This window comes from Salmo salar, chromosome 03, assembly GCF_965601325.2.
Source record: "Salmo salar chromosome 03, fSalSal1, whole genome shotgun sequence".
NCBI lineage: Eukaryota > Metazoa > Chordata > Actinopteri > Salmoniformes > Salmonidae > Salmo > Salmo salar.
Genome location: NC_138293.1, coordinates 8,283,444 through 8,354,343, shown reverse-complemented (window position 1 = coordinate 8,354,343; position 70,900 = coordinate 8,283,444). Strand labels below are relative to the sequence as shown.

At 41.8% G+C, this 70,900-nt stretch overlaps 6 protein-coding genes across 6 annotated transcripts in view; 3 read left to right on the top strand and 3 right to left on the bottom strand.

The window, feature by feature from the left end:
* The window catches only part of LOC145877538 (C-type lectin lectoxin-Thr1-like), a 4,366-nt gene extending 1,013 nt beyond the window's left edge, over positions 1–3,353 (bottom strand). The window contains exons 1-4 of the mRNA XM_082973245.1: positions 3,290–3,353; positions 3,080–3,180; positions 1,556–1,683; positions 934–1,083 (exon numbers count right to left, since the gene is read on the bottom strand). Of these exons, the coding sequence (XP_082829371.1) occupies positions 934–1,083; positions 1,556–1,683; positions 3,080–3,152 (351 nt within the window). The 5' untranslated portion in view covers positions 3,153–3,180; positions 3,290–3,353. The remainder of the gene's footprint in view (positions 1–933; positions 1,084–1,555; positions 1,684–3,079; positions 3,181–3,289) is intronic.
* A 12,679-nt stretch (positions 3,354–16,032) lies between these two features.
* LOC145877472 (E3 ubiquitin-protein ligase rnf213-alpha-like) lies at positions 16,033–20,714 on the top strand. Its single transcript, XM_082973048.1, has 10 exons — positions 16,033–16,127; positions 16,259–16,438; positions 16,546–16,712; positions 16,877–16,979; positions 18,354–18,468; positions 18,614–18,844; positions 19,106–19,267; positions 19,478–19,600; positions 19,755–19,865; positions 20,478–20,714. Exons 2-10 carry the CDS (start codon positions 16,284–16,286, stop codon positions 20,553–20,555), a joined length of 1,245 nt encoding a protein of 414 aa, XP_082829174.1. The 5' UTR covers positions 16,033–16,127; positions 16,259–16,283; the 3' UTR covers positions 20,556–20,714.
* A 107-nt stretch (positions 20,715–20,821) lies between these two features.
* LOC145877480 (E3 ubiquitin-protein ligase rnf213-alpha-like) lies at positions 20,822–22,040 on the top strand. The gene is made up of 4 exons (XM_082973062.1): positions 20,822–20,909; positions 21,152–21,186; positions 21,281–21,384; positions 21,802–22,040. The coding sequence occupies exons 1-4, from the start codon at positions 20,834–20,836 to the stop codon at positions 22,037–22,039; spliced, it is 453 nt and encodes a 150-aa protein (XP_082829188.1). The 5' UTR covers positions 20,822–20,833; the 3' UTR covers position 22,040.
* Positions 22,041–30,516: 8,476 nt separating this feature from the next.
* LOC145877537 (C-type lectin lectoxin-Thr1-like) lies at positions 30,517–34,882 on the bottom strand. The gene is made up of 6 exons (XM_082973244.1): positions 34,819–34,882; positions 34,609–34,709; positions 33,085–33,212; positions 32,463–32,612; positions 31,263–31,371; positions 30,517–31,018 (listed from the first exon to the last, which is right to left on the bottom strand). The coding sequence occupies exons 2-6, from the start codon at positions 34,679–34,681 to the stop codon at positions 30,873–30,875; spliced, it is 606 nt and encodes a 201-aa protein (XP_082829370.1). The 5' UTR covers positions 34,682–34,709; positions 34,819–34,882; the 3' UTR covers positions 30,517–30,872.
* Positions 34,883–47,645: 12,763 nt separating this feature from the next.
* On the top strand, positions 47,646–59,381 carry LOC106597461 (E3 ubiquitin-protein ligase rnf213-alpha-like). Its single transcript, XM_082973047.1, has 15 exons — positions 47,646–47,721; positions 47,853–48,032; positions 48,141–48,307; positions 48,472–48,574; positions 49,950–50,064; positions 50,210–50,440; positions 50,702–50,863; positions 51,074–51,196; positions 51,351–51,493; positions 53,289–53,439; positions 53,535–53,628; positions 53,871–53,905; positions 54,000–54,103; positions 54,520–54,652; positions 59,280–59,381. The coding sequence occupies exons 2-15, from the start codon at positions 47,878–47,880 to the stop codon at positions 59,379–59,381; spliced, it is 1,818 nt and encodes a 605-aa protein (XP_082829173.1). The 5' UTR covers positions 47,646–47,721; positions 47,853–47,877.
* Positions 59,382–63,252: 3,871 nt separating this feature from the next.
* Positions 63,253–67,619, bottom strand: LOC145877536 (C-type lectin lectoxin-Thr1-like). The gene is made up of 6 exons (XM_082973243.1): positions 67,556–67,619; positions 67,346–67,446; positions 65,822–65,949; positions 65,200–65,349; positions 63,999–64,107; positions 63,253–63,754 (listed from the first exon to the last, which is right to left on the bottom strand). The coding sequence occupies exons 2-6, from the start codon at positions 67,416–67,418 to the stop codon at positions 63,609–63,611; spliced, it is 606 nt and encodes a 201-aa protein (XP_082829369.1). The 5' UTR covers positions 67,419–67,446; positions 67,556–67,619; the 3' UTR covers positions 63,253–63,608.
* Between the last annotated feature and the right edge of the window lie 3,281 nt (positions 67,620–70,900).

Sequence of the window (70,900 nt, the reverse complement as noted above, 5' to 3'; positions counted from 1 at the left end):
TGGGCACCGATATCAAAAAGTTGATGTCAATACAGTTGCATTTTTTCCCCAAACAATATTGATATACAATGAGTGTAAACAACATTAGGAACACCTGCTCTTCCCATGACATAGACTGACCAGGTGAATCCAGGTTAAAGCTATGATCCCTTATCGATGTCACTTGTTAAATATACTTACATTTGTATAGATGAAGGAAGGGAGACAGGCTAAAGAAGGATTTTTAAGCCTTGAGACAATTGAGTCATGGATTGTGTATATGTGCCATTCAGAGGGTGAATGGACAAGACAAAATATTTAGGTGCCTTTGAACGAGGTATGGTAGTAGGTGGCAGGCGCACTGGTTTGAGTGTGTGAATAAAAGTAACACTGCTTGGTTTTTCATGCTCAACAGTTTCCCGTGTGTATCAAGAATGGTCCACCACCCAAAGGACATCCAGCCAACTTGACACAACTGTGGGAAGCATTGGAGTCAACATTTCCCTTGCCAGCATCCCTGTGGAATGCTTTCAAAACCAATATTAGGAAGGTGTTCCTAATGTTTATACACTCAGTGTATGTACTGGCTTCATGACAACCTTGCAACCACATGAATGTTCACTTTTCTGTTGACTTCCACGGTTCTATGAAGTCTAGACAACGGCTTGCTGATTGCCCATTGGACCAGGTGTGAATGTTCTAGAAGCCTAAACCCACCCAACCAGTTTCCATCCATTGTCGATGGCCCAATAGCAGGCAATTATGTATGCTCAGTTGAGAGCCTGTGAGAAGGTCTGTAAGAGGCACAATCATGTATACCCTTTTACATAAAAGTGTATGTTAACAGGAAGGGATAAACCAATATCACGATATGCCTTGCTCATATTGATACATCAAGCAATATCGATATCATGGATTTTGGTGCCCACCACTAGTTCTTATGATTATTAACACCTGTGAAGGGTCAGTTAGTGCATAACCACCGAGCCAGATGCGAGGGTTTGGTCGGCTGCTCCACTGAGTGAATTCATCCAGGGCATTGTTTTCCTCAGCATTGTGGGTTGATACCAGATGAGCACCAGTCTTCACAGATTTGCAGTGATTCTGTGTGATGTAGACATTAAGGAAACAGAGAAAACATATTTAGAGTTGGATTAATATTGATGATGCTTTGAGAGTTACTTATGGAGGTAAAATCACACAGCAGATATAGACCCAGTGGGCACAAACTTGTTAAATCAAATCAAAGTTGTTACCATGTCGTTTCAATCAAAAAATCTATGTTTTTCCTTCTGATGACATTGAATCAATGTGGAAAACTGGTTGGATTAGGAAAAAGTCATTAGCGTACAGTACAGGAATTTAGGATTTTTTTTCACCCAAAGTTTAACCTAAATCCAATGACATGGTTCAAATTGTTGTTTATTTCACTTTGAATTCACGATACTTGACAACTCAATCCATCAAAACTAGATGTGACATCTGTGCCCAGTGGTGAGGTACACTACTGTATGTCTACCTTTAACTGAGACATCATGGATACGTGGGATAAAACCTGAGAGAAGTCTGAATTTACCTCAGCTGACGTATAGTCCAACATCTGGTTGAAGTGCTTAATACAGTAGGACCCCAGTTTGTACCAAGCAGCATGACCAGTGCATTGCTCAATGACATAATTCTCTAGTAGTTTAACTGTTGAATTATCTAAAAGAGGGAGAACAAGAGAGATAGGAGAGAGAAAACAAGTGATACAAACAGACAGAGCTAATAATATAGCAAGTAAAACAGAGGTAAGGCTGTAGGGGAGAGTGGGGTACGTTGTGCCAACGGGTTAGTTGAGCAACCCCTTGTTTCTAGGAAACCATACACGACATTAATTAAATGAATGTGACCAAACATTTAGGAAGTGGTCATCATTTCATGAAGGAAGAAACATGGAGAAAGTGTTGCTAGTTCCAAAAAACGGAATTCCACAAAGTCAAATAAATGTATTGTGTTATAGATTTCATGGTGCTTGTATCTAAAACAAAATAGGTTGTTTTAAGACTCTTTCATATATCAGTTGGGGTCTCTATAAGCAACAAAATGAGGTCCTAAACCTAGCATGAAAGTGCATCCCTGTAGCTGCATGAGCTAATACAGTCAAAATGGTTGCTTTGGGGTAAATTGTGTCATTTGGCCAGGGACAAGTTAAGCCAATAGCTCAACACACCCCATACAAATGCTAATTACATTTAGTCAGTTTTATACATAATATGCATAGTATTTTTTCCATTTGTCATGCATATGAACTCAAGGTAGTGTCTGCTCTGTAGCAATAAAAATGCACGATCATGCCCCGTGTATACAAATGCAAAACAAGCAGGGGTCTAGCCTCCCTTGAGGTTCTTGAAAGAGCAGCCAAGGAAGTGAGAGAAGGGAAAAAGTCCATTCAAGCAGCAGTTAGGGAGGAAAAATTGACAGAGTGACACTGAAGAGGAACATTGACAAACAAGAAAACAAACATGTTCCTGTGAGAAAGAGAGGCTTTGATAGAGTCTGATAGAGTCATGACATGGAGTCTGATCTTATTAAACATATCAAGAATCCGGCAGACATTTTCATGGGTTTAGTAGACTCAAATGTAGAGAACTTGCCTATGAATTGGCACAACATCCCCGTTCAAGACAGCTGGCGGCTCAACTTACCCATTCTCTATTACCCCATACCCTGAGACCTCTTTTTTTGGACAAGCTATGTTTTCAAAACTGTTATGTTTACATGAATTCTGATTATTTCCAGGGATACACAACATCTTGAGATATATGTAGATATATTTGTTAGAAAGAATACTATGATGTAGTGATGCTGAATGTAAAAAATGACTCAACATACCCCCTACCACTTCTGAGTAGTTTACATTAGAAATATGTTACTCTGTGACTTAAGTCAATTCCTTATAAACAGACTATCTTAACTGGAAATGTTTAACCAACCTCTTTCATAATTTGGTTATTTTACCCCTAAAGACAATTAAAACTGAAAACAACACCACTTCCAAACTCAAAGTATACAGTAGCCACTCTGGGTTTGACATGATCATGATAGCATTGATGCTCACCTGCAAAGGTATGGGGGCAGGGGTGGGCAGAGGCCCCGAGGAACATCATCGCCAGAACGAGTAGGACCTTCATCTTGTCTTCTGTCTGTCTGTCTCTCTATCTGTTTGTTTGTATTGATTAACACAGGTAAAAGAGCATAAGTTAGCTAAAGGAGAAAAATAAAAGATTGATGCAAAAAATGGATACAAGAAGTAAAACAATTGTCTTACCAAAGTGTGAACTCTTTCTTTTCTATTCTTTTGACTTTCTAATTCTTTCACTCACCGCTCTCTGCTTTTATAGTGTATCTGTCTCATACCCCTCCTCTATCTCCTCTTCACCTCTGCATGCTTCCTTGTTTGTCTCTATCCTTATAAGGTCTGTTGTTTTGGTTTGTTTTTAATTCAGTACCTTATGAGTACAATTAACCATTTAAAAGCATTTCAGAAGATATGACAAAATGTCATAACAACGAAGAAAGTTCATCATATTTTATCATCTTAAAATGTAGTAGCCTATTGAGCATATTTGAAGTTAGGCTTATCATGAAGTGGAGTTGTGCATTCCAACACAATATTGGCCCGCTAGAGAGAAGAGATGTGTCAATTATAATTTTATGTTGGTATATTTATTTGACGTTAGATTGTTGAATAGAAGACATGTTCACTGGCTTTAACTGGGTTCATGTCAACATTTAATGTATTTTTTATGTAACCTTCATTTAACCAGGCCAAATAGAACACATAGATTCTGAAGGATTTGACAAATAAGCAAAGTGTTTTGCATTGCTATTTTGAATGACATTTTCAAATCAAACTTTATTTACACAACGTTAGCATTTGGAGACAATGGGCAGGTCAACAAAAGCATGGATCGCAGTCTTAGACTGCTTACAAGGTAAGGAAACCAATATTACATTTTGTGATTTGAGTGAACTATCCCATTAAGACAGAGTTGAGTTGGGATATTTACTCACTCATGGCATCATTGGACTGTCCTGTTTTTTTGGTTTTTATCTTTATGCTCTGCATAGGCCTATGGCACCTGGTAACCCTAGGCCTTGACCTGAGTAGTTCACAACAGATGTGTGTGGGGTTTGAAAAGAACAGGGATAAATGCACAATATTACAGATTGATTTGGTCTGTGAAACTATTCATTAATATGCAAACTCAACTCTGTTTTAATCTTAGATATCAAATGGACACGTTTGTGGCTGCATCACATCCGGCCGTGGTTGGGAGTCCCATAGGGCGGTGCACAATTGGCCCAGCATCGTCCGAGTTTGGCTGGGGTAGGCCATCATTGTACATAAGAATTTGTTCTTAAAACTGACTTGCCTAGTTAAATAAAAATAACAAAAATATTAATAATAATCTGTTCTACACAACGCATTTCTATCTGAACATTTCATAATATACTGTAATCATTAACTTCACCCTCCTGGTCAGCTACTCCTCCCACACATTACACCAATAGACATTAGGGTGTATTGGTATTTGTCCCCATCGGATTCCTAAATATTGGTATAAGGCCAGGTCCAAAAAAGTCGGGCAAATATTATTGATGAATGAAGATATTTGTAGCAATGCATGATGTCTCAAATTAAAATAACTGAAGCAATATCAACATCATTCATTATGAAAATAGATTCACAAAGAGCAAGAAATCGATGTACAGAAGTCTCAAGTACACTGTGTTTAGCCTTTTTAAACACAGTCCTTTTTGTAAAATCTTGACTGTGATGGAAATCTTGAACTGACAAAGGCTTTGTCTTTGAACCATGGGCTTTCTCTAACATTTTGTAGAGTTTTGGTGTGGTTGTGATGTCTGAGACTAAGCTATAAGGTGAAAGGTATCTGACAGTGCAGAGGTACTGGTGAGGCTATGGGAGAACAGACAGACAGAGACCAAGCATGAGGACAGAAGCAGTTGGGGGGCCATGACAACTCTTCTGGATTTTATCATGATGATCAATTTGAATAGTGAACACAAGCAGCTGTTATAGTGTCTTTAGTTTAGCTGCGTTTTAGCCTTCAAAAGTGGTTCAGACCCACATTTTAGGAGATAAGGCTAGATAAGGCAGTTGCCTAAACCTGATTGCACTGCATTCCCCAGCACCTGCATTTTAGAGCCAACCTCACTCTCACCTTGATTTCAATTGCACAGTCAGAAACCACTTACGTACCATTCGTTTTTGAGCAATTTGTGTTTCAGCTGCGGTTTGTGCCTGAACTATTGTCATGAGCAGGTTTTGGAACGATAAATATATTTTATCAAGGAATGTAAGACTCATTCTCTACACATTATGTTATTTAGATTCAACATTTATTCATTTCACCTTGACGTAATAATAATATAATATAATGTGCCATTTAGCAGACATTTTTATCCAAAGCATTTCCCAGTCATGCGTGAATACATTTTAAGTAATGGTGGTCCCAGGAATCAAACCCACTACCCTGGCATTACAAGCGCCCTGATCTACCAACCGAGCAATTTTGAAAGACGTGCACCCTTATAATACTAGGCTGTGCCATGCCAGTCTCTGTTTGGGTGCACTACTCCAACAGGGCAATGAATGGGAAGGTATGGGATTTCATTCTAAATCTATGGGTTCAACCTATTGTCCATCTCTAACCTGTCAAGGCTGCTTCAGCCCCTCACTCTGATGCAGCATCCTTTAATCTTATAGTGGATGTTAACTAAAGTATCATCTATTCGTGGCATGTTGTCCCAACCAGCACATATCAAATCAAATCAAAATTGATTTGTCACATGCGCCGAATACAACAGGTGTAGGTAGACCTTAGCGTGAAATGCTTGCTTACTAAGCCAACAATGCAGTTCAAGAAATAGAGTTAAGAAAATATTTACTAAATAAACTCAATTAAAAAATACAATAAAAAGTAACACAATAAAATAACAATATAGAGGCTATATACAGGGGGTACCGGTACCCAGTCAATGTGCGGGGGTTCAGGTTAGTTGAGGTCATTTGTACACGTAGGTAGGGGTAAATTGGCTATGCATAGATAATAACAACGAGTAGCAGCAGTGTAAAAACAAATCGTTCGGGTGGCCATTTGATTAATTGTTCAGCAGTCTTATGGCTTAGGGGTAGAAGCTGTTAAGGAGCCTTTTGGACCTAGACTTGGCGCTCCGGTACCGCTTGCCGTGCGGTAGCAGAGAGAACAGTCTATGACTTGGGTGACTGGAGTCTTTGACAATTTTTTGGGCTTTCCTTTGACACCGCTTAGTATATAGGTCCTGGATGGCAGGAAGCTTGGTCCCAGTGATGTACTGGGCTTTACGCATACCCTCTGCAGCGCATTACGGTCGAATGTCGAGCAGTTGCAGTACCAGGCGTTGATGCAACCGGTCAGGATGCTCTCGATGGTGCAGCTGTAGATTTTTTTGAGGATCTAGGGACCCATGCTAAATCTTTTCAGTCTCCTGAGGGGGAAAAGGTGTTGTCGTGCCCTCTTCAAGACTGTCTTGGTGTGTTTAGAACATGATAGTTTGTTGGTGATGTGGACACCAAGGAACTTGAAACTCTCCAGCTGCTCCACTACAGCCCTGTCGATGTGAATGGGGGCGTGTTCGGTCCTCCTTTTCCTGTAGTCCACGATCGTCTCCTTTGTCTTGCTCACGTTGAGGGAGAGGTTGTTGTCCTGGCACCACCCTGCCAGGTCTCTGACCTCGTCCCTGTAGGCTATCTCATCGTTGTCGGTGATGTTATTTGACAACTCAGTCAAATGTTAAATCAAAACTAGATGTTGAACTGACGTCTGTGCCCAGTGGTGAGGTACGCTACTGTATGTCTACCTTTAACTGAGACATCATGGGTATGTGGGATAAAACCTGAAATAAGTCTGAATTTACCTCAGCTGACGTATAGTCCAACCTCTGGTTGAAGTGCTTAACATTTTACATTTACATTTTAGTCATTTAGCAGACGCTCTTATCCAGAGCGACTTACAGTAGTGAATGCATACATTTCATACATTTTTTTTTTTCGTACTGGCCCCCCGTGGGAATCGAACCCACAACCCTGACGTTGCAAACACCATGCTCTACCAACTGAGCTACAGGGAAGGCTTGTAGCTCAGCACAGTAGGACCCCAGTTTGTACCAAGTAACATGGCCAGGGCATTGCTCAAATACAAAATCTTTGCTTGGGTCAACTGTTGCCTGATCTAAAAGAGTGAGAACAAGGGAGATAGGAGAAAGAAAATAAGTGATATTTAGGAAGAGGTCATCATTTCATGGAGTCTGTGAAGGAAGAAACCACATGGAAAAAGTGTTGTTAGTTCCAAAAAACAGATTTTCACAAAGTCAAATAAATGTATTGTGTTGTAGGTTTCATGGTGCTTGTATCCAAACCAAAGTAGATAATTTAAAGACTGTTTCATACATTAGTTGGGGTCTCTATAAGCTACAATATGAGGACCTGAACCTAGCATAAAAGTGCATCCCTGTAGCTGTGCGAGCTAATACAGTCAAAATGGTTGCTTTGGGGTAATTGTGTGATTTGGCCAGGGGCAAGTTAAGCCAATAAATAGCTCAGTACATTAACAAACAAGAAAACAAACATGTTCCTGTGAGAAAGAGAGGCTTTGATAGAGTCTGATAGAGTCATGACATGGAGTCTGATCTTATTAAACATATCAAGAATCCGGCAGACATTTTCATGGGCTTAGTAGACTCAAATGTAGAGAACTTGCCTATGAATTGGCACAACATCCCCGTTCAAGACAACTGGCGGCTCAACTTACCCATTCTCTATTACCCCATACCCTGAGACCTCTTTTTTTGGACAAGCTATGTTTTCAAAACTGTTATGTTTACATGAATTCTGATTATTTCCAGGGATACACAACATCTTGAGATATATGTAGATATTTTTGTTAGAAAGAATACTATATTTCCCCTGACATAGTGATGCTGAATGTAAAAAATAGCTCAACATTAAAGTGAAAAGCCATATCTCAGACTGGCCAATAAAAATATAAGATTAAGATGGGCAAAATAACACAGACACTGGACAGAGGAACTCTGCCTAGAAGGCCAGCATCCCGGAGTCGCCTCTTCACTGTTGATGTTGAGACTGGTGTTTTACAGGTACTATTTAATGAAGCTGCCAGTTGAGGACTTGTGAGGCATCTGTTTCTCAAACTAGACACTCTAATGTACTTGTCCTCTTGCTCAGTTGTGTACCGAGGCCTCCCACTCCTCTTTCTATTCTGATTAGAGCCAGTTTGCGCTGTTCTGTGAAGGGAGAGGTTCACAGCGTTGTACCAGATCTTCAGTTTCTTGGCAATTTTTTGCATGGAATAGACATAATTTCTCCGAACAAGAATAGACTGACGACTTTCAGAAGAAAGTTATCTTGTTAGGGACAGGGGGCAGCATTGGGAAGCTTGGATGAAGGAGGTGCCCAATGTAAACTGCCTGTTACTCAGGCCCAGAAGCTAAGATATGCATATAATTGGTAGTATTGGATAGAAAACACTCTAACGTTTCCAAAACAGTTAAAATAATGTCTGTGAGTACAACAGAACTGATATGGCAGGCGAAAACCTGAGACAAATCCATCCAGGAAGTGGAAATATTTTGATGTGGCTGTTTTTCAATTCAATGCCTATACAGAATGTAATGGGTTAGGACCCAGATTGCAGTTCCTATGGCTTCCACTAGATGTCAACAGTCTTTAGACATGCTTTCAGGCTTTTATTTTGAAAAACGATGAGTAAAAAGACCTTTTGGTCAGTGGACAGGGGAAGTAGGCAGAGCTGGATTGGGCGCGTGACTGTGGGCGCGCCGTTCGTTGTTTTTCCTTTCTATTGAAAATGATATTGTCTGGTTGAAATATTATTGATTATTTAGACAATAGACAACCTGAGGATTAATTATAAACATTGTTTGACATCTTTCGACGAACTTTACCGGTACTATTAGGATGTATTCGTCTGCCTGTTGTGACCGCCTTTGAGCCAGTGGATTACTGAACAAAACGCACCAACAAAACTGAGTTTTTTGGATATAAAGAGGGACTTTATCGAACAAAACAAACATTTATTGTGTAACAGGGAGTCTTGTGAGGGCAACCAGATGAAGATTATCAAAGGTAAGTGATTCATTTTATCGATATTTCTGACTTTCTGACTCCTCTACTTGGCTGGAAAATGTTTGTATGCTTTTGTAAGCGGGGCACTGTCCAAAGATAATCGCATGGTATGCTTTCGCCGTAAAGCCTTTTTGAAATCTGACACAGCGGCTGGATTAACAAGAAGTAAATCTTTAAGCCGATGTATAACACTTGTATCATTATTAATGTTTATTATTACTATTTCTGTCATTTGAATTTGGCGCTCTGCAATTTCACCGGATGTTGTCTTTCCCAGAGAGGTTATTTGTTTCTGGCCATTTTGAGCCTGTAATCGAACCCACAAATCCACCCTACCTCCACCCTACCTGACACCCTAGACCCACTCCAATTTGCTTACCGCCCCAATAGGTCCACAGACGATGCAATTGCAATCACACTGGAAACTTCAGGAAACAGCAGAGGGAGCACCCCCCATCCACATCGACGGGACAGTAGTGGAGAAGGTGGGAAGTTGTTTAAGTTCCTCGGCATACACATCACGGACAAACTGAAATGGTCAACCCACATAGACAGTGTAGTGAAGAAGGCGCAACAGCGCCTGTCACCGAAAACACTCACAAACCTGTCCTGTCACCGAAAACACTCACAAACTTTTACAGATGCACAATCGAGAGCATCCTGTCGGGCTGTATCACCGCCTGGTATGGCAACTGCTCCGCCCACAACCGTAAGGCTTTCCAGAGGGTAGTGAGGTCTGCACAACGCATCACCGGGGGCAAACTACCTGCCCTCCAGGACACTTACACCACCCGATGTCACAGGAAGGCCAAAAAGATCACCAAGGACAACAACCACCTGAGCCACTGCCTGTTCACCCCGCTATCATCCAGAAGGCGAGGTCAGTACAGGTGCATCAAAGCTGGGACCGAGAGACTGAAAAACAGCTTCTATCTCAAGGACATCAGACTGTTAAACAACCATGACTAACATTGAGTAGCTGCTGCCAACATACTGACTCAATCTCTAGCCACTTTAATAATAAAAAATTGGATGTAATAAATGTTTCACTAGTCACTTAAACAATGCCACTTTATATAATGTTTACATACCCTACATTACTCATCTCATATGTATATACTGTACTCTATACCATCTGCTGCATCTTGCCAACGCAGCACGGCCATCGCTCATCTATATATTTATATGTACATATTCTTATTCATTCCTTTACACTTGTGTGTGTATAAGGTAGATGTTGTGAAATTGTTAGATTACTTGTTAGATATTACTGCACGGTCGGAACTAGAAGCACAAGCATTTCGCTACACTCGCATTAACATCTGCTAACCATGTGTTTGATGCTCCAGATACTCAACTAGTCTAAAGAAGGCCAGTTGTATTGCTTCTTTAATCAGAACAACAGTTTTCAGCTATGCTAACGTAATTGGAAAAGGGTTTTCTAATGATCAATTATCCTTTTAAAATGATAAACTTGGATTAGCTAACACAACGTGCCATTGGAACACAGGAGTGATGGTTGCTGATAATGGGCCTCTGTACGCCTATGTAGATATTCCATAAAAAATCTGCAGTTTCCAGCTACAATAGTCATTTACAACATTAACAATGTCTACACTGTATTTCTGATCGATTTGATGTTATTTTAATGGCCAAAAAAATTGTTTTTCTTTCAAAGTGACCCCAAACTTTTGAACCAGTGTATTTGCTTGATGTTAGGTTGTTGACCGACAGTAGAAGACAGGTTCACTGGCTTTAACTGGGATCATGTCAACATTTAATGTATTTTTTATGTAACCTTCATTTAACCAGGCAACTGAATTGTGCAATGACGACCTTGGAAGAGACAAAACGTCGCCTGTGTGGACAAGGGCTAGAATTAAAAATGAAAACACAATATAAGACAAAACGGACAACACAGACAGACGACACTGGCAACAGCGCAAAAACAACAACATAATCAAATCAACATTTTATTTGTCACATTCAAGTGTTTTAATTAGCACGTTCCCATTTTTAAACCTACGATTAAAGGGATAGTTCACCCAAATTACAACATTATATATTGCTTTCCTAATGTCAAGCTCTCAATGTGCGAGTTTGGAATGATAATGATACCATTCACGTGTCGCAATTTACTGCACTTGCGAGCTCCGGACAACACAAAATCGTCCCGAACAAAAGACTAGCATGTCAGAATTATCTGTCATAGATCTGCACATTTCGTGCTGTGTGAATACCTCTACAAGGGAGATTCTACACAATCGTTGTCTGTGGCCAATAGAAACATGACATGTGCTGTAGAACAGATTAATCAATTAGTTCATCTTTTTACAGCACAATAAGTTTAGCCTACATTCAGGATGTTTATGTGTATATTTCACACTGTTTTGTGAAAACAGCCAAATATATCCAAATCGGATTTTATTAACCACATTGTAGGCCAAATAGAACACATAGATTCTGAAGGATTTGACAAATAAGCTAATTGTTTTGCATTGCTATTTTGAATGACATTTTCAAATCAAACTTTATTTACACCAACGTTAGCGTTTGGAGACAGTGGGCAGGTCAACAAAAGCATGGATTGCAGTCTTAGACTGCTTACAGGGTAAGGAAACCAATATTACATTTTGTGATTTGAGTGAACTATCCCATTAAGACAGAGTTGAGTTGGGATATTTACTCACTCATGGCATCATTGGACCGTCCTGTTTTTTTGGTTTTTATCTTTATGCTCTGCATAGGCCTATGGCACCTGGTAACCCTAGGCCTTGACCTGAGTAGTTCACAACAGATGTGTGTGGGGTTTGAAAAGAACAGGGATAAATGCACAATATTACAGATTGATTTGGTCTGTGAAACTATTCATTAATATGCAAACTCAACTCTGTCTTAATCTTAGATATCAAATGGACACGTCATCAACCCAATGACTCTGCCAGTAAAGCCTGTCTCCTGTGCCAGCCTTCTCCCATTCCAAACATTGTCTGTTTACTTTACTTGACCTTGTTTTGTCCCTGCACCCACTCCATCCTCTCAATTCAGCAAATAGAGACATCAGTAGGAGTTCACTATCAGTTCCTCTAGTTTGCAATCACTAGGTCAATAGATACACAACACATGCTCTGCATATAATAATGTGCCATTTAGCAGACACTTTTATCCAAAGCGCCTTACAGTCATGCGTGAATACATTTTACATGTGGGTGGTCCCAGGAATCAAACCCACTACCCTGGCGTTACAAGCACCCTGCTCTACCAACTGAGCAATTTTGAAAGTCGTACACCCTTATGATACTAGGCTGTGCCATGCAGGGCAATTTTGTAGACAGATGTCCTAAATGATCAACTCTAAATTAAATAGGGTAATATGTTAATTCTAACCAATCGAAAACTAGGCTAGGTTAGCCTAGGCTACAGTGGAAGTCCAATATTTCTTTAGCATTTCCATGTAAAACAAGGCTATTCATTAGAAATCATTCAATTATGGAAACATCTTCATTTACAATCATTTCTGTAGCCTAATTTCACCAATCGAGCTCCATAAAATAGAAACCTGGAAGGCAAATAATACAAATGTTTTCATGTAACTACAATCTCATCTTTATTTAGGCTACATTAATCCTTGCAATTCCACATGAGAAACCCTCGTGTTTATAAGGAATCACAGCATTTGTACAATTTGACAGTTTACCTGGTAAGAATGGTAAGAATCAAACTAGTGAAGAACAGCCCATAGATTGTAAGAATCACACTAGTGAAGGACAGCCCAGAGATGGTAAGAATCACACTAGTGAAGGACAGCCCAGAGATGGTAAGAATCACACTAGTGAAGGACAGCCCATAGATGGTAAGAATCACACTAGTGAAGGACAGCCCATAGATGGTAAGAATCACACTAGTGAAGGACAGCCCAGAGATGGTAAGAATCACACTAGTGAAGGACAGCCCAGAGATGGTAAGAATCACACTAGTGAAGCACAGCCCAGAGATGGTAAGAATCACACTAGTGAAGGACAGCCCAGAGATGGTAAGAATCACACTAGTGAAGAACAGCCCAGAGATGTTAAGTGCATATATTTTCCACACACTGCCGCATTTAGTTATGAGAAATCAGTTTTTTTATGTGCCAAATGTTTGTATAGAGTATATATGAATGTATGATAGTAGTTGAAGATACAGTATATATGAATGTATGATAGTAGTATCACATCAGTATATATGGTAGTTGAACTTTTACCAGGTTATGTACAGTATATACTGTATTGAAATGAGGCTGCCAACATGCTGATAGAAATGTCATAGTAAACATGCCAGTAACTATACTATGTTTCTGTCTCACTCCTCTGCCAGGTTCTGGATGTCTATGCATCTGTTTCCTGTGTTGAGCTCCTGGAACCCCATGCATTGGACTCTGATGCCCAGTGCCAGGACTGGCTGAAGCAGGTGAAAAGACTGAAGGGGTCTATGGAGCTGGTCTGCTCCCAGAGAAGCCTGAAGCAGTATGGAGAGAGGAGCCGGGAACTGTTTGACTACATCTGGTGAGGGAAATGTCCCTTTGAAAGACTACAGAGGGCCATTTGACTTTCTTTATTCATTTTATTTTTTAAGAAAGTCAATATGCGTTGTGAAAGAGGTGAAGACCTTCACTGTATAAAGTTCTGAATTCAAGGTGCTAGTCCATCCACACATGTTGGAATGAAGTAATAAAGCAAGCATATCCATGATATTCAAAAAGCAAGAACAAAAATATATAGTATCAGTCAAAAATCTAGACACTTACTCATTGAAGGGTTTTTCTTTATTTTTACTATTTTCTACATTGTAGAATAAAAACTATGAAATAACACATAAGGAATCATGTAGTAACCAAATGAGTGTTAAACAAATCAAAATATATTTTAGATTCTTGAAAGTAGCCACCCTTTGCCTTGATGACAGCTTTGTACACTCTTGGCATTCCCTCAACCAGCTTCACCTGGAATGCTTTTCCGATAGTCTTGAATGAGTTCCGATATATGCTGAGCACTTGTTGGCTGCTTTTCCTTCATTCTGCGGTCCAACTCATCCCAAACCATCTCAATTGGGTTGAGGTCGGGTGATTGTGGAGGCCAGGTCATTTGATGCAGTACTCCGTCACTCTCATTCTTGGTCAAATAACCTTTACACAGCCTGGAGGTGTGTTGGTTCATTGTCATGTTGAAAAACAAAGGATAGTCCCACTAAGCACAAACCAGATGGGATGGCATATTGCTGCAGAATGCTATGGTAGCCATGCTGGTTAAGTGTGCCTTGAATTCTAAATAAATCACTGACAGTGTTACCATCAATGCACCCCCACACCTTCACACCTCCTCCTCCATGCTTCACGGTGGGAACCATACACCCGGAGATCATCTGTTCACCTACTCTGCGTCAAACAAAGACAAGGACAGATTTCCACCGGTCTAATGAACATTGCTCATGTTTCTTGATCCAAGAAAGTCTCTTCTTCTTGTTGGTGTCCTCTAGTCGTGGTTTCTTTGCAGCAATTCGACCATAAAGGCCTGATTCATGCAGTCTCCTCTGAACAGTTGATGTTGAGATGTGTCTCTTGAACTCTGTGAAGCATTTATTTGGGCTGCAATCTGAAGTGCCGCTAACTCTAATGAACGTATCCTCTGTAGCGAGGTAACTCTGGGTCTTCCTTTCCTGTGGCGGTCCTCACGAGAGCCAGTTTCATCATAGCGCTTGATGGTTTTTGCGACTGCACTTGAAGAAACCTTAATGTCTAAAACTAATGCTGGACTCTCGCTTCTCTTTGCTTCTTTGAGCTGTTCTTTCCATAATATGGACTTGGTCTTTTACCAAATAGCCCTATCTTCTGTATACCACCCCAACCTCGTCACAACACAACTGGTTGGCTCAAACGCGTTACGACAGAAAGAAATTCCACAAATTAACTTTGAACAAGGCACACCTGTTAATTGAAATGTATTCAAGGTGACTACCTCATGAAGCTGGTTGAGAGAATGCCAAGTGTGTGCGAAGCTGTCATCAAGGCAAAGGGTGGCTACTTTGAAGAATATCAAATATCAAATATATTTTGAATTAACACTTTTTTTGGTTACTACATGATTCCATATGTGTTATTTCATAGTTTTGATGTCTGTGTTTGTGTTTTGATACAATGTAGAACATAGTAAAACTTATATATAAAAAAATAAAAGCTAAGTAATTGTTTGTCTGAATTAACTTTCTCCCAGATATGGTTAATTCTTCCAGAATAAGTAAAGATTTGTCCTTGTTTGTTTTGTGTTTTTAGTAATCATTGGAACCGTATCTGCATCGTCTTTCTGTTTGTGGAACACATGCTGATAGGCTTTGAGTCTGAGGAGAGGGAGCTCAAGTCTCTGGTCCTTGATCACACTCGTACCATAGGCAAAGTGAGTTTATATCATATATTTTTGTTCTTTAAGTCAACATGCCACCAATTACATTTGTGCTTTGTTTATACTTCTACATAGTTTAAGTCTGATGGTTGCTAAACCTGAAATATGGGATGGAAATAAATGTAAATGTCAACCTGAGCTCTTGAACTATGTTAACGTATTGCAATTTTCTCATTGCATTGAACTTTGTGCGTAAAGGATAAATTCAGTATTTTACAAGTGAATGTTTAAACGGTTCCTAACCCTGGAACTTCAGCTAACTTTTGACACCACTAGCTAAAAACCAATGGGAGTAATGGGCGACAACTATGTCATTTAAAAAAAAAACATTCAACTGAAATCAACTCAATTGGTTGGATGTCATTTTAACTAATCTATGTGACTGCTAATTATCTCGTGTGGCAGATTCTGGCAAAAAACTCAGACGTAAAATCGGAGGAACCATTTGCGGCCATCATTACAGTACTGAAGACTTGCAAGCAAAAAGCAAGTGATCTGATTTGCAAGTAGGTCTATATGATATAATTTATTTAGTGTAAAAGTCTATTCATATTATATGTCTACATTATTCGCTGTGGTTGATAAGCTGTATACAGAATTTGATGTTTAATAACGGCAGCTATTTTTTTCTCTTTAGGTTTGGTTTCCAGTGCCGTGTGTGCATGGGGGAACCACAAGACCCCGTGGACCTGCCCTGCCACCACATGTTCTGTCTGACCTGTGTCAGAGGATGTCTCAACACAGGCCAAATGTACTGCCCCACGTGCAAACACGAACTCCCAGATGACTTCGAGGTCAAAGTGACTGAGGACATAAGGTGGGTGTGTTTTACCCTTTTTTTAAATCTGGATAACCAATGATAAAGGACATGTCTTTCCCTGTTAACCGTCTTATCTGTCTAATCTGTCTACTATGGTTTTGCAGAGCTTGCATCACACTAAACGCTCAGTTCAGGCAGAGTTGCAATGCGTTTTTCATAAACCTGGTCACTACTGTGTGCTTCAAGGACAACATCCCCCCATCAAAAGGTGTCATCCTGCACCTGTTGTCCTTCCTCATGGTTGAGACAGAACCCATCCCACTCATCAGAGGTACCCTCAACACACACACACACACTAGCCAAAATTATAGAGTTTAGATTCCATTTGTTCCTGTATTCTTTTTGACATTTTAAGCATTAAACAGACCAGAGGGAAGATTGTGGCTCAGTAAAATGTTTTTATCTGTGTTCTGATATGTATTATATTTGTACCAGCACAAAGTCAGATACACACCAAAGATTTCTCACCATTTGATGAGTCTATGGACAAGAATCCTGTGGTGCGATCAGTGATACTCAAGCTTCTGCTCAAGTACACGTGAGTGAACCAGGAAATAAATGTTGTTTATACACTATATATACAAAAGTATGTGGACACCCCTTCAAATGAGTGGATTCAGCTATTTCAGCCACACCCGTTGCTGACAGGTGTATAAAATCGAGCACACAGCAATGCGATCTCCATAGACAAACATTGGCTGTAGAATGGCCTTACTGAAGAGCTCTGTGACTTTCAACATGGCACCGTCATAGGATGCCACCTTTCCAGAAAGTCAGTTCGTAAAATGTTTGCCTTGCTGGACCTGCCCCGGTCAACTGTAAGTGCTGTTATTGTGAAGTGGAAACGTCTAGGAGCAACAATGGCTCAGCTGCGAAGTGGTAGGCCACAAAAGCTCACAGAACGGGACCATTGAGTGCTGAAGCGTGTACTGCGTAAAAACTGTCTGTCCTTGTTTGCAACACTCCACTACCGAGTTCCAAACTGCCTCTGGAAGCAACGTCAGCACAAGGACTGTTTGTCGGGAGCTTCATGAAATGGGTTTCCATGGCCGAGCAGCCGTACACAAGCCTAAGATCACCATGCGCAATGCCAAGCGTCGGCTGGAGTGGTGTAAAGCTTGCCGCCATTGGACTCTGGAGCAGTGGAAACGTGTTCTCTGGCGTGATGACTCACGCTTCACCATCTGGCAGTCTGACGGACGAATCTGGGTTTGGCGGATGCCAGGAGAATGCTACCTGCCCCAATGTTTAGTGCCAACTGTAAAGTTTGGTGAAAGCGGAATAATGGTCTGGGGCTGTTTTTCATGGTTCGGGCTCGGCGCCTTAGTTCCAGTGAAGGAAAATCTTAACGCTAACGCATACTATGACATTATAGACGATTCTGTGCTTCCAACTTTGTGGCAACAGTTTGGGGAAGGCCCTTTCCTGTTTCAGCATGACAATGCCCCCGTGCACAAAGCGAGGTCTATACAGAAATGGTTTGTCAAGATCGGTTTGGAAGAACTTGATTGACCTACACAGAGACCTGACCTCAACCCCATCGAACACCTTTGGGATGAATTTGAATGCCAACTGCAAGCCAGGCCTAATCGCCCAACATTAGTACCCAATCTCACTAATGCTCTTGTGGCTGAATGGAAGCAAGTTTCGCAGCAATGTTCCAACATCTAGTGGAAAGCCTTCCCAGAAGAGTGGAGGCTGTTATAGCAGCAAAGGGGGGGGGGACCAACTCCATATTAATGCCCATGATTTTGGAATGAGATGTTTGACGAGCTGGTGTCCACATACTTTTCGTCATGTAGTGTATCACTGCAATGCTGCTGTAACCAGCAACGCAATTCAGTTGGTTTCAGATGTTATCAAACATTTGACTGAAAATTAACTCTTTTTTTTTAAATATTTTTTTTTTTAGCTTTGATGACGTCAAAGAATATCTGCAGCAGTATTTGACATTGATAGAAGAGAGCAACATTCTAGAGGCTGAGGATAAAAATGAACTTTATGCGCTCTACATCAACTGCCTTGAGGTAGGATCTGACAGGATTTCACCCTAAATCAATGGAGTGCTATCACTATTCTATTTGTAAAAGAGGTCTTCTAACCTCAACGGGACTTTATGGATAAATAAAGGTTAAATAAATGGAATAGATGTTTATAACTGTTTTTCTGCAGGACTCCATGTTCGACAGAAAGCCACATGAATGCCAGAAGCCTGCAGATCAGCAGGCCTACCTGCAGAATGAGACTGAGTTCTTGCGTCACTTCCTGGACTTTGTCACTACGTCGGCTGAGACCGTCACAATAGAGTACCTGCAACAGATCGCGAGGGTCCGTCTATGCCTGGACATGGCTGCACACCTGCTCCATAGCAAAAAAATGCATGAAATGTATGCATTCACTACTGTAAGTCGCTCTGGATAAGAGCGTCTGCTAAGTGACTAAAATGTAAATGTAATACAGTCTGGTAAAAACACTCAGTCAATATGGCGTCATGAATTCTGATCCTTGTTGCTTTCAAAATTGTGCTTGTTGGTGTAAATTAATTATAGTTGTTTTTTTATACGGAATGTTTTATAAAGAATGCTTGCAATCACTTTGACTGACTGATCCAAGATCTGTCCTCGGTTCCTCACATTGTGTGCAGGGGAATGTGAAAATCCTCAGGATGTTGTCGAGGAGTTCCTGTGTAAGGAGAGTAAGAACGACTGGTACCGGGTTTACCTGATCCGCAACGTCAGCAGCCAGCACGGTGTAGAGTATGTCCAGAGAATGCTGAAGGATACAGAGAAGTACAGGTGGCTTTTTCCTGAAGAGTTGCAGCAGCAGGTACATCACAGGGTTTCATGAAACGTTTCATACTCCATTTGTTTTAAACTGTTGAAATTACCCATCGGCCCTGTTTCCTGTTCTCTATTGTTTACAAACATGTTTCTAAAGAGGACCTGAGCGGGTTAGATACAATGATGTGTATTTCCTAGCTAGTACTGTGAAGGACGATGTTCTAGATATCAGGGTCTTCCATCGTCTTGTATGCAGAATGAAGATGTTGGCCAGATGGACCAGTATCTCGTCTATGGAGACGACTACCAGGATATCCGCGAGGCTGTTGCCAAAGCAGTACTAGAGGACAGTGTGCAGGAGATTGAGGATACCTGTCAGGTATTAGTTTAACTCCACTAAACTCAATACCACTGTATGTAATGTGTGTGTGTGTGTGTGTGTGTGTATTAGTTTTATTAAAACTATTTCTAACCTAAGAGTTTATGGATGTTTGGTGAATTTGTCCTCATCTTTGTGTGTTGTTTTGTTGTAGAGATGTACTGCACCTGCAAGGAGGCGGACCTTGTATGTCCTGCTGTCTCTTTTCAGAGAAGTCACCAGTCTGTACCGAGCAGCCAACACAGGCCTCCACCCCACCCCTAAGGTAGGAATACAGGCCTCTACCCCGCCCCTAAGGTAGGAATACAGGCCTCTACCCCGCCCCTAAGGTAGGAAGACAGGCCTCTACCCCACCCCTAAGGTAGGAACACAGGCCTCTACCCCGCCCCTAAGGTAGGAACACAGGCCTCTACCCCGCCCCTAAGGTAGGAACACAGGCCTCTACCCCACCCCTAAGATAGGAAGACAGGCCTCTACCCCGCCCATAAGGTAGGAATACAGGCCTCTACCCCGCCCCTAAGGTAGGAATACAGGCCTCTACCCCGCCCCTAAGGTAGGAAGACAGGCCTCTACCCCACCCCTAAGGTAGGAAGACAGGCCTCTACCCCGCCCCTAATGTAGGAACACAGGCCTCCACCCCGCCCCTAAGGTAGGAAGACAGGCCTCTACCCCACCCCTAAGCTATACACGTTAGACCATCTCCTTCAACTCCACATCAGAGGGAAAACTGTTAGCCCACAACTAACGATAGAGTTGGCAAACTATTCTGATTTTTATGTTATAATAGTTATACTTTGAATTATATTGACTTTTTGTAGACTTCAGAAAATCCCAATTACATTTATCCAAAATGTCTGACTTTGTTTTATTCCTCCAGCAATGCAAAGCACTTGAGGACTTCATCGAGGGATCAAGGTACCTAAATTGCAGGGAAGTGAGGGACTTTGCCAAATAATTGGTTCACAACAGGATGGGAGGACTGAGTGTCCTGGCAGACCGGTCCAGTGTGGAGCACACCCTTATAGAGCTGGTTGTCCACATGTCTGCTGTGCTGCTCACTGGGACAGAAGGGCTGCTCACACCTCTTCAGCAGCTTGGCCTGTCTCCCAACAATATGCTGGTATGATTCTCATCAGCACCTGTCAATATCTTACATTGACTTTCTCCTTGTTGACTGTGAGAGTTGCCTTTATCTGCTTATGTCTATCCCAACAGAGTGCCTTTCTACCCACAATGCCTGAGGACATGCTGGCTGTCGCTCAAAGGCTTATAACACAGAGTGAAGTGGATTATGGACTCTCCTGGTACTGTAAGTACAGACATTTTGAATCCTAACCTGATAAATGCATGTACTATAACTTGAACTTTGAGTAAATCATCCGAGTTACACCTCTGTGAAATTGTATTTGTTAACATCGTGCTACAGGAAGCATATAGACAGTATAGACATATAAATTAATTGTTATTTTCAGATTCAGCTAATACAATTTTGGGTTAAAAACAATGACATTTCTGTAATAATAAGCTCAGTTTTGACTCAAATCTCAACAGCTTGTCCGAATGGTCACCCCTGTGTTGTGGATAAGGTAAGCAAAGTTCTTCATGTAAAATTGCGTTAGTTTCATATTTTATGTTCATTAGCTAAGCAAACAGCCAAATGATTTACTCACTCTATTGCAGTGTGGTCAACCCACCCATAAGGCACAATGTCTAGAGTGTAGGGCGGAGATTGGAGGGGAGAACCATGTTCCCTTGACTGGTTTCCAGAAGATGGAGCTACAGCAGTAAGTCAGCTCTCTAAGGGCCCAACATTGATATTACTGCCAAAGCATCAGAGTAGGAGTGCTGATGTAAGATCAGTTTGGCCTTTAAAATAATACTAAAGTATATGGACAGGAGGGACCTGATCCTAGACCAGCACTCCCACCACTCTTAGAAAAAGGGTTCTTCATCTATCCCCATAGGATAAGTCTTTGAAGAACCCTTTATGGTTCCAGGTAGAACCCTTTTGGTTCCATGTACAACTCTTTCCACAGAGGGTTCTACATGGAACCCCAAAGGGTCCAACCTGGAACCAAAAAGGGTTCCTACGAAGACAAGAACCCTTTTGGAACCCTTTTTTTCTTAGAGTGTTTTCTGATCCGTTTTATACATGGCTCCGGATCTCATGTCATGACCAATAACTGAACGTGTCCTCTTAGGGGAGATCTCACAAGGACTGGCCACATCCTGGGAGACCCTCAGAGGAGGGACAACCCAGACACCCTGGACACCAAAAACATGTCCCTCACCCCCTTCATCCTGGTCAGACTGCTTGGCCTTCCCTGTGGCTCAGTTGGTAGGGCATGGTGTTTGCAACGCCTGCATGGTGTGAGCAACGCCAGGGTTGTGGGTTCGATTCCCACGGGGGGCCAGTACAAAAAAAAAAAATATGCATGAAATGAAATGTATGCTTTCACTACTGTAAGTCACTCTGGATAAGAGCGTCTGCTAAATGACTAAAATGTAAATGTAAAAAATGTACTGCTCACCCACCTGGCCATGCTGAGAGGGGCCTCAGAGCAGCCACAGGTAGGCCATCTTGTCTGCCAAAGGCTGCCAACTCTTTCTGGCTTTATAGGTCCGGTGTGTGAAAGAACAGTGCCTTAATTAAGTAGGGAGTCCACCCACACTGCCAAGAGGGATTGCTTTGGTGATGAAGTTCCACTTCCTTGTATTATAAAATACATTTTACCAATAGAAATATGATAATTCATGTTATTAATTGTTCAGTGGGTTCTTTCTTGAACATATCATCAACATTAAAGTCAGATTTCATAACATTATAAATCTGATTCATAAGCATCGAGCTCTATTGACAGAGGTGCAGGTTTCTAGTAACAATTTTTGAGGATTTTATATTTTGGGGTTATTCACCTTCAAAGTTGTTTCTGCGGGTCGCTAAAAGCAAAATATGCATGACGAGCTAAATTTAAATGTAAAAGGCTTTGTATATAAAAAGCTTGGTATACAGTGGGGGAAAAAGTATTTGATCCCCTGCTGATTTTGTACGTTTGCCCACTGACAAAGAAAGGATCAGTCTATAATTTTAATGGTAGGTTTATTTGAACAGTGAGAGACAGAATAACAAAAAAATACCCAGAAAAACGCATGTAAAAAACGTTATAAATTGATTTGCATTTTAATGAGGGAAATAAGTATTCGACCCCCTCTCAATCAGAAAGATTTCCTGCTCCCAGGTGTCTTTTATACAGGTAACGAGCTGAGATTAGGAGCTCACTCTTAAAGGGAGTGCTCCTAACCGCAGCTTGTTACCTGTAAAAAAGACACCTGTCCACAGAAGCAATCAATCAGATTCCAAACTCTCCACAATGGCCAAGACCAAAGAGCTCTCCAAGGATGTCAGGGACAAGATTGTAGACCTACACAAGGCTGGAATGGGCTATAAGACCATCGCCAAGCAGCTTGGTGAGAAGGTGTCAGCATTTGGTGCGATTATTCTCAAATGGAAGAAACACAAAAGAACTGTCAATATCCCTTGGCCTGGGGCTCCATGCAAGATCTCACCTCGTGGAGTTGCAATGATCATGAGAACGGTGAGGAATCAGCCCAGAACTACACGGGAGGATCTTGTCAATGATCTCAAGGCAGCTGGGACCATAGTCACCAAGAAAACAATTGGTAACACACTACGCCGTGAATGACTGAAATCCTGCAGCGCCCGCAACGTCCCCCTGCTCAAGAATACATATACATGCCCGTCTGAAGTTTGCCAATGAACATCTGAATGACTCAAAGGACAACTGGTGAAAGTGTTGTGGTCAGATGAGACCAAAATGGAGCTCTTTGACATCAACTCAACTCGCTGTGTTTGGAGGAGAAGGAATGCTGCCTATGACCCCAAGAACACCATCTCCACTGTCAAACATGGAGGTGGAAACATTATGCTTTGGGGGTGTTTTTCATCTAAGGGGACAGGACAACTTCACCGCATCAAAGGGACGATGGACGGGGCCATGTACCGTCAAATCTTGGGTGAGAACCTCCTTCCCTCAGCCAGGGCATTGAAAATGGGTCGTGGCTGGGTATTCCAGCATGACAATGACCCAAAACACACGGCCAAGGCAACAAAGGAGTGGCTCAAGAAGAAGCACATTAAGGTCCTGGAGTGGCCAAGGGAGTCTCCAGATCTTAATCCCATAGAAAATCTGTGGAGGGAGCTGAAGGTTCGAGTTGCCAAATGTCAGCCTCGAAACCTTAATGACTTGGCAAAGATCTGCAAAGAGGAGTGGGACAAAATCCCTCCTGAGATGTGTGCAAACCTGGTGGCCAACTACAAAAAACGTCTGCCCTCTGTGATTGCCAAGAAGTGTTTTGCCACCAAGTACTAAGTCATGTTTTGCAGAGGGGTCAAATACTTATTTCCCTCATTAAAATGCAAATCATTTTATAACATTTTTGACATGCGTTTTTCTGGATTATTTTGTTGTTATTCTGTCTCTCACTGTTCAAATAAACCTACTATTAAAATTATAGAATGATCATTTCTTTGTAAGTGAGCAAACGTACAAAATCAGCAGGGGATCATATACTTTTTCCCCCCACTGTACTACTCATCTGTCATCAGATTCAACTGAGACACCTCAGGCTCCAATCTATCGGTATCTTCCACTCTTGGGCAGCCTCCGTCAGGTTTAAAGGCACACACAAAGAAGTTCTTCTGGCTACATGGTTTATCATTCCATTTGCCGGTTTTTGAGAAGATGAATAGAGATGGAGATATTAAATGAAAGAAATGATTAGTATTCTTAGAATATGTCATGATATGTCATCAACAAAAATAAAATGAAACATTTTCTTTCCTCTCATCCCCACAACACCACCTGGAATAAAAAAAAAGGTCCCAGAATATTCTAGAAGAAGTGCCAGTACTCAAGCAGTAGAAATGTAGGGGTTTCACCAGCACAATTCAAACCACAGCCAGTTATCCCTCCCCTCTCTTGCTTATTGAGCCAGTTCATCTCCATGCAACGTCCATCACCGGATGGTTGCTTGGGTTCCTGAATCCAGGCAGAGAAATCCATATTAGACCCATCGGCCCAGAGGAAGTTGCTAGCCTGTGAGAGAGAGAGAGCAGGACATATAACTGACCAAAACATAGGGGCAAGCGAGGGGGTATAACTGGTTTTGCCCACCTGCTTTTGCTGGCCAATTTGAACAGTGAACACTACTTGTTTTGAGATTCATTTTAGTCAATTAATACAGTTGCATTCTTTCCCCATACATTTTTGTCATTTAGCAGACGCTCTTATCCAGAGCGACTTATGGTAGTGAATGCATACATTTCATACATTTTATTTCTTTTTTTTCTTTGTACTGGTCCCCTGTGGGAATTGAACCCACAACCCTGGCGTTGCAAACACCATGCTCTACCAACTGAGCCACATGGGACTATACACACACTATTGATATACAGTGAGTGCACATATCATTAGGACCACCTGCTCTTTCCGTGACATCAACTGACCAGGGGAATCCAGGTTAAAGCTATGATCTCTTGTTGATGTCACTTGTTGAATCCACTTTAATCCGTATAGATGAAGGAAGGGAGACAGGTAAAAGAAGGATTTTTAAGCCTTGAGACAAATGAGACATGGATTGTGTATGTGTGCCATTCAGTGGGTGAATGGACAAGACAACTGATTTAAGGGCCTTTGAACGGGGTATGGTAGTAGGTGCCAGGCACACCTGTTTGTATCAAGAACTACAACTCTGCTGGGTTTTTCACACTCAACAGTCTCCCATGTGTATCAAGGATGGTCCACCAAGGACATCCAGCCAACTTGACACAACTGAATATTAGGAAATTGTTCCTGTTTGGTATACTCAGTGTAAATACTTATGGTAATATACTGATGGTAATATATACATGTAAACAGGAGTAATAGTGACCAGTAGCAGGATAAATAGATTAGAAATAGATAACATTCTAATGGTAATGGCAACCAATAATCAGTACACAGCAGCGTAATGGAGTAATGCATCAAATCAATAGTCGTTCTGTTACGTGAGTATTCATTTACCATTTGGGTGTGTTTGTCTCCCCCTGCTGGTTGTTTTAGATATGCCCAGTTAATGTTACCTTGACCTCTGTCATGTGACCTGGCTCATCAGGAAGTTAAGTTGTTTTAATTTAGAGCTCCTCACATTTATTGTTTCAGCCTCCTGAGGGAAAAGAGGCATTGCCGTGCCTTCTTCACGACTGTTCTGGTGTGAGAGGACCATGTTAAGTCCTCAGTGATGTGGATACCGAGGAACTTTCAGCTCTTGACCCTCTCCAAACCTCTGGTGTCCTGGAACTACACTGCCAGTTCTCTGACCTTCTTCCTGTAGGCCGTCTCATTGCCGTTGGTGACCAGGCCTACCATTGTTGTGTTGTCAGCAAACTTGATGGAGTTGGCGTCATGCGTGGCCACCAATGTTCCCTCAATTTTTTTCCGGCACTGAGCAAATTTCAGCTCTGCTGAGCACAAAATTGAATATTCAGTAACTTCCAGTGCACGTTTACTGTGAACACTGAGGCTGTATCTGCTTTAAGTTACAGCCAAGTAGGTTACTGTAGCTATTTGATCATAACTGTAATGTATACGCAGGGAGTCAGGAAACAAGTGCAGAAGGTGAGTTTAATAATAATAAACATGAATAATATACAAAACAGGAGAAGCGTACTGAATGTAACCAAAACCAATACTGCCTGATGAGTAATGCTACAGTGGGCTAGATAAAGGGTAAGTAATCAGGGTAGTGATGAAGTCCAGGTGAGACTAATGATGGGGCACAGGTGTGCATAATGATCGGTTACCAGGACCGGTGTTTAGTAAACCGGCGACATCAAGCGCCAAAGCGGGAGTAGACGTGACGATACCCCCCCCATTGACGCCCAGCTCCAGCTGAAGATTGACACCGGTCAGGGGGACAGCTCGAGGGTGAGGAGCGGGCCAGTGTGGATTGCGAAGTTGGAAATCTCAGATGACGTTGGGATCTAGAATGTCATCCATCGGAATCCAACACTGCTCCTCTGAACCTTACCCCTCCCAGTCCACCACATACTGAAGCCGACCCCCACAACATCCAAGAGGGATCTGACGGCATAGGCGGGGCTTCCCTCGATGTCCAGGGGAGGCCTCCGGAGGGGTGTCGTGGGGATGGCATCAGCCAGGGGTCCAGGAACCACCGGCCTGAGGAGGGAAACATGAAAAAAGGGTAAGATCCGGTAGTTGGTGGGGAGCTGTAATCTATATGTCACCTTGTTGACCCTCTGGAGGACCTTGAACGGCCCCATAAACCGGGGGCTCAGCTTCATACAGGACAGGCGGAGTGGGAGGTTCCTGGTGGAGAGCCAGACGCGATCACCAGGATGGAACACGGGAGCCTCACTACGGTGGCGATCCACCTGCTCCTTCTGGCGGCGGACGATGCGCTGGAGCCTCACTTGGGCATCGTTCCAAACATTTTCTGCGTGCCTGAACCACTCGTCAACCGCAGGAGCTTCGGTCTGGCTCGGGGTCTATTTAGCCATGGCTGGCTGATAACCCAGAACACACTGGAAGGGAGTCAGCCCGGTGGAGGAGTGACGCAATGAATTCTGGGCGTACTCGGAAGGAATCGTGCCCGCTCCCCCTGCCTCTCCTAGCAGTGACTCTTCAGGAACCTCCCCAGCTCCTGGTTCATCCTCTCCACCTGCCCGTCAGACTGAGGCCGGTACCCGGAAGTGAGGCTGACCGTGACCCCCAGCTTCTCCATGAAGGCTTTCCATACCCGTGATGTGAATTGGGCACCACGGTCAGAGACGATGTCCTCCGGAAGGCCATAGTTCCGGAAGACCTGCTGGAACAGTACCTCAGCGACCTGGAGAGTGGTAGGGAGACCACAGAGAGGGATAAAACAACAGGATTTAGACAATCTGTCCACAACAACCATAATAGTGGTGAAACCATCAGATGGAGGGAGATCAGTACCCCAGTTGTTGACATTAACCTGTTTAACCACTTGTCCTTCAGACAAGGAGGTGACTGAAAATTGTGTTGTTGTTTGATGCAAGAAACCACTTTACAAAATAGAATGCATTATTACAGAGAGTCAGACAAATTATGCTACACTCTGCCTATTGGCTACTTAACTTATTCAAGCCTGTCTCAAAATACAACACTGCCCCTTTAAGACATAAAAATGCTCTTTACTTGACTTGCTTTTCAAAGATGAAAAGAAATGTAAACGTTTTGTGCTCTTGTAGGAAGCAATCCCTCCCATATTGCTGACTACAAATGATCTATAACTTGGCTAATAACTCACTAACTGGCAAAGGATATGAACAAAATGTGCACATGTGGCTACATGCAGCTCTCACTGTGATCTCTAAACAAGCACATCTACTCACGACCACAGCTGTAAACACAGTCCAGATCAAAGTAAATGGCACAAATCCATATATGGCAATGGTCTATTTGCATATAGGCCTACTGCAGCTCTGATTGGTTATGCCTCACCAGTCTGTGTAGAGTACGGGCTGAGTCGTGCGTGTCAATCATATCTGTTCTACATGTTGCACTTCTATCTGAACATTCTGAAACGTTATGTCCTCTGATTTCAGCCTTTCATAATATACTGTAATCATTATCTTCATCCTCCTGGTCAGCTACTCCTCCCACACATTACACCAATAGACATTAGGGTGTATTGGTATTTGTCCCCATCAGCCTGCTAAATATTGGTATGATGCCAGGTCCAAAAAATGTCAGGCAAAGATTATTGGTGAATGAAGATATTTGTAGCAATGCATGATGTCTCAAATTAAAATAACTGAAGCAATATCAACATCATTCATTATGAAAATAGATTCACAAAGAGCAAGAAATCGATGTACAGAAGTCTCAAGTACACTGTGTTTAGCCTTTTTAATCACAGTCCTTTTTGTAAAATCTTGACTGTGATGGAAATCTTGAACTGACAAAGGCTTTGTCTTTGAACCATGGGCTTTCTCTAACATTTTGTAGAGTTTTGGTGTGGTTGTGATGTCTGAGACTAAGCTATAAGGCGAAAGGTATCTGACAGTGCAGAGGTACTGGTGAGGCTATGGGAGAACAGACAGACAGAGACCAAGCATGAGGACAGAAGCAGTTGGGGGGCCATGACAACTCTTCTGGATTTTATCATGATGATCAATTTGAATAGTGAAGACAAGCAGCTGTTATAGTGTCTTTAGTTTAGCTGCATTTTAGCCTTCAAAAGTGGTTCAGACCCACATTTTAGGAGATAAGGCTAGATAAGGCAGTTGCCTAAACCTGATTGCACTGCATTCCCCAGCACCTGCATTTTAGAGCCAACCTCACTCTCACCTTGATTTCAATTGCACAGTCAAAAATTACTCTTGTACCATTAGTGGAAGAGCAAGTTGTGTTTCAGCTGCGGTTTGTGGCTGAACTAACCTCATGAACATGTTTTAGGACAAATAAACCATCATTTATCAAGGAATGTAAAACTCATTCTCTACACATTATCTTACTACAATTTATTTCACATTGACATAATAATAATAATAATATAATGTGCCATTTAGCAGACACTTTTATCCAAAGCGTCTTACAGTCATGCGTGAATACATTTTACATGTGGGTGGTCCCAGGAATCAAACCCACTACCCTGGTGTTACAAGCACCCTGCTCTACCAACTGAGCAATTTTGAAAGTCGTACACCCTTATAATACTAGGCTGTGCCATGCAGGGCAATTTTGTAGACAGATGTCCTAAATGATCAACTCTAAATTGAACAGGGTAATATATTAACTCTCACCATCGAAAACAAGACTAGGTTAGCCTAGGCTACAGTGGAAGTCCAATATTTCTTTAGCATTTCCATGTAAAACAAGGCTATTCATTAGAAATCATTCAATTATGGAAACATCTTCATTTACAATCATTTCTGTAGCCTAATTTCACCAATCGAGCTCCATAAAATAGAAACCTGGAAGGCAAATAATACAAATGTTTTCATGTAACTACAATCTCATCTTTATTTAGGCTACATTAATCCTTGCAATTCCACATGAGAAACCCTCGTGTTTATAAGGAATCACAGCATTTGTACAATTTGACAGTTTACCTGTAATGAGGGCGAAGTCTGCAATTCTAATAACAAGATAAACATATTTTGGCCATATGTAAAGAAGCACGCCACATTGGTTCATGTGTCTAAAACCGCACCGGCCCCCTTCCCATTATTTATCAGAGGTTGCTGATTGGACAGACACTTGACTTGTTAACAGTTTTGCAGCAATTCAGCTGAACTCATTCTTGTTTGGACAGAGCAATCACGTTTAACCTAATGCACAGCTGCGCTCTAAACCAACGATGTGACTGATTTGAGTATAATCTTTCTAAAGCAGAGCTAAGCTAACGACGCTACAATAGCGTCTACTTGTTTTTAAAATAAGTGGCCTTGCGTGAAAATGTATTGAAGTCCAATCACTCATGCTCTCTGTTTGGGTGCACTACTCCAACAGGGCAATGAATGGGAAGGTATGGGATTTCATTCTAAATCTATGGGTTCAACCTATTGTCCATCTCTAACCTGTCAAGGCTGCTTCAGCCCCTCACTCTGATGCAGCATCCTTTAATCTTATAGTGGATGTTAACTAAAGTATCATCTATTCGTGGCATGTTGTCCCAACCAGCACATATCCATTTAGGGAATTGAATTGGGTTCATCTCATTTGAAGTGCATTACTTACTGTCTGTCTACATAGTAAGTGAATAGTTGTGGTAAATGTATAGGCCTACAGCTGCATGAGGAATCACAAGAGGGAATTGTGGAGACACTTGTTGAATCGCCAGTTTAGAAAAGAGAGGGAGGTCATGGATAAGATGGATGAAAATATTCATTTTTATTTGCTAACCAAGCAATGCGTAATGTCTCATCTTCCAAACAACTGAAGCAATATCAACACCATTCATCCAGAAAATAGATTGGGTTACATTGTTTTCTGACAAAATATAGTATTCTCAAATGCAATGTGTTTAGAATATTCAAATACAACCAGTATCAGAAATTCATACTTTGGGTGGATTGAAACTGACTGTGATGTGGAAATCTTTAATCCAACAAAAGCTTTGTCTTTGAGCCATGGGTTTTCTCTAACGTTTTACAGGGTCCTGGTGTCGTTGTGATGTCTGAGACTAAAGCTATATAAGGCAAAGCATATCTGACAGGTATATACTACTCATCTGTCATCGGATTCAACTGAGACACCTCAGGCTCCAATCTATCGGTATCTTCCACTCTTGGGCAGCCTCCGTCAGGTTTAAAGGCACACACAAAGAAGTTCTTCTGGCTACATGGTTTATCATTCCATTTGCCGGTTTCTGAGAAGATGAATAGAGATGGAGACGTTAAATGAAAGAAATGTATAGTATTCTTAGAATATGTCATGATATGTCAGAAACAAAAATAAAATGAAACATTTTCTTGCCTCCCACCCCCACAACACCTTTTGGAATAAAAAAAAAGGTCCCAGAATATTCTAGAAGAAGTGCCAGTACTCAAGCAGTAGAAATGTAAAGGTTTCACCAGCACAATTCCAACCACAGCCAGTTATCCCTTGCTTACCGAGCCAGTTCATCTCCATGCAACGTCCATCACCGGATGGTTGCTTGGGTTCCTGAATCCAGGCAAAGAAATCCATATTAGACCCATCGGCCCAGAGGAAGTTGCTAGCCTGTGAGAGAGAGAGAGCAGGACATATAACTGACCAAAACATAGGGGCAAGCAAGGGGGTATAACTGGTGTTGCCCACCTGCTTTTGCTAATGATGGCCAATTTGAACAGTGAACACTACTTGTTTTGAGATTCATTTTAGTCAGTTCATATTAGTGATGGGCACCGATATCAAAAAGTTGATGTCAATACAGTTGCATTTTTTCCCCAAACAATATTGATATACAATGAGTGTAAACAACATTAGGAACACCTGCTCTTCCCATGACATAGACTGACCAGGTGAATCCAGGTTAAAGCTATGATCCCTTATCGATGTCACTTGTTAAATATACTTACATTTGTATAGATGAAGGAAGGGAGACAGGCTAAAGAAGGATTTTTAAGCCTTGAGACAATTGAGTCATGGATTGTGTATATGTGCCATTCAGAGGGTGAATGGACAAGACAAAATATTTAGGTGCCTTTGAACGAGGTATGGTAGTAGGTGGCAGGCGCACTGGTTTGAGTGTGTGAATAAAAGTAACACTGCTTGGTTTTTCATGCTCAACAGTTTCCCGTGTGTATCAAGAATGGTCCACCACCCAAAGGACATCCAGCCAACTTGACACAACTGTGGGAAGCATTGGAGTCAACATTTCCCTTGCCAGCATCCCTGTGGAATGCTTTCAAAACCAATATTAGGAAGGTGTTCCTAATGTTTATACACTCAGTGTATATACTGGCTTCATGACAACCTTGCAACCACATGAATGTTCACTTTTCTGTTGACTTCCACGGTTCTATGAAGTCTAGACAACGGCTTGCTGATTGCCCATTGGACCAGGTGTGAATGTTCTAGAAGCCTAAACCCACCCAACCAGTTTCCATCCATTGTCGATGGCCCAATAGCAGGCAATTATGTATGCTCAGTTGAGAGCCTGTGAGAAGGTCTGTAAGAGGCACAATCATGTATACCCTTTTACATAAAAGTGTATGTTAACAGGAAGGGATAAACCAATATCACGATATGCCTTGCTCATATTGATACATCAAGCAATATCGATATCATGGATTTTGGTGCCCACCACTAGTTCTTATGATTATTAACACCTGTGAAGGGTCAGTTAGTGCATAACCACCGAGCCAGATGCGAGGGTTTGGTCGGCTGCTCCACTGAGTGAATTCATCCAGGGCATTGTTTTCCTCAGCATTGTGGGTTGATACCAGATGAGCACCAGTCTTCACAGATTTGCAGTGATTCTGTGTGATGTAGACATTAAGGAAACAGAGAAAACATATTTAGAGTTGGATTAATATTGATGATGCTTTGAGAGTTACTTATGGAGGTAAAATCACACAGCAGATATAGACCCAGTGGGCACAAACTTGTTAAATCAAATCAAAGTTGTTACCATGTCGTTTCAATCAAAAAATCTATGTTTTTCCTTCTGATGACATTGAATCAATGTGGAAAACTGGTTGGATTAGGAAAAAGTCATTAGCGTACAGTACAGGAATTTAGGATTTTTTTTCACCCAAAGTTTAACCTAAATCCAATGACATGGTTCAAATTGTTGTTTATTTCACTTTGAATTCACGATACTTGACAACTCAATCCATCAAAACTAGATGTGACATCTGTGCCCAGTGGTGAGGTACACTACTGTATGTCTACCTTTAACTGAGACATCATGGATACGTGGGATAAAACCTGAGAGAAGTCTGAATTTACCTCAGCTGACGTATAGTCCAACATCTGGTTGAAGTGCTTAATACAGTAGGACCCCAGTTTGTACCAAGCAGCATGACCAGTGCATTGCTCAATGACATAATTCTCTAGTAGTTTAACTGTTGAATTATCTAAAAGAGGGAGAACAAGAGAGATAGGAGAGAGAAAACAAGTGATACAAACAGACAGAGCTAATAATATAGCAAGTAAAACAGAGGTAAGGCTGTAGGGGAGAGTGGGGTACGTTGTGCCAACGGGTTAGTTGAGCAACCCCTTGTTTCTAGGAAACCATACACGACATTAATTAAATGAATGTGACCAAACATTTAGGAAGTGGTCATCATTTCATGAAGGAAGAAACATGGAGAAAGTGTTGCTAGTTCCAAAAAACGGAATTCCACAAAGTCAAATAAATGTATTGTGTTATAGATTTCATGGTGCTTGTATCTAAAACAAAATAGGTTGTTTTAAGACTCTTTCATATATCAGTTGGGGTCTCTATAAGCAACAAAATGAGGTCCTAAACCTAGCATGAAAGTGCATCCCTGTAGCTGCATGAGCTAATACAGTCAAAATGGTTGCTTTGGGGTAAATTGTGTCATTTGGCCAGGGACAAGTTAAGCCAATAGCTCAACACACCCCATACAAATGCTAATTACATTTAGTCAGTTTTATACATAATATGCATAGTATTTTTTCCATTTGTCATGCATATGAACTCAAGGTAGTGTCTGCTCTGTAGCAATAAAAATGCACGATCATGCCCCGTGTATACAAATGCAAAACAAGCAGGGGTCTAGCCTCCCTTGAGGTTCTTGAAAGAGCAGCCAAGGAAGTGAGAGAAGGGAAAAAGTCCATTCAAGCAGCAGTTAGGGAGGAAAAATTGACAGAGTGACACTGAAGAGGAACATTGACAAACAAGAAAACAAACATGTTCCTGTGAGAAAGAGAGGCTTTGATAGAGTCTGATAGAGTCATGACATGGAGTCTGATCTTATTAAACATATCAAGAATCCGGCAGACATTTTCATGGGTTTAGTAGACTCAAATGTAGAGAACTTGCCTATGAATTGGCACAACATCCCCGTTCAAGACAGCTGGCGGCTCAACTTACCCATTCTCTATTACCCCATACCCTGAGACCTCTTTTTTTGGACAAGCTATGTTTTCAAAACTGTTATGTTTACATGAATTCTGATTATTTCCAGGGATACACAACATCTTGAGATATATGTAGATATATTTGTTAGAAAGAATACTATGATGTAGTGATGCTGAATGTAAAAAATGACTCAACATACCCCCTACCACTTCTGAGTAGTTTACATTAGAAATATGTTACTCTGTGACTTAAGTCAATTCCTTATAAACAGACTATCTTAACTGGAAATGTTTAACCAACCTCTTTCATAATTTGGTTATTTTACCCCTAAAGACAATTAAAACTGAAAACAACACCACTTCCAAACTCAAAGTATACAGTAGCCACTCTGGGTTTGACATGATCATGATAGCATTGATGCTCACCTGCAAAGGTATGGGGGCAGGGGTGGGCAGAGGCCCCGAGGAACATCATCGCCAGAACGAGTAGGACCTTCATCTTGTCTTCTGTCTGTCTGTCTCTCTATCTGTTTGTTTGTATTGATTAACACAGGTAAAAGAGCATAAGTTAGCTAAAGGAGAAAAATAAAAGATTGATGCAAAAAATGGATACAAGAAGTAAAACAATTGTCTTACCAAAGTGTGAACTCTTTCTTTTCTATTCTTTTGACTTTCTAATTCTTTCACTCACCGCTCTCTGCTTTTATAGTGTATCTGTCTCATACCCCTCCTCTATCTCCTCTTCACCTCTGCATGCTTCCTTGTTTGTCTCTATCCTTATAAGGTCTGTTGTTTTGGTTTGTTTTTAATTCAGTACCTTATGAGTACAATTAACCATTTAAAAGCATTTCAGAAGATATGACAAAATGTCATAACAACGAAGAAAGTTCATCATATTTTATCATCTTAAAATGTAGTAGCCTATTGAGCATATTTGAAGTTAGGCTTATCATGAAGTGGAGTTGTGCATTCCAACACAATATTGGCCCGCTAGAGAGAAGAGATGTGTCAATTATAATTTTATGTTGGTATATTTATTTGACGTTAGATTGTTGAATAGAAGACATGTTCACTGGCTTTAACTGGGTTCATGTCAACATTTAATGTATTTTTTATGTAACCTTCATTTAACCAGGCCAAATAGAACACATAGATTCTGAAGGATTTGACAAATAAGCAAAGTGTTTTGCATTGCTATTTTGAATGTCATTTTCAAATCAAACTTTATTTACACAACGTTAGCATTTGGAGACAATGGGCAGGTCAACAAAAGCATGGATCGCAGTCTTAGACTGCTTACAAGGTAAGGAAACCAATATTACATTTTGTGATTTGAGTGAACTATCCCATTAAGACAGAGTTGAGTTGGGATATTTACTCACTCATGGCATCATTGGACCGTCCTGTTTTTTGGGTTTTTATCTTTATGCTCTGCATAGGCCTATGGCACCTGGTAACCCTAGGCCTTGACCTGAGTAGTTCACAACAGATGTGTGTGGGGTTTGAAAAGAACAGGGATAAATGCACAATATTACAGATTGATTTGGTCTGTGAAACTATTCATTAATATGCAAACTCAACTCTGTTTTAATCTTAGATATCAAATGGACACGTTTGTGGCTGCATCACATCCGGCCGTGGTTGGGAGTCCCATAGGGCGGTGCACAATTGGCCCAGCATCGTCCGAGTTTGGCTGGGGTAGGCCATCATTGTACATAAGAATTTGTTCTTAAAACTGACTTGCCTAGTTAAATAAAAATAACAAAAATATTAATAATAATCTGTTCTACACAACACATTTCTATCTGAACATTTCATAATATACTGTAATCATTAACTTCACCCTCCTGGTCAGCTACTCCTCCCACACATTACACCAATAGACATTAGGGTGTATTGGTATTTGTCCCCATCGGATTCCTAAATATTGGTATAAGGCCAGGTCCAAAAAAGTCGGGCAAAGATTATTGATGAATGAAGATATTTGTAGCAATGCATGATGTCTCAAATTAAAATAACTGAAGCAATATCAACATCATTCATTATGAAAATAGATTCACAAAGAGCAAGAAATCGATGTACAGAAGTCTCAAGTACACTGTGTTTAGCCTTTTTAAACACAGTCCTTTTTGTAAAATCTTGACTGTGATGGAAATCTTGAACTGACAAAGGCTTTGTCTTTGAACCATGGGCTTTCTCTAACATTTTGTAGAGTTTTGGTGTGGTTGTGATGTCTGAGACTAAGCTATAAGGCAAAAGGTATCTGACAGTGCAGAGGTACTGGTGAGGCTATGGGAGAACAGACAGACAGAGACCAAGCATGAGGACAGAAGCAGTTGGGGGGCCATGACAACTCTTCTGGATTTTATCATGATGATCAATTTGAATAGTGAACACAAGCAGCTGTTATAGTGTCTTTAGTTTAGCTGCGTTTTAGCCTTCAAAAGTGGTTCAGACCCACATTTTAGGAGATAAGGCTAGATAAGGCAGTTGCCTAAACCTGATTGCACTGCATTCCCCAGCACCTGCATTTTAGAGCCAACCTCACTCTCACCTTGATTTCAATTGCACAGTCAGAAACCACTTACGTACCATTCGTTTTTGAGCAATTTGTGTTTCAGCTGCGGTTTGTGCCTGAACTATTGTCATGAGCAGGTTTTGGAACGATAAATATATTTTATCAAGGAATGTAAGACTCATTCTCTACACATTATGTTATTTAGATTCAACATTTATTCATTTCACCTTGACGTAATAATAATATAATATAATGTGCCATTTAGCAGACATTTTTATCCAAAGCATTTCCCAGTCATGCGTGAATACATTTTAAGTAATGGTGGTCCCAGGAATCAAACCCACTACCCTGGCATTACAAGCGCCCTGATCTACCAACCGAGCAATTTTGAAAGACGTGCACCCTTATAATACTAGGCTGTGCCATGCCAGTCTCTGTTTGGGTGCACTACTCCAACAGGGCAATGAATGGGAAGGTATGGGATCCATTCTAAATCTATGGGTTCAACCTATTGTCCATCTCTAACCTGTCAAGGCTGCTTCAGCCCCTCACTCTGATGCAGCATCCTTTAATCTTATAGTGGATGTTAACTAAAGTATCATCTATTCGTGGCATGTTGTCCCAACCAGCACATATCAAATCAAATCAAAATTGATTTGTCACATGCGCCGAATACAACAGGTGTAGGTAGACCTTAGCGTGAAATGCTTGCTTACTAAGCCAACAATGCAGTTCAAGAAATAGAGTTATGAAAATATTTACTAAATAAACTCAATTAAAAAATACAATAAAAAGTAACACAATAAAATAACAATATAGAGGCTATATACAGGGGGTACCGGTACCGAGTCAATGTGCGGGGGTTCAGGTTAGTTGAGGTCATTTGTACACGTAGGTAGGGGTAAATTGGCTATGTATAGATAATAACAACGAGTAGCAGCAGTGTAAAAACAAATCGTTCGGGTGGCCATTTGATTAATTGTTCAGCAGTCTTATGGCTTAGGGGTAGAAGCTGTTAAGGAGCCTTTTGGACCTAGACTTGGCGCTCCGGTACCGCTTGCCGTGCGGTAGCAGAGAGAACAGTCTATGACTTGGGTGACTGGAGTCTTTGACAATTTTTTGGGCTTTCCTCTGACACCGCTTAGTATATAGGTCCTGGATGGCAGGAAGCTTGGTCCCAGTGATGTACTGGGCTTTACGCATACCCTCTGCAGCGCATTACGGTCGAATGTCGAGCAGTTGCAGTACCAGGCGTTGATGCAACCGGTCAGGATGCTCTCGATGGTGCAGCTGTAGATTTTTTTGAGGATCTGGGGACCCATGCTAAATCTTTTCAGTCTCCTGAGGGGGAAAAGGTGTTGTCGTGCCCTCTTCAAGACTGTCTTGGTGTGTTTAGAACATGATAGTTTGTTGGTGATGTGGACACCAAGGAACTTGAAACTCTCCAGCTGCTCCACTACAGCCCTGTCGATGTGAATGGGGGCGTGTTCGGTCCTCCTTTTCCTGTAGTCCACGATCGTCTCCTTTGTCTTGCTCACGTTGAGGGAGAGGTTGTTGTCCTGGCACCACCCTGCCAGGTCTCTGACCTCGTCCCTATAGGCTATCTCATCGTTGTCGGTGATGTTATTTGACAACTCAGTCAAATGTTAAATCAAAACTAGATGTTGAACTGACGTCTGTGCCCAGTGGTGAGGTACGCTACTGTATGTCTACCTTTAACTGAGACATCATGGGTATGTGGGATAAAACCTGAAAGAAGTCTGAATTTACCTCAGCTGACGTATAGTCCAACCTCTGGTTGAAGTGCTTAACACAGTAGGACCCCAGTTTGTACCAAGTAACATGGCCAGGGCATTGCTCAAATACAAAATCTTTGCTTGGGCCAACTGTTGCCTGATCTAAAAGAGTGAGAACAAGGGAGATAGGAGAAAGAAAATAAGTGATATTTAGGAAGAGGTCATCATTTCATGGAGTCTGTGAAGGAAGAAACCACATGGAAAAAGTGTTGTTAGTTCCAAAAAACAGATTTTCACAAAGTCAAATAAATGTATTGTGTTGTAGGTTTCATGGTGCTTGTATCCAAACCAAAGTAGATAATTTAAAGACTGTTTCATACATTAGTTGGGGTCTCTATAAGCTACAATATGAGGACCTGAACCTAGCATAAAAGTGCATCCCTGTAGCTGTGCGAGCTAATACAGTCAAAATGGTTGCTTTGGGGTAATTGTGTGATTTGGCCAGGGGCAAGTTAAGCCAATAAATAGCTCAGTACATTAACAAACAAGAAAACAAACATGTTCCTGTGAGAAAGAGAGGCTTTGATAGAGTCTGATAGAGTCATGACATGGAGTCTGATCTTATTAAACATATCAAGAATCCGGCAGACATTTTCATGAGCTTAGTAGACTCAAATGTAGAGAACTTGCCTATGAATTGGCACAACATCCCCGTTCAAGACAACTGGCGGCTCAACTTACCCATTCTCTATTACCCCATACCCTGAGACCTCTTTTTTTGGACAAGCTATGTTTTCAAAACTGTTATGTTTACATGAATTCTGATTATTTCCAGGGATACACAACATCTTGAGATATATGTAGATATTTTTGTTAGAAAGAATACTATATTTCCCCTGACATAGTGATGCTGAATGTAAAAAATAGCTCAACATTAAAGTGAAAAGCCATATCTCAGACTGGCCAATAAAAATATAAGATTAAGATGGGCAAAATAACACAGACACTGGACAGAGGAACTCTGCCTAGAAGGCCAGCATCCCGGAGTCGCCTCTTCACTGTTGATGTTGAGACTGGTGTTTTACAGGTACTATTTAATGAAGCTGCCAGTTGAGGACTTGTGAGGCATCTGTTTCTCAAACTAGACACTCTAATGTACTTGTCCTCTTGCTCAGTTGTGTACCGAGGCCTCCCACTCCTCTTTCTATTCTGATTAGAGCCAGTTTGCGCTGTTCTGTGAAGGGAGAGGTTCACAGCGTTGTACCAGATCTTCAGTTTCTTGGCAATTTTTTGCATGGAATAGACATAATTTCCTCAAACAAGAATAGACTGACGACTTTCAGAAGAAAGTTATCTTGTTAGGGACAGGGGGCAGCATTGGGAAGCTTGGATGAAGGAGGTGCCCAATGTAAACTGCCTGTTACTCAGGCCCAGAAGCTAAGATATGCATATAATTGGTAGTATTGGATAGAAAACACTCTAACGTTTCCAAAACGGTTAAAATAATGTCTGTGAGTATAACAGAACTGATATGGCAGGCGAAAACCTGAGACAAATCCATCCAGGAAGTGGAAATATTTTGATGTGGCTGTTTTTCAATTCAATGCCTATACAGAATGTAATGGGTTAGGACCCAGATTGCAGTTCCTATGGCTTCCACTAGATGTCAACAGTCTTTAGACATGCTTTCAGGCTTTTATTTTGAAAAACGATGAGTAAAAAGACCTTTTGGTCAGTGGACAGGGGAAGTAGGCAGAGCTGGATTGGGCGCGTGACTGTGGGCGCGCCGTTCGTTGTTTTTCCTTTCTATTGAAAATGATATTGTCTGGTTGAAATATTATTGATTATTTAGACAATAGACAACCTGAGGATTAATTATAAACATTGTTTGACATCTTTCGACGAACTTTACCGGTACTATTAGGATGTATTCGTCTGCCTGTTGTGACCGCCTTTGAGCCAGTGGATTACTGAACAAAACGCACCAACAAAACTGAGTTTTTTGGATATAAAGAGGGACTTTATCGAACAAAACAAACATTTATTGTGTAACAGGGAGTCTTGTGAGGGCAACCAGATGAAGATTATCAAAGGTAAGTGATTCATTTTATCGATATTTCTGACTTTCTGACTCCTCTACTTGGCTGGAAAATGTTTGTATGCTTTTGTAAGCGGGGCACTGTCCAAAGATAATCGCATGGTATGCTTTCGCCGTAAAGCCTTTTTGAAATCTGACACAGCGGCTGGATTAACAAGAAGTAAATCTTTAAGCCGATGTATAACACTTGTATCATTATGAATGTTTATTATTACTATTTCTGTCATTTGAATTTGGCGCTCTGCAATTTCACCGGATGTTGTCTTTCCCAGAGAGGTTATTTGTTTCTGGCCATTTTGAGCCTGTAATCGAACCCACAAATCCACCCTACCTCCACCCTACCTGACACCCTAGACCCACTCCAATTTGCTTACCGCCCCAATAGGTCCACAGACGATGCAATTGCAATCACACTGGAAACTTCAGGAAACAGCAGAGGGAGCACCCCCCATCCACATCGACGGGACAGTAGTGGAGAAGGTGGGAAGTTGTTTAAGTTCCTCGGCATACACATCACGGACAAACTGAAATGGTCAACCCACATAGACAGTGTAGTGAAGAAGGCGCAACAGCGCCTGTCACCGAAAACACTCACAAACCTGTCCTGTCACCGAAAACACTCACAAACTTTTACAGATGCACAATCGAGAGCATCCTGTCGGGCTGTATCACCGCCTGGTATGGCAACTGCTCCGCCCACAACCGTAAGGCTTTCCAGAGGGTAGTGAGGTCTGCACAACGCATCACCGGGGGCAAACTACCTGCCCTCCAGGACACTTACACCACCCGATGTCACAGGAAGGCCAAAAAGATCACCAAGGACAACAACCACCTGAGCCACTGCCTGTTCACCCCGCTACCATCCAGAAGGCGAGGTCAGTACAGGTGCATCAAAGCTGGGACCGAGAGACTGAAAAACAGCTTCTATCTCAAGGACATCAGACTGTTAAACAACCATGACTAACATTGAGTAGCTGCTGCCAACATACTGACTCAATCTCTAGCCACTTTAATAATAAAAAATTGGATGTAATAAATGTTTCACTAGTCACTTAAACAATGCCACTTTATATAATGTTTACATACCCTACATTACTCATCTCATATGTATATACTGTACTCTATACCATCTGCTGCATCTTGCCAACGCAGCACGGCCATCGCTCATCTATATATTTATATGTACATATTCTTATTCATTCCTTTACACTTGTGTGTGTATAAGGTAGATGTTGTGAAATTGTTAGATTACTTGTTAGATATTACTGCACGGTCGGAACTAGAAGCACAAGCATTTCGCTACACTCGCATTAACATCTGCTAACCATGTGTTTGATGCTCCAGATACTCAACTAGTCTAAAGAAGGCCAGTTGTATTGCTTCTTTAATCAGAACAACAGTTTTCAGCTATGCTAACGTAATTGGAAAAGGGTTTTCTAATGATCAATTATCCTTTTAAAATGATAAACTTGGATTAGCTAACACAACGTGCCATTGGAACACAGGAGTGATGGTTGCTGATAATGGGCCTCTGTACGCCTATGTAGATATTCCATAAAAAATCTGCAGTTTCCAGCTACAATAGTCATTTACAACATTAACAATGTCTACACTGTATTTCTGATCGATTTGATGTTATTTTAATGGCCCAAAAAATTGTTTTTCTTTCAAAGTGACCCCAAACTTTTGAACCAGTGTATTTGCTTGATGTTAGGTTGTTGACCGACAGTAGAAGACAGGTTCACTGGCTTTAACTGGGATCATGTCAACATTTAATGTATTTTTTATGTAACCTTCATTTAACCAGGCAACTGAATTGTGCAATGACGACCTTGGAAGAGACAAAACGTCGCCTGTGTGGACAAGGGCTAGAATTAAAAATGAAAACACAATATAAGACAAAACGGACAACACAGACAGACGACACTGGCAACAGCGCAAAAACAACAACATAATCAAATCAACATTTTATTTGTCACATACAAGTGTTTTAATTAGCACGTTCCCATTTTTAAACCTACGATTAAAGGGATAGTTCACCCAAATTACAACATTATATATTGCTTTCCTAATGTCAAGCTCTCAATGTGCGAGTTTGGAATGATAATGATACCATTCACGTGTCGCAATTTACTGCACTTGCGAGCTCCGGACAACACAAAATCGTCCCGAACAAAAGACTAGCATGTCAGAATTATCTGTCATAGATCTGCACATTTCGTGCTGTGTGAATACCTCTACAAGGGAGATTCTACACAATCGTTGTCTGTGGCCAATAGAAACATGACATGTGCTGTAGAACAGATTAATCAATTAGTTCATCTTTTTACAGCACAATAAGTTTAGCCTACATTCAGGATGTTTATGTGTATATTTCACACTGTTTTGTGAAAACAGCCAAATATATCCAAATCGGATTTTATTAACCACATTGTAGGCCAAATAGAACACATAGATTCTGAAGGATTTGACAAATAAGCTAATTGTTTTGCATTGCTATTTTGAATGACATTTTCAAATCAAACTTTATTTACACCAACGTTAGCGTTTGGAGACAGTGGGCAGGTCAACAAAAGCATGGATTGCAGTCTTAGACTGCTTACAGGGTAAGGAAACCAATATTACATTTTGTGATTTGAGTGAACTATCCCATTAAGACGGAGTTGAGTTGGGATATTTACTCACTCATGGCATCATTGGACCGTCCTGTTTTTTTGGTTTTTATCTTTATGCTCTGCATAGGCCTATGGCACCTGGTAACCCTAGGCCTTGACCTGAGTAGTTCACAACAGATGTGTGTGGGGTTTGAAAAGAACAGGGATAAATGCACAATATTACAGATTGATTTGGTCTGTGAAACTATTCATTAATATGCAAACTCAACTCTGTCTTAATCTTAGATATCAAATGGACACGTCATCAACCCAATGACTCTGCCAGTAAAGCCTGTCTCCTGTGCCAGCCTTCTCCCATTCCAAACATTGTCTGTTTACTTTACTTGACCTTGTTTTGTCCCTGCACCCACTCCATCCTCTCAATTCAGCAAATAGAGACATCAGTAGGAGTTCACTATCAGTTCCTCTAGTTTGCAATCACTATGTCAATAGATACACAACACATGCTCTGCATATAATAATATGCCATTTAGCAGACACTTTTATCCAAAGCGCCTTACAGTCATGCGTGAATACATTTTACATGTGGGTGGTCCCAGGAATCAAACCCACTACCCTGGCGTTACAAGCACCCTGCTCTACCAACTGAGCAATTTTGAAAGTCGTACACCCTTATGATACTAGGCTGTGCCATGCAGGGCAATTTTGTAGACAGATGTCCTAAATGATCAACTCTAAATTAAATAGGGTAATATGTTAATTCTAACCAATCGAAAACTAGGCTAGGTTAGCCTAGGCTACAGTGGAAGTCCAATATTTCTTTAGCATTTCCATGTAAAACAAGGCTATTCATTAGAAATCATTCAATTATGGAAACATCTTCATTTACAATCATTTCTGTAGCCTAATTTCACCAATCGAGCTCCATAAAATAGAAACCTGGAAGGCAAATAATACAAATGTTTTCATGTAACTACAATCTCATCTTTATTTAGGCTACATTAATCCTTGCAATTCCACATGAGAAACCCTCGTGTTTATAAGGAATCACAGCATTTGTACAATTTGACAGTTTACCTGGTAAGAATGGTAAGAATCAAACTAGTGAAGGACAGCCCATAGATTGTAAGAATCACACTAGTGAAGGACAGCCCAGAGATGGTAAGAATCACACTAGTGAAGGACAGCCCAGAGATGGTAAGAATCACACTAGTGAAGGACAGCCCATAGATGGTAAGAATCACACTAGTGAAGGACAGCCCATAGATGGTAAGAATCACACTAGTGAAGGACAGCCCAGAGATGGTAAGAATCACACTAGTGAAGGACAGCCCAGAGATGGTAAGAATCACACCAGTGAAAGACAGCCCAGAGATGGTAAGAATCACACTAGTGAAGGACAGCCCAGAGATGGTAAGAATCACACTAGTGAAGGACAGCCCAGAGATGGTAAGAATCACACTAGTGAAGGACAGCCCAGAGATGGTAAGAATCACACTAGTGAAGGACAGCCCAGAGATGGTAAGAATCACACTAGTGAAGAACAGCCCAGAGATGGTAAGAATCACACTAGTGAAGGACAGCCCAGAGATGGTAAGAATCACACTAGTGAAGCACAGCCCAGAGATGGTAAGAATCACACTAGTGAAGGACAGCCCAGAGATGGTAAGAATCACACTAGTGAAGAACAGCCCAGAGATGTTAAGTGCATATATTTTCCACACACTGCCGCATTTAGTTATGAGAAATCAGTTTTTTTATGTGCCAAATGTTTGTATAGAGTATATATGAATGTATGATAGTAGTTGAAGATACAGTATATATGAATGTATGATAGTAGTATCACATCAGTATATATGGTAGTTGAACTTTTACCAGGTTATGTACAGTATATACTGTATTGAAATGAGGCTGCCAACATGCTGATAGAAATGTCATAGTAAACATGCCAGTAACTATACTATGTTTCTGTCTCACTCCTCTGCCAGGTTCTGGATGTCTATGCATCTGTTTCCTGTGTTGAGCTCCTGGAACCCCATGCATTGGACTCTGATGCCCAGTGCCAGGACTGGCTGAAGCAGGTGAAAAGACTGAAGGGGTCTATGGAGCTGGTCTGCTCCCAGAGAAGCCTGAAGCAGTATGGAGAGAGGAGCCGGGAACTGTTTGACTACATCTGGTGAGGGAAATGTCCCTTTGAAAGACTACAGAGGGCCATTTGACTTTCTTTATTCATTTTATTTTTTAAGAAAGTCAATATGCGTTGTGAAAGAGGTGAAGACCTTCACTGTATAAAGTTCTGAATTCAAGGTGCTAGTCCATCCACACATGTTGGAATGAAGTAATAAAGCAAGCATATCCATGATATTCAAAAAGCAAGAACAAAAATATATAGTATCAGTCAAAAATCTAGACACTTACTCATTGAAGGGTTTTTCTTTATTTTTACTATTTTCGACATTGTAGAATAAAAACTATGAAATAACACATAAGGAATCATGTAGTAACCAAATGAGTGTTAAACAAATCAAAATATATTTTAGATTCTTGAAAGTAGCCACCCTTTGCCTTGATGACAGCTTTGTACACTCTTGGCATTCCCTCAACCAGCTTCACCTGGAATGCTTTTCCGATAGTCTTGAATGAGTTCCGATATATGCTGAGCACTTGTTGGCTGCTTTTCCTTCATTCTGCGGTCCAACTCATCCCAAACCATCTCAATTGGGTTGAGGTCGGGTGATTGTGGAGGCCAGGTCATTTGATGCAGTACTCCGTCACTCTCATTCTTGGTCAAATAACCTTTACACAGCCTGGAGGTGTGTTGGTTCATTGTCATGTTGAAAAACAAAGGATAGTCCCACTAAGCACAAACCAGATGGGATGGCATATTGCTGCAGAATGCTATGGTAGCCATGCTGGTTAAGTGTGCCTTGAATTCTAAATAAATCACTGACAGTGTTACCATCAATGCACCCCCACACCTTCACACCTCCTCCTCCATGCTTCACGGTGGGAACCATACACCCGGAGATCATCTGTTCACCTACTCTGCGTCAAACAAAGACAAGGACAGATTTCCACCGGTCTAATGAACATTGCTCATGTTTCTTGATCCAAGAAAGTCTCTTCTTCTTGTTGGTGTCCTCTAGTCGTGGTTTCTTTGCAGCAATTCGACCATAAAGGCCTGATTCACGCAGTCTCCTCTGAACAGTTGATGTTGAGATGTGTCTCTTGAACTCTGTGAAGCATTTATTTGGGCTGCAATCTGAAGTGCCGCTAACTCTAATGAACGTATCCTCTGTAGCGAGGTAACTCTGGGTCTTCCTTTCCTGTGGCGGTCCTCACGAGAGCCAGTTTCATCATAGCGCTTGATGGTTTTTGCGACTGCACTTGAAGAAACCTTAATGTCTAAAACTAATACTGGACTCTCGCTTCTCTTTGCTTCTTTGAGCTGTTCTTTCCATAATATGGACTTGGTCTTTTACCAAATAGCCCTATCTTCTGTATACCACCCCAACCTCGTCACAACACAACTGGTTGGCTCAAACGCGTTACGACAGAAAGAAATTCCACAAATTAACTTTGAACAAGGCACACCTGTTAATTGAAATGTATTCAAGGTGACTACCTCATGAAGCTGGTTGAGAGAATGCCAAGTGTGTGCGAAGCTGTCATCAAGGCAAAGGGTGGCTACTTTGAAGAATATCAAATATCAAATATATTTTGAATTAACACTTTTTTTGGTTACTACATGATTCCATATGTGTTATTTCATAGTTTTGATGTCTGTGTTTGTGTTTTGATACAATGTAGAACATAGTAAAACTTATATATAAAAAAATAAAAGCTAAGTAATTGTTTGTCTGAATTAACTTTCTCCCAGATATGGTTAATTCTTCCAGAATAAGTAAAGATTTGTCCTTGTTTGTTTTGTGTTTTTAGTAATCATTGGAACCGTATCTGCATCGTCTTTCTGTTTGTGGAACACATGCTGATAGGCTTTGAGTCTGAGGAGAGGGAGCTCAAGTCTCTGGTCCTTGATCACACTCGTACCATAGGCAAAGTGAGTTTATATCATATATTTTTGTTCTTTAAGTCAACATGCCACCAATTACATTTGTGCTTTGTTTATACTTCTACATAGTTTAAGTCTGATGGTTGCTAAACCTGAAATATGGGATGGAAATAAATGTAAATGTCAACCTGAGCTCTTGAACTATGTTAACGTATTGCAATTTTCTCATTGCATTGAACTTTGTGCGTAAAGGATAAATTCAGTATTTTACAAGTGAATGTTTAAACGGTTCCTAACCCTGGAACTTCAGCTAACTTTTGACACCACTAGCTAAAAACCAATGGGAGTAATGGGCGACAACTATGTCATTTAAAAAAAAAACATTCAACTGAAATCAACTCAATTGGTTGGATGTCATTTTAACTAATCTATGTGACTGCTAATTATCTCGTGTGGCAGATTCTGGCAAAAAACTCACACGTAAAATCGGAGGAACCATTTGCGGCCATCATTACAGTACTGAAGACTTGCAAGCAAAAAGCAAGTGATCTGATTTGCAAGTAAGTCTATATGATATAATTTATTTAGTGTAAAAGTCTATTCATATTATATGTCTACATTATTCGCTGTGGTTGATAAGCTGTATACAGAATTTGATGTTTAATAACGGCAGCTATTTTTTTCTCTTTAGGTTTGGTTTCCAGTGCCGTGTGTGCATGGGGGAACCACAAGACCCCGTGGACCTGCCCTGCCACCACATGTTCTGTCTGACCTGTGTCAGAGGATGTCTCAACACAGGCCAAATGTACTGCCCCACGTGCAAACACGAACTCCCAGATGACTTCGAGGTCAAAGTGACTGAGGACATAAGGTGGGTGTGTTTTACCCTTTTTTTTAAATCTGGATAACCAATGATAAAGGACATGTCTTTCCCTGTTAACCGTCTTATCTGTCTAATCTGTCTACTATGGTTTTGCAGAGCTTGCATCACACTAAACGCTCAGTTCAGGCAGAGTTGCAATGCGTTTTTCATAGACCTGGTCACTACTGTGTGCTTCAAGGACAACATCCCCCCATCAAAAGGTGTCATCCTGCACCTGTTGTCCTTCCTCATGGTTGAGACAGAACCCATCCCACTCATCAGAGGTACCCTCAACACACACACACACACTAGCCAAAATTATAGTGTTTAGATTCCATTTGTTCCTGTATTCTTTTTGACATTTTAAGCATTAAACAGACCAGAGGGAAGATTGTGGCTCAGTAAAATGTTTTTATCTGTGTTCTGATATGTATTATATTTGTACCAGCACAAAGTCAGATACACACCAAAGATTTCTCACCATTTGATGAGTCTATGGACAAGAATCCTGTGGTGCGATCAGTGATACTCAAGCTTCTGCTCAAGTACACGTGAGTGAACCAGGAAATAAATGTTGTTTATACACTATATATACAAAAGTATGTGGACACCCCTTCAAATGAGTGGATTCAGCTATTTCAGCCACACCCGTTGCTGACAGGTGTATAAAATCGAGCACACAGCAATGCGATCTCCATAGACAAACATTGGCAGTAGAATGGCCTTACTGAAGAGCTCTGTGACTTTCAACATGGCACCGTCATAGGATGCCACCTTTCCAGAAAGTCAGTTCGTAAAATGTTTGCCTTGCTGGACCTGCCCCGGTCAACTGTAAGTGCTGTTATTGTGAAGTGGAAACGTCTAGGAGCAACAATGGCTCAGCTGCGAAGTGGTAGGCCACAAAAGCTCACAGAACGGGACCATTGAGTGCTGAAGCGTTTACTGCGTAAAAACTGTCTGTCCTTGTTTGCAACACTCCACTACCGAGTTCCAAACTGCCTCTGGAAGCAACGTCAGCACAAGGACTGTTTGTCGGGAGCTTCATGAAATGGGTTTCCATGGCCGAGCAGCCGTACACAAGCCTAAGATCACCATGCGCAATGCCAAGCGTCGGCTGGAGTGGTGTAAAGCTTGCCGCCATTGGACTCTGGAGCAGTGGAAACGTGTTCTCTGGCGTGATGACTCACGCTTCACCATCTGGCAGTCTGACGGACGAATCTGGGTTTGGCGGATGCCAGGAGAATGCTACCTGCCCCAATGTTTAGTGCCAACTGTAAAGTTTGGTGGAAGCGGAATAATGGTCTGGGGCTGTTTTTCATGGTTCGGGCTCGGCGCCTTAGTTCCAGTGAAGGAAAATCTTAACGCTAACGCATACTATGACATTATAGACGATTCTGTGCTTCCAACTTTGTGGCAACAGTTTGGGGAAGGCCCTTTCCTGTTTCAGCATGACAATGCCCCCGTGCACAAAGCGAGGTCTATACAGAAATGGTTTGTCAAGATCGGTTTGGAAGAACTTGATTGACCTACACAGAGACCTGACCTCAACCCCATCGAACACCTTTGGGATGAATTTGAATGCCAACTGCAAGCCAGGCCTAATCGCCCAACATTAGTACCCAATCTCACTAATGCTCTTGTGGCTGAATGGAAGCAAGTTTCGCAGCAATGTTCCAACATCTAGTGGAAAGCCTTACCAGAAGAGTGGAGGCTGTTATAGCAGCAAAGGGGGGGGGGGACCAACTCCATATTAATGCCCATGATTTTGCAATGAGATGTTTGACGAGCTGGTGTCCACATACTTTTCGTCATGTAGTGTATCACTGCAATGCTGCTGTAACCAGCAACGCAATTCAGTTGGTTTCAGATGTTATCAAACATTTGACTGAAAATTAACTCTTTTTTTTTTTTTTTTTTTTTTTTTAGCTTTGATGACGTCAAAGAATATCTGCAGCAGTATTTGACATTGATAGAAGAGAGCAACATTCTAGAGGCTGAGGATAAAAATGAACTTTATGCGCTCTACATCAACTGCCTTGAGGTAGGATCTGACAGGATTTCACCCTAAATCAATGGAGTGCTATCACTATTCTATTTGTAAAAGAGGTCTTCTAACCTCAACGGGACTTTATGGATAAATAAAGGTTAAATAAATGGAATAGATGTTTATAACTGTTTTTCTGCAGGACTCCATGTTCGACAGAAAGCCACATGAATGCCAGAAGCCTGCAGATCAGCAGGCCTACCTGCAGAATGAGACTGAGTTCTTGCGTCACTTCCTGGACTTTGTCACTACGTCGGCTGAGACCGTCACAATAGAGTACCTGCAACAGATCGCGAGGGTCCGTCTATGCCTGGACATGGCTGCACACCTGCTCCATAGCAAAAAAATGCATGAAATGTATGCATTCACTACTGTAAGTCGCTCTGGATAAGAGCGTCTGCTAAGTGACTAAAATGTAAATGTAATACAGTCTGGTAAAAACACTCAGTCAATATGGCGTCATGAATTCTGATCCTTGTTGCTTTCAAAATTGTGCTTGTTGGTGTAAATGAATTATAGTTGTTTTTTTATACGGAATGTTTTATAAAGAATGCTTGCAATCACTTTGACTGACTGATCCAAGATCTGTCCTCGGTTCCTCACATTGTGTGCAGGGGAATGTGAAAATCCTCAGGATGTTGTCGAGGAGTTCCTGTGTAAGGAGAGTAAGAACGACTGGTACCGGGTTTACCTGATCCGCAACGTCAGCAGCCAGCACGGTGTAGAGTATGTCCAGAGAATGCTGAAGGATACAGAGAAGTACAGGTGGCTTTTTCCTGAAGAGTTGCAGCAGCAGGTACATCACAGGGTTTCATGAAACGTTTCATACTCCATTTGTTTTAAACTGTTGAAATTACCCATCGGCCCTGTTTCCTGTTCTCTATTGTTTACAAACATGTTTCTAAAGAGGACCTGAGCGGGTTAGATACAATGATGTGTATTTCCTAGCTAGTACTGTGAAGGACGATGTTCTAGATATCAGGGTCTTCCATCGTCTTGTATGCAGAATGAAGATGTTGGCCAGATGGACCAGTATCTCGTCTATGGAGACGACTACCAGGATATCCGCGAGGCTGTTGCCAAAGCAGTACTAGAGGACAGTGTGCAGGAGATTGAGGATACCTGTCAGGTATTAGTTTAACTCCACTAAACTCAATACCACTGTATGTAATGTGTGTGTGTGTGTGTGTGTGTGTATTAGTTTTATTAAAACTATTTCTAACCTAAGAGTTTATGGATGTTTGGTGAATTTGTCCTCATCTTTGTGTGTTGTTTTGTTGTAGAGATGTACTGCACCTGCAAGGAGGCGGACCTTGTATGTCCTGCTGTCTCTTTTCAGAGAAGTCACCAGTCTGTACCGAGCAGCCAACACAGGCCTCCACCCCACCCCTAAGGTAGGAATACAGGCCTCTACCCCGCCCCTAAGGTAGGAATACAGGCCTCTACCCCGCCCCTAAGGTAGGAAGACAGGCCTCTACCCCACCCCTAAGGTAGGAACACAGGCCTCTACCCCGCCCCTAAGGTAGGAACACAGGCCTCTACCCCGCCCCTAAGGTAGGAACACAGGCCTCTACCCCACCCCTAAGATAGGAAGACAGGCCTCTACCCCGCCCATAAGGTAGGAATACAGGCCTCTACCCCGCCCCTAAGGTAGGAATACAGGCCTCTACCCCACCCCTAAGGTAGGAATACAGGCCTCTACCCCGCCCCTAAGGTAGGAACACAGGCCTCTACCCCGCCCCTAAGGTAGGAAGACAGGCCTCTACCCCGCCCCTAAGGTAGGAATACAGGCCTCTACCCCGCCCCTAAGGTAGGAACACAGGCCTCTACCCCGCCCCTAAGGTAGGAACACAGGCCTCTACCCCGCCCCTAAGGTAGGAATACAGGCCTCCACCCCACCCCTAAGGTAGGAACACAGGCCTCTACCCCGCCCCTAAGGTAGGAATACAGGCCTCTACCCCGCCCCTAAGGTAGGAATACAGGCCTCCACCCCACCCCTAAGGTAGTAATACAGGCCTCTACCCCTAAGGTAGGAAGACAGGCCTCTACCCCTAAGTTAGGAAGACAGGCCCCTACCCCACCCCTAAGTTAGGAAGACAGGCCTCTACCCCCATTCTAAGGTAGGAACACAGGCCTCTACCCCGCCCCTAAGGTAGGAAGACAGGCCTCCACCCCTAAGGTAGGAAGACAGGCCTCCACCCCTAAGGTAGGAAGACAGGCCTCCACCCCTAAGGTAGGAACACAGGCCTCTACCCCACCCCTAATGTAGGAATACAGGCCTCTACCCCACCCCTAAGGTAGGAACACAGGCCTCCACCCCACCCCTAAGGTAGGAAGACAGGCCTCCACCCCTAAGGTAGGAAGACAGGCCTCCACCCCACCCCTAAGGTAGGAACACAGGCCTCCACCCCACCCCTAAGGTAGGAAGACAGGCCTCTACCCCACCCCTAAGGTAGGAAGACAGGCCTCCACCCCGCCCCTAAGATAGGAAGACAGGCCTCCACCCCACCCCTAAGGTAGGAAGACAGGCCTCCACCCCACCCCTAAGGTAGGAAGACAGGCCTCCACCCCGCCCCTAAGGTAGGAAGACAGGCCTCCACCCCGCCCCTAAGGTAGGAAGACAGGCCTCCACCCCACCCCTAAGGTAGGAAGACAGGCCTCCACCCCACCCCTAAGGTAGGAAGACCGGCCTCTACCCCGCCCCTAAGGTAGGAATACAGGCCTCCACCCCGCCCCTAATGTAGGAACACAGGCCTCTACACCTTCCCCTAAGGTAGGAAGACAGCCCCCTACCCCGCCCCTAAGGTAGGAAGACAGGCCCCTACCCCACCCCTAAGGTAGGAAGACAGGCCTCCACCCCGCCCCTAAGGTAGGAACACAGGCCTCCACCCCACCCCTAAGGTAGGAACACAGCCCCCTACCCCGCCCCTAAGCTATACACGTTAGACCATCTCCTTCAACTCCACATCAGAGGGAAAACTGTTAGCCCACAACTAACGATAGAGTTGGCAAACTATTCTGATTTTTATGTTATAATAGTTATACTTTGAATTATATTGACTTTTTGTAGACTTCAGAAAATCCCAATTACATTTATCCAAAATGTCTGACTTTGTTTTATTCCTCCAGCAATGCAAAGCACTTGAGGACTTCATCGAGGGATCAAGGTACCTAAATTGCAGGGAAGTGAGGGACTTTGCCAAATAATTGGTTCACAACAGGATGGGAGGACTGAGTGTCCTGGCAGACCGGTCCAGTGTGGAGCACACCCTTATAGAGCTGGTTGTCCACATGTCTGCTGTGCTGCTCACTGGGACAGAAGGGCTGCTCACACCTCTTCAGCAGCTTGGCCTGTCTCCCAACAATATGCTGGTATGATTCTCATCAGCACCTGTCAATATCTTACATTGACTTTCTCCTTGTTGACTGTGAGAGTTGTCTTTATCTGCTTATGTCTATCCCAACAGAGTGCCTTTCTACCCACAATGCCTGAGGACATGCTGGCTGTCGCTCAAAGGCTTATAACACAGAGTGAAGTGGATTATGGACTCTCCTGGTACTGTAAGTACAGACATTTTGAATCCTAACCTGATAAATGCATGTACTATAACTTGAACTTTGAGTAAATCATCCGAGTTACACCTCTGTGAAATTGTATTTGTTAACATCGTGCTACAGGAAGCATATAGACAGTATAGACATATAAATTAATTGTTATTTTCAGATTCAGCTAATACAATTTTGGGTTAAAAACAATGACATTTCTGTAATAATAAGCTCAGTTTTGACTCAAATCTCAACAGCTTGTCCGAATGGTCACCCCTGTGTTGTGGATAAGGTAAGCAAAGTTCTTCATGTAAAATTGCGTTAGTTTCATATTTTATGTTCATTAGCTAAGCAAACAGCCAACTGATTTACTCACTCTATTGCAGTGTGGTCAACCCACCCATAAGGCACAATGTCTAGAGTGTAGGGTGGAGATTGGAGGGGAGAACCATGTTCCCTTGACTGGTTTCCAGAAGATGGAGCTACAGCAGTAAGTCAGCTCTCTAAGGGTCCAACATAGATATTACTGCCAAAGCATCAGAGTAGGAGTGCTGATGTAAGATCAGTTTGGCCTTTAAAATAATACTAAAGTATATGGACAGGAGGGACCTGATCCTAGACCAGCACTCCCACCACTCTTAGAAAAAGGGTTCTTCATCTATCCTCATAGGATAAGTCTTTGAAGAACCCTTTTGGTTCCAGGTAGAACCCTTTTGGTTCCATGTACAACTCTTTCCACAGAGGGTTCTACATGGAACCCCAAAGGGTCCAACCTGGAACCAAAAAGGGTTCCTACGAAGACAAGAACCCTTTTGGAACCCTTTTTTTCTTAGAGTGTTTTCTGATCCATTTTATACATGGCTCCAGATCTCATGTCATGACCAATAACTGAACGTGTCCTCTTAGGGGAGATCTCACAAGGACTGGCCACATCCTGGGAGACCCTCAGAGGAGGGACAACCCAGACACCCTGGACACCAAAAACATGTCCCTCACCCCCTTCATCCTGGTCAGACTGCTTGGCCTTCCCTGTGGCTCAGTTGGTAGGGCATGGTGTTTGCAACGCCTGCATGGTGTGAGCAACGCCAGGGTTGTGGGTTCGATTCCCACGGGGGGCCAGTACAAAAAAAAAAAAAAAAAAAAAAAAAAAAATATGCATGAAATGAAATGTATGCTTTCACTACTGTAAGTCACTCTGGATAAGAGCGTCTGCTAAATGACTAAAATGTAAATGTAAAAAATGTACTGCTCACCCACCTGGCCATGCTGAGAGGGGCCTCAGAGCAGCCACAGGTAGGCCATCTTGTCTGCCAAAGGCTGCCAACTCTTTCTAGCTTTATGGGTCCGGTGTGTGAAAGAACAGTGCCTTAATTAAGTAGGGAGTCCACCCACACTGCCAAGAGAGATTGCTTTGGTGATGAAGTTCCACTTCCTTGTATTATAAAATACATTTTACCAATAGAAATATGATAATTCATGTTATTAATTGTTCAGTGGGTTCTTTCTTGAACATATCATCAACATTAAAGTCAGATTTCATAACATTATAAATCTGATTCATAAGCATCGAGCTCTATTGACAGAGGTGCAGGTTTCTAGTAACAATTTTTGAGGATTTTATATTTTGGTGTTATTCACCTTCAAAGTTGTTTCTGCGGGTCGCTAAAAGCAAAATTTGCATGACGAGCTAAATTTAAATGTAAAAGGCTTTGTATATAAAAAGCTTGGTATACAGTGGGGGAAAAAGTATTTGATCCCCTGCTGATTTTGTACGTTTGCCCACTGACAAAGAAAGGATCAGTCTATAATTTTAATGGTAGGTTTATTTGAACAGTGAGAGACAGAATAACAAAAAAATACCCAGAAAAACGCATGTAAAAAACGTTATAAATTGATTTGCATTTTAATGAGGGAAATAAGTATTCGACCCCCTCTCAATCAGAAAGATTTCCTGCTCCCAGGTGTCTTTTATACAGGTAACGAGCTGAGATTAGGAGCTCACTCTTAAAGGGAGTGCTCCTAACCGCAGCTTGTTACCTGTAAAAAAGACACCTGTCCACAGAAGCAATCAATCAGATTCCAAACTCTCCACCATGGCCAAGACCAAAGAGCTCTCCAAGGATGTCAGGGACAAGATTGTAGACCTACACAAGGCTGGAATGGGCTATAAGACCATCGCCAAGCAACTTGGTGAGAGGGTGTCAGCATTTGGTGCGATTATTCTCAAATGGAAGAAACACAAAAGAACTGTCAATATCCCTTGGCCTGGGGCTCCATGCAAGATCTCACCTCGTGGAGTTGCAATGATCATGAGAACGGTGAGGAATCAGCCCAGAACTACACGGGAGGATCTTGTCAATGATCTCAAGGCAGCTGGGACCATAGTCACCAAGAAAACAATTGGTAACACACTACGCCGTGAAGGACTGAAATCCTGCAGCGCCCGCAAGGTCCCCCTGCTCAAGAATACATATACATGCCCGTCTGAAGTTTGCCAATGAACATCTGAATGACTCAGAGGACAACTGGTGAAAGTGTTGTGGTCAGATGAGACCAAAATGGAGCTCTTTGACATCAACTCAACTCGCTGTGTTTGGAGGAGAAGGAATGCTGCCTATGACCCCAAGAACACCATCTCCACTGTCAAACATGGAGGTGGAAACATTATGCTTTGGGGGTGTTTTTCATCTAAGGGGACAGGACAACTTCACCGCATCAAAGGGACGATGGACGGGGCCATGTACCGTCAAATCTTGGGTGAGAACCTCCTTCCCTCAGCCAGGGCATTGAAAATGGGTCGTGGCTGGGTATTCCAGCATGACAATGACCCAAAACACACGGCCAAGGCAACAAAGGAGTGGCTCAAGAAGAAGCACATTAAGGTCCTGGAGTGGCCAAGGGAGTCTCCAGATCTTAATCCCATAGAAAATCTGTGGAGGGAGCTGAAGGTTCGAGTTGCCAAATGTCAGCCTCGAAACCTTAATGACTTGGCGAAGATCTGCAAAGAGGAGTGGGACAAAATCCCTCCTGAGATGTGTGCAAACCTGGTGGCCAACTACAAAAAACGTCTGCCCTCTGTGATTGCCAAGAAGTGTTTTGCCACCAAGTACTAAGTCATGTTTTGCAGAGGGGTCAAATACTTATTTCCCTCATTAAAATGCAAATCATTTTATAACATTTTTGACATGCGTTTTTCTGGATTATTTTGTTGTTATTCTGTCTCTCACTGTTCAAATAAACCTACTATTAAAATTATAAAATGATCATTTCTTTGTAAGTGAGCAAACGTACAAAATCAGCAGGGGATCATATACTTTTTCCCCCCACTGTACTACTCATCTGTCATCAGATTCAACTGAGACACCTCAGGCTCCAATCTATCGGTATCTTCCACTCTTGGGCAGCCTCCGTCAGGTTTAAAGGCACACACAAAGAAGTTCTTCTGGCTACATGGTTTATCATTCCATTTGCTGGTTTTTGAGAAGATGAATAGAGATGGAGATATTAAATGAAAGAAATGATTAGTATTCTTAGAATATGTCATGATATGTCATCAACAAAAATAAAATGAAACATTTTCTTTCCTCTCATCCCCACAACACCACCTGGAATAAAAAAAAAGGTCCCAGAATATTCTAGAAGAAGTGCCAGTACTCAAGCAGTAGAAATGTAGGGGTTTCACCAGCACAATTCAAACCACAGCCAGTTATCCCTCCCCTCTCTTGCTTATTGAGCCAGTTCATCTCCATGCAACGTCCATCACCGGATGGTTGCTTGGGTTCCTGAATCCAGGCAGAGAAATCCATATTAGACCCATCGGCCCAGAGGAAGTTGCTAGCCTGTGAGAGAGAGAGAGCAGGACATATAACTGACCAAAACATAGGGGCAAGCGAGGGGGTATAACTGGTTTTGCCCACCTGCTTTTGCTGGCCAATTTGAACAGTGAACACTACTTGTTTTGAGATTCATTTTAGTCAATTAATACAGTTGCATTCTTTCCCCATACATTTTTGTCATTTAGCAGACGCTCTTATCCAGAGCGACTTACGGTAGTGAATGCATACATTTCATACATTTTATTTCTTTTTTTTCTTTGTACTGGTCCCCTGTGGGAATCGAACCCACAACCCTGGCGTTGCAAACACCATGCTCTACCAACTGAGCCACATGGGACTATACACACACTATTGATATACAGTGAGTGCACATATCATTAGGACCACCTGCTCTTTCCGTGACATCAACTGACCAGGGGAATCCAGGTTAAAGCTATGATCTCTTGTTGATGTCACTTGTTGAATCCACTTTAATCCATATAGATGAAGGAAGGGAGACAGGTAAAAGAAGGATTTTTAAGCCTTGAGACAAATGAGACATGGATTGTGTATGTGTGCCATTCAGAGGGTGAATGGACAAGACAACTGATTTAAGGGCCTTTGAACGGGGTATGGTAGTAGGTGCCAGGCACACCTGTTTGTATCAAGAACTACAACTCTGCTGGGTTTTTCACACTCAACAGTCTCCCATGTGTATCAAGGATGGTCCACCAAGGACATCCAGCCAACTTGACACAACTGAATATTAGGAAATTGTTCCTGTTTGGTATACTCAGTGTAAATACTTATGGTAATATACTGATGGTAATATATACATGTAAACAGGAGTAATAGTGACCAGTAGCAGGATAAATAGATTAGAAATAGATAACATTCTAATGGTAATGGCAACCAATAATCAGTACACAGCAGCGTAATGGAGTAATGCATCAAATCAATAGTCGTTCTGTTACGTGAGTATTCATTTACCATTTGGGTGTGTTTGTCTCCCCCTGCTGGTTGTTTTAGATATGCCCAGTTAATGTTACCTTGACCTCTGTCATGTGACCTGGCTCATCAGGAAGTTAAGTTGTTTTAATTTAGAGCTCCTCACATTTATTGTTTCAGCCTCCTGAGGGAAAAGAGGCATTGCCGTGCCTTCTTCACGACTGTTCTGGTGTGAGAGGACCATGTTAAGTCCTCAGTGATGTGGATACCGAGGAACTTTCAGCTCTTGACCCTCTCCAAACCTCTGGTGTCCTGGAACTACACTGCCAGTTCTCTGACCTTCTTCCTGTAGGCTGTCTCATTGCCGTTGGTGACCAGGCCTACCATTGTTGTGTTGTCAGCAAACTTGATGGAGTTGGCGTCATGCGTGGCCACCAATGTTCCCTCAATTTTTTTCCGGCACTGAGCAAATTTCAGCTCTGCTGAGCACAAAATTGAATATTCAGTAACTTCCAGTGCACGTTTACTGTGAACACTGAGGCTGTATCTGCTTTAAGTTACAGCCAAGTAGGTTACTGTAGCTATTTGATCATAACTGTAATGTATACGCAGGGAGTCAGGAAACAAGTGCAGAAGGTGAGTTTAATAATAATAAACATGAATAATATACAAAACAGGAGAAGCGTACTGAATGTAACCAAAACCAATACTGCCTGATGAGTAATGCTACAGTGGGCTAGATAAAGGGTAAGTAATCAGGGTAGTGATGAAGTCCAGGTGAGACTAATGATGGGGCACAGGTGTGCATAATGATCGGTTACCAGGACCGGTGGTTAGTAAACCGGCGACATCAAGCGCCAAAGCGGGAGTAGACGTGACGATACCCCCCCCATTGACGCCCAGCTCCAGCTGAAGATTGACACCGGTCAGGGGGACAGCTCGAGGGTGAGGAGCGGGCCAGTGTGGATTGCGAAGTTGGAAATCTCAGATGACGTTGGGATCTAGAATGTCATCCATCGGAATCCAACACTGCTCCTCTGAACCTTACCCCTCCCAGTCCACCACATACTGAAGCCGACCCCCACAACATCCAAGAGGGATCTGACGGCATAGGCGGGGCTTCCCTCGATGTCCAGGGGAGGCCTCCGGAGGGGTGTCGTGGGGATGGCATCAGCCAGGGGTCCAGGAACCACCGGCCTGAGGAGGGAAACATGAAAAAAGGGTAAGATCCGGTAGTTGGTGGGGAGCTGTAATCTATATGTCACCTTGTTGACCCTCTGGAGGACCTTGAACGGCCCCATAAACCGGGGGCTCAGCTTCATACAGGACAGGCGGAGTGGGAGGTTCCTGGTGGAGAGCCAGACGCGATCACCAGGATGGAACACGGGAGCCTCACTACGGTGGCGATCCACCTGCTCCTTCTGGCGGCGGACGATGCGCTGGAGCCTCACTTGGGCATCGTTCCAAACATTTTCTGCGTGCCTGAACCACTCGTCAACCGCAGGAGCTTCGGTCTGGCTCGGGGTCTATTTAGCCATGGCTGGCTGATAACCCAGAACACACTGGAAGGGAGTCAGCCCGGTGGAGGAGTGACGCAATGAATTCTGGGCGTACTCCGAAGGAATCGTGCCCGCTCCCCCTGCCTCTCCTAGCAGTGACTCTTCAGGAACCTCCCCAGCTCCTGGTTCATCCTCTCCACCTGCCCGTCAGACTGAGGCCGGTACCCGGAAGTGAGGCTGACCGTGACCCCCAGCTTCTCCATGAAGGCTTTCCATACCCGTGATGTGAATTGGGCACCACGGTCAGAGACGATGTCCTCCGGAAGGCCATAGTTCCGGAAGACCTGCTGGAACAGTACCTCAGCGACCTGGAGAGTGGTAGGGAGACCACAGAGAGGGATAAAACAACAGGATTTAGACAATCTGTCCACAACAACCATAATAGTGGTGAAACCATCAGATGGAGGGAGATCAGTACCCCAGTTGTTGACATTAACCTGTTTAACCACTTGTCCTTCAGACAAGGAGGTGACTGAAAATTGTGTTGTTGTTTGATGCAAGAAACCACTTTACAAAATAGAATGCATTATTACAGAGAGTCAGACAAATTATGCTACACTCTGCCTATTGGCTACTTAACTTATTCAAGCCTGTCTCAAAATACAACACTGCCCCTTTAAGACATAAAAATGCTCTTTACTTGACTTGCTTTTCAAAGATGAAAAGAAATGTAAACGTTTTGAGCTCTTGTAGGAAGCAATCCCTCCCATATTGCTGACTACAAATGATCTATAACTTGGCTAATAACTCACTAACTGGCAAAGGATATGAACAAAATGTGCACATGTGGCTACATGCAGCTCTCACTGTGATCTCTAAACAAGCACATCTACTCACGACCACAGCTGTAAACACAGTCCAGATCAAAGTAAATGGCACAAATCCATATATGGCAATGGTCTATTTGCATATAGGCCTACTGCAGCTCTGATTGGTTATGCCTCACCAGTCTGTGTAGAGTACGGGCTGAGTCGTGCGTGTCAATCATATCTGTTCTACATGTTGCACTTCTATCTGAACATTCTGAAACGTTATGTCCTCCGATTTCAGCCCCTTCATAATATACTGTAATCATTATCTTCATCCTCCTGGTCGGCTACTCCTCCCACACATTACACCAATAGACATTAGGGTGTATTGGTATTTGTCCCCATCAGCCTGCTAAATATTGGTATGAGGCCAGGTCCAAAAAATGTCAGGCAAAGATTATTGGTGAATGAAGATATTTGTAGCAATGCATGATGTCTCAAATTAAAATAACTGAAGCAATATCAACATCATTCATTATGAAAATAGATTCACAAAGAGCAAGAAATCGATGTACAGAAGTCTCAAGTACACTGTGTTTAGCCTTTTTAATCACAGTCCTTTTTGTAAAATCTTGACTGTGATGGAAATCTTGAACTGACAAAGGCTTTGTCTTTGAACCATGGGCTTTCTCTAACATTTTGTAGAGTTTTGGTGTGGTTGTGATGTCTGAGACTAAGCTATAAGGCGAAAGGTATCTGACAGTGCAGAGGTACTGGTGAGGCTATGGGAGAACAGACAGACAGAGACCAAGCATGAGGACAGAAGCAGTTGGGGGGCCATGACAACTCTTCTGGATTTTATCATGATGATCAATTTGAATAGTGAACACAAGCAGCTGTTATAGTGTCTTTAGTTTAGCTGTGTTTTAGCCTTCAAAAGTGGTTCAGACCCACATTTTAGGAGATAAGGCTAGATAAGGCAGTTGCCTAAACCTGATTGCACTGCATTCCCCAGCACCTGCATTTTAGAGCCAACCTCACTCTCACCTTGATTTCAATTGCACAGTCAAAAATTACTCTTGTACCATTAGTGGAAGAGCAAGTTGTGTTTCAGCTGCGGTTTGTGGCTGAACTAACCTCATGAACATGTTTTAGGACAAATAAACCATCATTTATCAAGGAATGTAAAACTCATTCTCTACACATTATCTTACTACAATTTATTTCACATTGACATAATAATAATAATAATATAATGTGCCATTTAGCAGACACTTTTATCCAAAGCGTCTTACAGTCATGCGTGAATACATTTTACATGTGGGTGGTCCCAGGAATCAAACCCACTACCCTGGTGTTACAAGCACCCTGCTCTACCAACTGAGCAATTTTGAAAGTCGTACACCCTTATAATACTAGGCTGTGCCATGCAGGGCAATTTTGTAGACAGATGTCCTAAATGATCAACTCTAAATTGAACAGGGTAATATATTAACTCTCACCATCGAAAACAAGACTAGGTTAGCCTAGGCTACAGTGGAAGTCCAATATTTCTTTAGCATTTCCATGTAAAACAAGGCTATTCATTAGAAATCATTCAATTATGGAAACATCTTCATTTACAATCATTTCTGTAGCCTAATTTCACCAATCGAGCTCCATAAAATAGAAACCTGGAAGGCAAATAATACAAATGTTTTCATGTAACTACAATCTCATCTTTATTTAGGCTACATTAATCCTTGCAATTCCACATGAGAAACCCTCGTGTTTATAAGGAATCACAGCATTTGTACAATTTGACAGTTTACCTGTAATGAGGGCGAAGTCTGCAATTCTAATAACAAGATAAACATATTTTGGCCATATGTAAAGAAGCACGCCACATTGGTTCATGTGTCTAAAACCGCACCGGCCCCCTTCCCATTATTTATCAGAGGTTGCTGATTGGACAGACACTTGACTTGTTAACAGTTTTGCAGCAATTCAGCTGAACTCATTCTTGTTTGGACAGAGCAATCACGTTTAACCTAATGCACAGCTGCGCTCTAAACCAACGATGTGACTGATTTGAGTATAATCTTTCTAAAGCAGAGCTAAGCTAACGACGCTACAATAGCGTCTACTTGTTTTTAAAATAAGTGGCCTTGCGTGAAAATGTATTGAAGTCCAATCACTCATGCTCTCTGTTTGGGTGCACTACTCCAACAGGGCAATGAATGGGAAGGTATGGGATTTCATTCTAAATCTATGGGTTCAACCTATTGTCCATCTCTAACCTGTCAAGGCTGCTTCAGCCCCTCACTCTGATGCAGCATCCTTTAATCTTATAGTGGATGTTAACTAAAGTATCATCTATTCGTGGCATGTTGTCCCAACCAGCACATATCCATTTAGGGAATTGAATTGGGTTCATCTCATTTGAAGTGCATTACTTACTGTCTGTCTACATAGTAAGTGAATAGTTGTGGTAAATGTATAGGCCTACAGCTGCATGAGGAATCACAAGAGGGAATTGTGGAGACACTTGTTGAATCGCCAGTTTAGAAAAGAGAGGGAGGTCATGGATAAGATGGATGAAAATATTCATTTTTATTTGCTAACCAAGCAATGCGTAATGTCTCATCTTCCAAACAACTGAAGCAATATCAACACCATTCATCCAGAAAATAGATTGGGTTACATTGTTTTCTGACAAAATATAGTATTCTCAAATGCAATGTGTTTAGAATATTCAAATACAACCAGTATCAGAAATTCATACTTTGGGTGGATTGAAACTGACTGTGATGTGGAAATCTTTAATCCAACAAAAGCTTTGTCTTTGAGCCATGGGTTTTCTCTAACGTTTTACAGGGTCCTGGTGTCGTTGTGATGTCTGAGACTAAAGCTATATAAGGCAAAGCATATCTGACAGGTATATACTACTCATCTGTCATCGGATTCAACTGAGACACCTCAGGCTCCAATCTATCGGTATCTTCCACTCTTGGGCAGACTCCGTCAGGTTTAAAGGCACACACAAAGAAGTTCTTCTGGGTACATGGTTTATCATTCCATTTGCCGGTTTCTGAGAAGATGAATAGAGATGGAGACGTTAAATGAAAGAAATGTATAGTATTCTTAGAATATGTCATGATATGTCAGAAACAAAAATAAAATGAAACATTTTCTTGCCTCCCACCCCCACAACACCTTTTGGAATAAAAAAAAAGGTCCCAGAATATTCTAGAAGAAGTGCCAGTACTCAAGCAGTAGAAATGTAAAGGTTTCACCAGCACAATTCCAACCACAGCCAGTTATCCCTTGCTTACCGAGCCAGTTCATCTCCATGCAACGTCCATCACCGGATGGTTGCTTGGGTTCCTGAATCCAGGCAAAGAAATCCATATTAGACCCATCGGCCCAGAGGAAGTTGCTAGCCTGTGAGAGAGAGAGAGCAGGACATATAACTGACCAAAACATAGGGGCAAGCAAGGGGGTATAACTGGTGTTGCCCACCTGCTTTTGCTAATGATGGCCAATTTGAACAGTGAACACTACTTGTTTTGAGATTCATTTTAGTCAGTTCATATTAGTGATGGGCACCGATATCAAAAAGTTGATGTCAATACAGTTGCATTTTTTCCCCAAACAATATTGATATACAATGAGTGTAAACAACATTAGGAACACCTGCTCTTCCCATGACATAGACTGACCAGGTGAATCCAGGTTAAAGCTATGATCCCTTATCGATGTCACTTGTTAAATATACTTACATTTGTATAGATGAAGGAAGGGAGACAGGCTAAAGAAGGATTTTTAAGCCTTGAGACAATTGAGTCATGGATTGTGTATATGTGCCATTCAGAGGGTGAATGGACAAGACAAAATATTTAGGTGCCTTTGAACGAGGTATGGTAGTAGGTGGCAGGCGCACTGGTTTGAGTGTGTGAATAAAAGTAACACTGCTTGGTTTTTCATGCTCAACAGTTTCCCGTGTGTATCAAGAATGGTCCACCACCCAAAGGACATCCAGCCAACTTGACACAACTGTGGGAAGCATTGGAGTCAACATTTCCCTTGCCAGCATCCCTGTGGAATGCTTTCAAAACCAATATTAGGAAGGTGTTCCTAATGTTTTATACGCTCAGTGTATGTACTGGCTTCATGACAACCTTGCAACCACATGAATGTTCACTTTTCTGTTGACTTCCACGGTTCTATGAAGTCTAGACAACGGCTTGCTGATTGCCCATTGGACCAGGTGCGAATGTTCTAGAAGCCTAAACCCACCCAACCAGTTTCCATCCATTGTCGATGGCCCAATAGCAGGCAATTATGTATGCTCAGTTGAGAGCCTGTGAGAAGGTCTGTAAGAGGCACAATCATGTATACCCTTTTACATAAAAGTGTATGTTAACAGGAAGGGATAAACCAATATCACGATATGCCTTGCTCATATTGATACATCAAGCAATATCGATATCATGGATTTTGGTGCCCACCACTAGTTCTTATGATTATTAACACCTGTGAAGGGTCAGTTAGTGCATAACCACCGAGCCAGATGCGAGGGTTTGGTCGGCTGCTCCACTGAGTGAATTCATCCAGGGCATTGTTTTCCTCAGCATTGTGGGTTGATACCAGATGAGCACCAGTCTTCACAGATTTGCAGTGATTCTGTGTGATGTAGACATTAAGGAAACAGAGAAAACATATTTAGAGTTGGATTAATATTGATGATGCTTTGAGAGTTACTTATGGAGGTAAAATCACACAGCAGATATAGACCCAGTGGGCACAAACTTGTTAAATCAAATCAAAGTTGTTACCATGTCGTTTCAATCAAAAAATCTATGTTTTTCCTTCTGATGACATTGAATCAATGTGGAAAACTGGTTGGATTAGGAAAAAGTCATTAGCGTACAGTACAGGAATTTAGGATTTTTTTTCACCCAAAGTTTAACCTAAATCCAATGACATGGTTCAAATTGTTGTTTATTTCACTTTGAATTCACGATACTTGACAACTCAATCCATCAAAACTAGATGTGACATCTGTGCCCAGTGGTGAGGTACACTACTGTATGTCTACCTTTAACTGAGACATCATGGATACGTGGGATAAAACCTGAGAGAAGTCTGAATTTACCTCAGCTGACGTATAGTCCAACATCTGGTTGAAGTGCTTAATACAGTAGGACCCCAGTTTGTACCAAGCAGCATGACCAGTGCATTGCTCAATGACATAATTCTCTAGTAGTTTAACTGTTGAATTATCTAAAAGAGGGAGAACAAGAGAGATAGGAGAGAGAAAACAAGTGATACAAACAGACAGAGCTAATAATATAGCAAGTAAAACAGAGGTAAGGCTGTAGGGGAGAGTGGGGTACGTTGTGCCAACGGGTTAGTTGAGCAACCCCTTGTTTCTAGGAAACCATACACGACATTAATTAAATGAATGTGACCAAACATTTAGGAAGTGGTCATCATTTCATGAAGGAAGAAACATGGAGAAAGTGTTGCTAGTTCCAAAAAACGGAATTCCACAAAGTCAAATAAATGTATTGTGTTATAGATTTCATGGTGCTTGTATCTAAAACAAAATAGGTTGTTTTAAGACTCTTTCATATATCAGTTGGGGTCTCTATAAGCAACAAAATGAGGTCCTAAACCTAGCATGAAAGTGCATCCCTGTAGCTGCATGAGCTAATACAGTCAAAATGGTTGCTTTGGGGTAAATTGTGTCATTTGGCCAGGGACAAGTTAAGCCAATAGCTCAACACACCCCATACAAATGCTAATTACATTTAGTCAGTTTTATACATAATATGCATAGTATTTTTTCCATTTGTCATGCATATGAACTCAAGGTAGTGTCTGCTCTGTAGCAATAAAAATGCACGATCATGCCCCGTGTATACAAATGCAAAACAAGCAGGGGTCTAGCCTCCCTTGAGGTTCTTGAAAGAGCAGCCAAGGAAGTGAGAGAAGGGAAAAAGTCCATTCAAGCAGCAGTTAGGGAGGAAAAATTGACAGAGTGACACTGAAGAGGAACATTGACAAACAAGAAAACAAACATGTTCCTGTGAGAAAGAGAGGCTTTGATAGAGTCTGATAGAGTCATGACATGGAGTCTGATCTTATTAAACATATCAAGAATCCGGCAGACATTTTCATGAGCTTAGTAGACTCAAATGTAGAGAACTTGCCTATGAATTGGCACAACATCCCCGTTCAAGACAGCTGGCGGCTCAACTTACCCATTCTCTATTACCCCATACCCTGAGACCTCTTTTTTTGGACAAGCTATGTTTTCAAAACTGTTATGTTTACATGAATTCTGATTATTTCCAGGGATACACAACATCTTGAGATATATGTAGATATATTTGTTAGAAATAATACTATGATGTAGTGATGCTGAATGTAAAAAATGACTCAACATACCCCCTACCACTTCTGAGTAGTTTACATTAGAAATATGTTACTCTGTGACTTAAGTCAATTCCTTATAAACAGACTATCTTAACTGGAAATGTTTAACCAACCTCTTTCATAATTTGGTTATTTTACCCCTAAAGACAATTAAAACTGAAAACAACACCACTTCCAAACTCAAAGTATACAGTAGCCACTCTGGGTTTGACATGATCATGATAGCATTGATGCTCACCTGCAAAGGTATGGGGGCAGGGGTGGGCAGAGGCCCCGAGGAACATCATCGCCAGAACGAGTAGGACCTTCATCTTGTCTTCTGTCTGTCTGTCTCTCTATCTGTTTGTTTGTATTGATTAACACAGGTAAAAGAGCATAAGTTAGCTAAAGGAGAAAAATAAAAGATTGATGCAAAAAATGGATACAAGAAGTAAAACAATTGTCTTACCAAAGTGTGAACTCTTTCTTTTCTATTCTTTTGACTTTCTAATTCTTTCACTCACCGCTCTCTGCTTTTATAGTGTATCTGTCTCATACCCCTCCTCTATCTCCTCTTCACCTCTGCATGCTTCCTTGTTTGTCTCTATCCTTATAAGGTCTGTTGTTTTGGTTTGTTTTTAATTCAGTACCTTATGAGTACAATTAACCATTTAAAAGCATTTCAGAAGATATGACAAAATGTCATAACAACGAAGAAAGTTCATCATATTTTATCATCTTAAAATGTAGTAGCCTATTGAGCATATTTGAAGTTAGGCTTATCATGAAGTGGAGTTGTGCATTCCAACACAATATTGGCCCGCTAGAGAGAAGAGATGTGTCAATTATAATTTTATGTTGGTATATTTATTTGACGTTAGATTGTTGAATAGAAGACATGTTCACTGGCTTTAACTGGGTTCATGTCAACATTTAATGTATTTTTTATGTAACCTTCATTTAACCAGGCCAAATAGAACACATAGATTCTGAAGGATTTGACAAATAAGCAAAGTGTTTTGCATTGCTATTTTGAATGACATTTTCAAATCAAACTTTATTTACACAACGTTAGCATTTGGAGACAATGGGCAGGTCAACAAAAGCATGGATCGCAGTCTTAGACTGCTTACAAGGTAAGGAAACCAATATTACATTTTGTGATTTGAGTGAACTATCCCATTAAGACAGAGTTGAGTTGGGATATTTACTCACTCATGGCATCATTGGACTGTCCTGTTTTTTTGGTTTTTATCTTTATGCTCTGCATAGGCCTATGGCACCTGGTAACCCTAGGCCTTGACCTGAGTAGTTCACAACAGATGTGTGTGGGGTTTGAAAAGAACAGGGATAAATGCACAATATTACAGATTGATTTGGTCTGTGAAACTATTCATTAATATGCAAACTCAACTCTGTTTTAATCTTAGATATCAAATGGACACGTTTGTGGCTGCATCACATCCGGCCGTGGTTGGGAGTCCCATAGGGCGGTGCACAATTGGCCCAGCATCGTCCGAGTTTGGCTGGGGTAGGCCATCATTGTACATAAGAATTTGTTCTTAAAACTGACTTGCCTAGTTAAATAAAAATAACAAAAATATTAATAATAATCTGTTCTACACAACGCATTTCTATCTGAACATTTCATAATATACTGTAATCATTAACTTCACCCTCCTGGTCAGCTACTCCTCCCACACATTACACCAATAGACATTAGGGTGTATTGGTATTTGTCCCCATCGGATTCCTAAATATTGGTATAAGGCCAGGTCCAAAAAAGTCGGGCAAAGATTATTGATGAATGAAGATATTTGTAGCAATGCATGATGTCTCAAATTAAAATAACTGAAGCAATATCAACATCATTCATTATGAAAATAGATTCACAAAGAGCAAGAAATCGATGTACAGAAGTCTCAAGTACACTGTGTTTAGCCTTTTTAAACACAGTCCTTTTTGTAAAATCTTGACTGTGATGGAAATCTTGAACTGACAAAGGCTTTGTCTTTGAACCATGGGCTTTCTCTAACATTTTGTAGAGTTTTGGTGTGGTTGTGATGTCTGAGACTAAGCTATAAGGCGAAAGGTATCTGACAGTGCAGAGGTACTGGTGAGGCTATGGGAGAACAGACAGACAGAGACCAAGCATGAGGACAGAAGCAGTTGGGGGGCCATGACAACTCTTCTGGATTTTATCATGATGATCAATTTGAATAGTGAAGACAAGCAGCTGTTATAGTGTCTTTAGTTTAGCTGTGTTTTAGCCTTCAAAAGTGGTTCAGACCCACATTTTAGGAGATAAGGCTAGATAAGGCAGTTGCCTAAACCTGATTGCACTGCATTCCCCAGCACCTGCATTTTAGAGCCAACCTCACTCTCACCTTGATTTCAATTGCACAGTCAGAAACCACTTACGTACCATTCGTTTTTGAGCAATTTGTGTTTCAGCTGCGGTTTGTGCCTGAACTATTGTCATGAGCAGGTTTTGGAACGATAAATATATTTTATCAAGGAATGTAAGACTCATTCTCTACACATTATGTTATTTAGATTCAACATTTATTCATTTCACCTTGACGTAATAATAATATAATATAATGTGCCATTTAGCAGACATTTTTATCCAAAGCATTTCCCAGTCATGCGTGAATACATTTTAAGTAATGGTGGTCCCAGGAATCAAACCCACTACCCTGGCATTACAAGCGCCCTGATCTACCAACCGAGCAATTTTGAAAGACGTGCACCCTTATAATACTAGGCTGTGCCATGCCAGTCTCTGTTTGGGTGCACTACTCCAACAGGGCAATGAATGGGAAGGTATGGGATTTCATTCTAAATCTATGGGTTCAACCTATTGTCCATCTCTAACCTGTCAAGGCTGCTTCAGCCCCTCACTCTGATGCAGCATCCTTTAATCTTATAGTGGATGTTAACTAAAGTATCATCTATTCGTGGCATGTTGTCCCAACCAGCACATATCAAATCAAATCAAAATTGATTTGTCACATGCGCCGAATACAACAGGTGTAGGTAGACCTTAGCGTGAAATGCTTGCTTACTAAGCCAACAATGCAGTTCAAGAAATAGAGTTAAGAAAATATTTACTAAATAAACTCAATTAAAAAATACAATAAAAAGTAACACAATAAAATAACAATATAGAGGCTATATACAGGGGGTACCGGTACCCAGTCAATGTGCGGGGGTTCAGGTTAGTTGAGGTCATTTGTACACGTAGGTAGGGGTAAATTGGCTATGCATAGATAATAACAACGAGTAGCAGCAGTGTAAAAACAAATCGTTCGGGTGGCCATTTGATTAATTGTTCAGCAGTCTTATGGCTTAGGGGTAGAAGCTGTTAAGGAGCCTTTTGGACCTAGACTTGGCGCTCCGGTACCGCTTGCCGTGCGGTAGCAGAGAGAACAGTCTATGACTTGGGTGACTGGAGTCTTTGACAATTTTTTGGGCTTTCCTTTGACACCGCTTAGTATATAGGTCCTGGATGGCAGGAAGCTTGGTCCCAGTGATGTACTGGGCTTTACGCATACCCTCTGCAGCGCATTACGGTCGAATGTCGAGCAGTTGCAGTACCAGGCGTTGATGCAACCGGTCAGGATGCTCTCGATGGTGCAGCTGTAGATTTTTTTGAGGATCTAGGGACCCATGCTAAATCTTTTCAGTCTCCTGAGGGGGAAAAGGTGTTGTCGTGCCCTCTTCAAGACTGTCTTGGTGTGTTTAGAACATGATAGTTTGTTGGTGATGTGGACACCAAGGAACTTGAAACTCTCCAGCTGCTCCACTACAG

Coding starts and splice junctions, on each gene's coding strand:
- LOC145877537 (XM_082973244.1), bottom strand. CDS start 34,681: ATGAAGGTCCTACTCGTTCTGGCGATGATGTTCCTCGGGGCCTCTGCC. Junction 33,213..34,608: donor CTGCCCCCATACCTTTGCAG/GTGAGCATCAAT, acceptor TCCCTCTTTTAG/ATAATTCAACAGTTAAACTA. Junction 31,019..31,262: donor CATGGAGATGAACTGGCTCG/GTAAGCAAGGGA, acceptor TCATCTTCTCAG/AAACCGGCAAATGGAATGAT.
- LOC145877472 (XM_082973048.1), top strand. CDS start 16,284: ATGGGGGAACCACAAGACCCCGTGGACCTGCCCTGCCACCACATGTTC. Junction 16,439..16,545: donor AAAGTGACTGAGGACATAAG/GTGGGTGTGTTT, acceptor ATGGTTTTGCAG/AGCTTGCATCACACTAAACG. Junction 18,845..19,105: donor AAATGTATGCATTCACTACT/GTAAGTCGCTCT, acceptor GAAAATCCTCAG/GATGTTGTCGAGGAGTTCCT.
- LOC145877536 (XM_082973243.1), bottom strand. CDS start 67,418: ATGAAGGTCCTACTCGTTCTGGCGATGATGTTCCTCGGGGCCTCTGCC. Junction 65,350..65,821: donor TGGACTATACGTCAGCTGAG/GTAAATTCAGAC, acceptor TACATCACACAG/AATCACTGCAAATCTGTGAA. Junction 63,755..63,998: donor CATGGAGATGAACTGGCTCG/GTAAGCAAGGGA, acceptor TCATCTTCTCAG/AAACCGGCAAATGGAATGAT.
- LOC145877480 (XM_082973062.1), top strand. CDS start 20,834: ATGCCTGAGGACATGCTGGCTGTCGCTCAAAGGCTTATAACACAGAGT. Junction 20,910..21,151: donor TTATGGACTCTCCTGGTACT/GTAAGTACAGAC, acceptor AAATCTCAACAG/CTTGTCCGAATGGTCACCCC. Junction 21,385..21,801: donor CAGAAGATGGAGCTACAGCA/GTAAGTCAGCTC, acceptor GTGTCCTCTTAG/GGGAGATCTCACAAGGACTG.
- LOC106597461 (XM_082973047.1), top strand. CDS start 47,878: ATGGGGGAACCACAAGACCCCGTGGACCTGCCCTGCCACCACATGTTC. Junction 53,440..53,534: donor TGTCTCCCAACAATATGCTG/GTATGATTCTCA, acceptor CTATCCCAACAG/AGTGCCTTTCTACCCACAAT. Junction 54,104..54,519: donor CAGAAGATGGAGCTACAGCA/GTAAGTCAGCTC, acceptor GTGTCCTCTTAG/GGGAGATCTCACAAGGACTG.